This window comes from Chrysemys picta, chromosome 23 (assembly GCF_011386835.1).
Source record: "Chrysemys picta bellii isolate R12L10 chromosome 23, ASM1138683v2, whole genome shotgun sequence".
NCBI lineage: Eukaryota > Metazoa > Chordata > Testudines > Emydidae > Chrysemys > Chrysemys picta.
Genome location: NC_088813.1, coordinates 9,632,359 through 9,703,697, shown reverse-complemented (window position 1 = coordinate 9,703,697; position 71,339 = coordinate 9,632,359). Strand labels below are relative to the sequence as shown.

General features: G+C 47.8%; 2 protein-coding genes across 4 annotated transcripts; one reads left to right on the top strand and one right to left on the bottom strand.

The window, feature by feature from the left end:
- The first annotated feature begins 15,538 nt into the window (after positions 1-15,538).
- On the top strand, positions 15,539-18,803 carry GPR3 (G protein-coupled receptor 3). The gene is made up of 2 exons (XM_005301992.4): positions 15,539-15,726; positions 16,808-18,803. The coding sequence occupies exon 2, from the start codon at positions 16,824-16,826 to the stop codon at positions 17,808-17,810; it is 987 nt and encodes a 328-aa protein (XP_005302049.1). The 5' UTR covers positions 15,539-15,726; positions 16,808-16,823; the 3' UTR covers positions 17,811-18,803.
- A 12,070-nt stretch (positions 18,804-30,873) lies between these two features.
- WASF2 (WASP family member 2) lies at positions 30,874-70,780 on the bottom strand. 3 transcript variants are annotated; one of them, XM_065577081.1, is made up of 9 exons: positions 70,639-70,780; positions 50,140-50,293; positions 45,954-46,088; positions 45,245-45,398; positions 43,094-43,211; positions 41,328-41,458; positions 39,088-39,243; positions 36,094-36,605; positions 30,874-35,597 (listed from the first exon to the last, which is right to left on the bottom strand). In XM_065577081.1, the coding sequence occupies exons 2-9, from the start codon at positions 50,267-50,269 to the stop codon at positions 35,443-35,445; spliced, it is 1,491 nt and encodes a 496-aa protein (XP_065433153.1). In that variant the 5' UTR covers positions 50,270-50,293; positions 70,639-70,780; the 3' UTR covers positions 30,874-35,442. The 3 variants fall into 3 exon arrangements, with proteins under 3 accessions (XP_065433153.1, XP_065433155.1, XP_065433154.1); XM_065577083.1 differs by lacking the exon at positions 70,639-70,780 and adding an exon at positions 53,992-54,196; XM_065577082.1 differs by lacking the exon at positions 70,639-70,780 and adding an exon at positions 50,431-50,539.
- Between the last annotated feature and the right edge of the window lie 559 nt (positions 70,781-71,339).

Sequence of the window (71,339 nt, the reverse complement as noted above, 5' to 3'; positions counted from 1 at the left end):
TTGAGTCCCTGCTTTGTCTCCCTTGTTTACCAGGCTCTATCCACGGCCTGGAATTTTATTCAGCACACAGGGACACCTAGTGGCTGAATAATATACAACAAGTAAACATGTCATTGCAGGGACCATCCCTCCACTCCTCATACCTCCATTCATACTTTGTAGGCCACTGCCACGTGGAGATGGAGATTAAACTCTAGATTCCCCGCATCCCCCCATGTTCAGTTGGCCTCCTGAGAGGGAGTGAGCTTGGGAGCCTCATTGGGGTCATCCAGTCTGGGCCACTCACTGGTTTGACTCTCAGCACTGGAGTGGGAGGGGGTTGAGAGCACAGCAGAGCTCCCGGCGGGGAGAGGGGAGGACGCACATACACAACTAGGACAGACAGGAGGAAACAGACAGACCACTGAGACCAGCCTGTCTCTCCTTCCACTCACAGGGCCCTGGCTATCCACTTGGCTCCAGTCACATCCATATTCACGAAAGGCCAGATTCTGAGGTCCCCATTCTTAGTGCAGCTGGGCACCTGCAGATCCCGTTGCCCTTCTGAGGAGAGACAGGCGCTCAGCACCTCTGACAAGCGAGCCTTGATCAGTCCCTACCGAGCCCACAATCCTATGGGATCACTGCCTGCGTGAACACCGAGCAAAGGAGCTGGCCCGGAGAGCGGGCCCCACACTGCTGGATACGCTGCCGTGCTCTCTAGCACGGGCTGATAATCTCAGTGACCTGAAGGGAGAACCGGTGCTGCGGGAGGGATTCGGGTCAGATTTAATTGTGCGTCGGATGGACACGATTGGAGCTTCGAACCACACTCGATCTCCGTTTGTGACCCAGGTTCCTCCCGCTCCATCCATCCGTCTTGGGGATCGGGCTGCATTGGCCATTGGGAATGGCCTTCCCCTGCCAGGCTGTCTGATCACGCCCAGCTCCTTTGGCCCAGAGCCTCACAGGAATAGAGGCACCTAACTGCCATTGATTAGGCCTGTCTGCTGTCCGTGTGAAATGAGTTTGCTGGGTCTCGGTCCAGTCCCTACAAAGCAAGAGTTGTCAAAACCCAACATCACAGCTGACACTAATCCCCCACCCCGTGATGACAGTCTCAGCACTGAGGCCTAAGACTGAATAGGCCCCATGGAGATTGAACTCCCCCCGACCCTTACAGGTGCTCCCCTAGGACAGGTTTCAGAGTAGCAGCCGTGTTAGTCTGTATCCGCAAAAAGAAGAACAGGAGGACTTGTGGCACCTTAGAGACTAACAAATTTATTAGAGCATAAGCTTTCGTGGACTATAGCCCACTTCTTCGGATGCATATGCATATGCATCCGAAGAAGTGGGCTATAGTCCACGAAAGCTTATGCTCTAATAAATTTGTTAGTCTCTAAGGTGCCACAAGTCCTCCTGTTCTTCCCCTAGGACAGGCAGCAGCGGTGTTGTGGAGGGCTGGACGGGGGGCTCTGGATACCAAGAGGCCCACGGTCACCAGAGCTGCCAATCTGGCACCTTTCACCAGAACTAAACTCAGACACCAGGGTGGGAAGCAGCCATTGTGTAAAAGTGAAACCCTAATTATTATTATTATTAACAGCAAGGCATTGTTGGAGGAGGCTGAATGGCTGTGTAATTAGACTTATTAGGGGGTGGTTACGTTTTAATAACTGCCTTAACATCCAATTGGTATTTAACATATAACAGTTCTCCATAGACATTTGAGCTGGCAACTCAGCCAGGACAGCCTAGTGCAGCTCAGAGCGCCTGGATTTGGGATCAATCACGGCGAGGAAAAGTCCAACATGCAGAGTTCCCAGCAGATGCAGACACAGCCCCTCCTCCTCACACCACAGCCTCGGCAATCCATTTCCCCGGTTGCTATGAGACCTCACATACGTCTGTCAGCCCATCAGACCTGGGCAAAGAGGCTTTCACCAACCAGGCAGGTTCAGGGCTCGGGGCGGGGGGGGAGGGGTGTGTGTGCAGAGGTGATCGATGGCTCCGACCCAGACTGGATGAGCAATGCCCTGCCAAAGCAGAATGCAAACCAGCTACAAGGAAGCCAGGCAAAGGGGTAAAACTTCAGCCCGAACAGGGCCAATCAAAGACAGTAGAGATGGATGAGACCGACGTGTGTTATGCACCCAACGTGGTGTCAGATCACGGCAGTATGGTCCGTTGTGGAAATTCCCATGTTCTTACTGCATCAAATGAAAACCAGTGCTGGGCATGGCGGCCACTGGACGGCTGAGCCTTCGTTTCTGAGACAGGCTGAGAGAGAGTGATATGGGGAGGTTGTGACGTCAGCAAACAAGGGGGGCGAGCATACAGCAAGCCACAATGGAGCAGTGTTAATCGGCATATCCCCAGAGGCAGGGACGTAGGGAGGAAGGTCGGTTCTGCAGTTAGCGTGTGTGCCAGGGACTTGAGAACTCAATGGTTCTATGTCCCGCTCTGCCATAGATCTCCTCTGTGACCTTGGTTCAGTCACATAGTCTCGCTGGGCCTCAGGGCTCCAGCCATACAATGGACATGCTGTGAGGATAAACGTGTTAAAGACTGTGAGCTGCTCAGAGACGAAGGTCCCCCTTTTTATAGTTTTTGTCCCCCCTCCCGGAAAACATTTCCAACTGAGATTCAGGAGACAGTGTCTATAGGGAAGGATGTTCCCTGCTGCTTTTCCTCACCTGTTGGAGCATCTTCTTTCCCTTGCTGCGTGATGACTCTCCTGCAGGTTAAGCCGAGCACACATTCCTTTGTTTGAGACAGGCCTGTCAGCCAACCTGAGTTTGGAACATGTGTTAAGAACCCCATACAGTGGAATCCTGTAACTTCACATACAATGTTGCCACACATATTTTATCAGGACAATACTGACCAGTAAATTAATGAGTTTTCAAATGACACCTCACAAGACCTACTTTATTATTACAACAGTGTATAAGGTGTGGACACAGGGTACATGCTGGGACACAGGGAACTGCCCATGCTGCAGAAAGCTCCAGGGAGGAGGAAAGGGCAGAGGAGAAACAGTGTGGGCTCCTGCTCGTGCAGGGCCAGGCCTCTGCTTATGTCTTCCCTTTTCATCGAGCTCACTTTACAATGTAAACATTCAGGCTGGGAGCGCCAAAGCAGCCGAAGGGAGTTAGGTGCCTCAAATGGCATTAAAACTCAACAGGAGCTGGGCACCCACGGCCCTTTGAAAGGCTCAACCTAAAATTATATAACCCCCCCACCCCACCCCCCGGCAAACTTTGGAACTAACCAAGACACCTGTCAATCATACTACGCTCAGCCACTTACTGTCCTTCAGTAAGTGAAGGACAGTAAGTGAAGCTCAGCCCCCAGATTTTGGGGGCCCTCTTGGTCTATGGACGTCTAACCTGTCCAGCACTGCGGTGATGCCTTGGGGGAGCCGTTTCACCTCTCCAACGGGTGAGAGTACTGCCCTACAGGAGGACTGCGAACGCTCATTAACAAAGATAATTGTAAAGTGCTTTGGGATCCTCAGCTGAACAGTGCTATAGAAAGGCAATGCAGCAGGCTCAAGACAATTCCTGTTTGGGACCTCGGGACTTATGTTTTCAAAAGTGACAAGTGTTAGGGGCTTAGTCCTTCACCCTCTCACTTCCCTGGTCCGTGTCGCAGGAACAGAGAGCAACAAGACCCGAAGTCCAAAGGCGCAAACAATTCGATGTTTATTGGGGTGAACTTCCAGCAAGCATGATTCCGGTTTCCTTCTTCAGTGTCCCCCTTCCCAGCTCTGACACCACAGAGCCATCCCTGTTCCCATTCCCTGTTCCCATTCCCCCCTTAGCAAAACATGATTCCAATTTTCCCCCCATTCCCTCCCCCGCTACTTCCTGATTGACTGCAGACTATATAGTAAAACTTGAGTTCTGCTTAGCTATACCTTAACCAATCATTTTACTAAAATTTACCTAACCAATCCTAACATATTGTAACATGATTATCTAACCAATTATATCCCACCACCTTAATTAGTTTACACCCAGCAAAATTAATTATACAGCAGACAGAAACAATCCCAGAACCAGACAGAGACCATGCAAATAAACATACAAAACAATACAGAAGTGAGGATTTCACAACTACATCTATACAGACATAAGGGTTTTCCAGCTGTGTCTATTGATAAGAAAGTTCTTACCAGACAGAAAACTATCACACTAAATTTCTTTTTACACGTTCTAGGCTCTTCCCTTTATCTAGGGTTACCATATTTGAACATTGAAAAAAGAGGACACTCCATGGGGCCCCGGCCCCGCCCCAACTCCGCCCCTTCCCCTCCCCCGGTCCCACCCCTTTCCCCACCCCCGGCCCCGCCCAACTCCGCCCCTTCCCTGCCCCCATTCCAACCCCTTCCCCAAAGTCTCCGCCCCCTCCCCTGAGCACCCCACATTCCCCCTCCTCCCTCCCAGCCACACGAAACAGCTGCACCAATTCTAAAGTCAGGCACTCCACTAGTATAGACTCCCATGACTTTAATGAAGCTGCTCAGTGGAGGATCTGTCCCGGCGCTCAGTTTTTGGGAGCGGTCAGGACACGCAGCTCACACTGTTCTGTTTCCCAGCTCCCCAGATGCCTTGGAGCACCCAGTTCTCCTCCCTGCCCGGTAAAATCCCGGACATTTTGAGCTATTTAATTCTTTAATTCTAAAACGTAATTCTTTATATGTAGTGAACTTTGTATTTTCGTTTTGGCATTGTGTTTGCTCCTAGGATCAGGGGCAGCCAGGGTCTCCACGTGCTGGGCCCGCCACAAGCCAAGCTCAGAGGCTCCCATTGGCTGGGAAAAGCTCCAATGGGAGCTGTCGGAGCCAGCCCCTGCAAGCCCTGCCCCCGCAGCTCTGATTGGGCAGGTATTTCGCAGTGATCCACCACACTGCTGTGTCTCATCACAAATGGGGAGCTGAGTGCCATACAGCACACCCCAGCCCCAGGAGCTCTGATCCACTTGCAGGCAAGGCAGCCCGATGCCCATCGCAGCCAGAGCTCTGATCCCTCTGCACACTCCTGCCTTTTTCACACTGCCCTCCCCTCCTCCCCCACCACAGTCAGTGCTTTTTGGCGACTCCCCGGAGCAGCTCCCCCAGCGCTGCCCCCCACCTGTGCAATCAGCGGCGCATGGTACTCCCAGCTTTGCTGGCATCCCTGGCTTACCTTAGAGCAGGCTCTGGCGACTGCTGCTGCTCCCTGACTCTTCGGCTCTGTTTAAGAGCCAAGCTGCCCTAGTGCTACCGGCTTCAGGCACTTCTCCTACCTGGGCTCCAGCTGAGCTGCTCCTGCCAGCTCAGACTGTAAGAGCCGAGCTGCTGGCTTCTGGCAGCCCTCCCCTACCTCAGGACCCAGAGCTGGCTGGACACGTCCCTTCCCCAGCTCCAGCCGAGCTGCTCGGCTCCGCCCCCTCAGACTTACAGAGCAGAGCTGCAGGAGCCAGCGTTACCGGCTTCAGGCAGCCTCCCCCCTGCCTCCGGACCCTGCACCGTGGGAGCAGCTCAGCTGGAGCCGGGTAGGAGAAGTGCCTGGCTGGGGGCTCGGGGTCCGGAGGCGGGGGGGGGAGCTGCCCGAAGCCAGTAGCGCTTGCTCGGGCAGCTTGGCTCTGTAAATCTGAGAGAGGAGGAGTGGAGCAGAGCCACAGGGGGAGAGGAAGTGCCGGCCATTTTCCCGGACATGTGTGGCTTTTCAGCAATTCCCCCCGGACGGGGGTTTGATTGCTGAAAAGCCGGACATGTCCGGGAAAAAGAGGACGTATGGTAACCCTACTTTATCTGGAGGTGAGAGATCGGATCACCTTCCTAACAGCCCCCAGATTGCCTTATTTCAATTTGACTAAACAGGGCCTCAGACTGTCACAGTGAGAGACACAGATAGACAGATTTTGATTCTTTTACACCTCTATAACTAGCTAAGTGATAAGAATACACCTAAATTCTTAAAGTATAGGCCAGACAGGCTCGAATATCGTATAGGCCAAACAGGCTTGAATATCTATAGCCTAACAACAAATGATTTTGGGGGCCCATCTTGAAACAGGGGGTCTAATTCTCCACAGGCAGGTGATCAGTGCTTCCTGGAAATCCAGGGCCTCTTAAAGGGGCCTCACCCTGGGCACCCCAAAATGGAGGCATCCAAAATCACTGGTTGCCTTGGAAAATGTAGGCCTGGAAGCGGTCTTTCAAACCCCTGCAAACAAGTATCGAGCCTACTTGATTTCTCTGAAGATAGGGAGATGTAGTAGAATCCAGATAGACAGACAGATACTATATAAACAACAAGGAGTCTGGTGGCACCTTAAAGACTAACAGATACTATATACTGGTTTTAGGCTGAGACCTTTGGTGCCAAATTAATCTTGTAACAAATGTTTATGGCCAAGTTATAAGCCCTGTGGGAGAAATCAGATAGACTCTGTAATGGTGAGGTTGATGCAACGTTAATGGTGGCAGTCCAATACAGTCTCTTATGACTGTAATTCAGTGGATGCCGCTCATGAGGAAGGCTTAAAGAAATCCTATTCTCCCTTTTTTTTGCACGGGGGAGGGGGAGGGGGTAATGCATGGTGTCCAGTCAGAATAAGGGCAGGGACTTGTCCAAAGCCTCACAACACATTAGCAAAATCTCTTGACCCGCACTCCTTTGCCCTAACAGCAAGATCATGCTCCCAACCTGTTAGTTAGCGACCAATATTTAGCCAGAGATCCCAAACTGCTGGTACAAATGATACAGGAAGTGCTTCGCACCACACAGGACTGAAATGCAGCCACTTCTGGGGTGAGATGCTGCAGATGGCAAACAGCACAAAGCAACACTAAATGGTTTAGGGAAGGAAGTGAAAAACAAACATTACTGTGTCCAGTGGAAATGCCCGGGGAACCTTTAGGCAGACAGAAGGCAATTACTCAACTGGAATTTGACCAGAGCCTTGGGATCAGTATTCTGACATTTGGGAATGATTTCTTGGACAGTGCAAGCAGCAGGAACATACTGTATTAGGTTGCTTGGTGAACGGTTTGGAAAGACAGGCTCCATCTAATATGCTATCCCGCCTCTGACCACAGCCAATATTGCCTTAACAAACGCGCAAGACTCCCAAAATGGACAATCTGGCAGTAACAAAGTTCTGACTAACCCCAGCAGTCAGTGGTTGGCTGGAGCATGAGGACCGATACCCATGTTTATCCTGGCATTACTGTCACGTTGGGTGGTATTCGCATTCATGACATTAACATCTAATCCCTTCTAAAACAATCCTGCTCGGCTTCTTCTGCCAATAATCATCTCGTATCGGCTTGTTCTGACAGCTAAATAGGTGTTAAAGTTCATTTATGCATACCTTATACCTTCGGTTCAAGTCTACCCAGTCCTGGCTTCCCTGCTTTGTAATGCCTGTAAATTATCTTCTCCCTCCTGACAAAAGTATGACACACGTCTATAGAGTTTGTACTAACTCCACCTTGAAGCCTTTAGGGGTGGGACGAATAGCCACTGATCATATTGTGCAGGGGGCAGACACCTTTCTTTATCTCCCCTCCACCAACTCCCCCTGGAGGAGGGATCCGGGGTGCGTGGGGGTGAGGGGCTGACATGCAGAAAACACTACGGATTGTGAGTGTGTAGAAGCTGTTTTGCTCTCAAGCACGTCGGAAGGAGATTGCCTCTGCAGCAAAGTGAGTCACCAGTCCGGTGCATCCTACGCAGGTTGATTCATCACACAGCATTTCAGTGCTGCTGTCATGGGCTGCATGTTTAGCTCCCCATTCTGTGTGTGTATCTGGATCCAGGCCTTCCTCACCGCACACACTGCAGTGTCCTTTTCCAATTCATTTGGCCACGAACCTTAGCCCAGGGTCGTTCAAAATCCCCGGCAGAGCCAATCAAGCCAACCATCTCTGCACCTGGCCCATGTGGGTGGCGAGGCGCTGAGGTAATTGAGTGAGGAATACAATCAGATTGAATCCTGCTTCCCAAGGTCCATGCGATGCTTCACGTACACCCACACGCAGACAGAGGCTTTTCCAGCCCACCTCCCCACAGTGGGGGAAATTGAGTAGCAAGCGCATTTTAATTGCCTGGAGAGACTCGAAAGGTAGGTCGATAAGACTCCGGTTCTTTGGTTTAAGATCCAATCTGTGCCAGAGAGGGCAACGCACCCATGCCGACAGCTCTGGGGAAGGCACGCATGGGGGCGATCACAGCGCTGCGGCGGATGGGCAGCCCTGGAGATCAAGGGCCTCCTTGTAAGCACAGAGGCAGGGCTGCTTTCGCCCACACGGCTCTGCCCACGCACCTCGGTCCTGCCCTGCCGGGATCCCCTCTAGTGATGACAGGGGAGGACAATCCCCACCGACTAGGGTTTATTTATTTCACGTACACAAAGGCCCATTTCCCCTACTCACCAGAGGCAGATAATTCCATACGGTCATTAACATATGGGAGCATCCCCGAGTCAGAGCAGAAGACCACGAGCCAGGACTCTTGGGTTCCCTTCCTGGTTTACTGCAGGACCTGATATTCAGAGGTACTGAGCACCCACAACTCCGTGAGCTGCAGGGTTAAGTACTGCCCCTTGCTGCAGGGGAGGGGGGGGCCCCTACGGCTTCCAAAGGGAGGGGGCCCCTGCTGGAGTGGTGGGTGCTGGCAAGGGCAGGGACAGAGGTGAAGTCACAGGGTGGGTAGCTGTGTCATAGCATGCCTAGGACTCCAGATTGCCTTAAACCAGCCCAGGTTTGAGGACAGGGACAGAGGAAAGAAGGGGGCCAGCAAACTCCTGGCTACACAGACCCCCGCCCAGCTAACCCTCTACTGAGCGCTGGGGGTTAGGCTGCAAGGGGACGCCATAGTTTAGGAGTTAGGATTAATTTCCCACCCCTTCTACCTCCACAGAACTCCCCCTGCACTCAGCTCAGGATTGGGCCCTGCCTCACCAGTCAGCTCCCGGATACAGCCTCTGCGTGCAATCCCCAGGTGCAGGAAGAGAGTCACACGCCTGCCTCCAGGCGCTAGAATACGGATGCAGAGCGCATCCAATTGCAGATGTGGGCCGGGGGTGGTTTTGTAAAAACACGTATAACATGCAAAACAAAAGAGAAAAGCCTCATCGCAAGGCCTTGGATTCACTGAGCTCTCAAAACACCGCAGCAGGTAGGGGATTGATGCTGACGGGCAGGAAAGGTTTACTCCTGCCTGGGAAACTCAGAACAATCTGGGCTGTACAGACATGGAGTGAGACAGTCCCTGCTCCCAAAGGGCTAACAATCCAAATCAGCCAGACAAAGGCTGGAAAGCCCAGGAAGGGGAAGTGACTTGGCCAAGAGTCAATGGCACAGCTGGGAATTGAACCGACAGCTCCTGAGTCCACTCCAAGGCTTTTGCCAAAGACCAACCTATGCATCCGAAGAAGTGGGCTGTAGTCCACGAAAGCTTATGCTCTAATAAATTTGTTAGTCTCTAAGGTGCCACAAGTACCCCTGTTCTTCTTCTTGTCCCTGTTGATGTTGAGATGTAGCTATCTCCCTATTTGTAGAATGCTTTGAAAAATGTACCGTGCTGCGTAAGTGCTAAGCACTATTATTTGACGTCTCCCCAGAGAGACACACACATATGGCTGCCAGTCTTTCCCTTCACATACACATCTGCCATGTCCATTAAATGCTGTTACCAAGGCACATCAAGAGGGCAACGTGGCCTGAAATCTCCACTGCAGTCGAGAAGCTGGTTTGACAGGGGGTCCCCTACCCACTCCAGGGACTCCACTGGGCCTGTATAAAGCAGCACCAGCAACGCAGTGATGGTGGGAACCACATGCAGAAGCCCCTCAGCACAGTTATAAATTCAGACAATGGTGTTAAGGATCTGACATTCGCAGACAGCCTGTTCTTTGGGTGGGTCCCAAGATGCTTCTCGAGAGTCTCCATCTGTACAAACCACATGCGTGTGAATCTCTCTGCGAAATGCAGCCAGCTCTGGGGTGGGAAGGAAGCTTGGCACCAGCTGAACGGCACCCAGCACAACAGCTCCCGTGGAGCAGGGACCATGAAAAACAAACCAGGTTCTTTTCCGAGTGCAGATCGCGGGGACCATGAAAAACAAACCACACGCTCTTTCAAGCGCAAAGCACACTTCTTCAAGCCGGCCTTCACTAATGCACAGATGACATCACTGAAACACACACATAGATTCATAGATTCTAGGACTGGAAGGGACCTCGAGAGGTCATCGAGTCCAGTCCCCTGCCCGCATGGCAGGACCAAATACTGTCTAGACCATCCCTGATAGACATTTAGCTAACCTACTCTTAAATATCTCCAGAGATAGAGATTCCACAACCTCCCTAGGCAATTTATTCCAGTGTCTAACCACCCTGACAGTTAGGAACTTTTTCCTAATGTCCAACCTAGACCTCCCTTGCTGCAGTTTAAAAGACGGAACCATCGATGCTAATCACATTGCTTCGAGCATCATTAGAGGTGCCCAGATACCGGGGCGATGGGCTCAGTATAATAACCTGAAAAGATACACACACAGGGAGAATGCTGATACCCTGTTGTAAATAAAGCAGCCATCCCAAATAAAACTAGCCAATAAAACCCCTACACCATGCCTTTGGGCTAGGTCAGTATGGACCACAGGCATCAACAGCTGTGATCTCTATGCTCCACGTTGTTTATTACAGCCCATAGGAGATTTTCCCTGCGCCCATGTTCTCCTCCCAGTTCATTTGTCAGATCCGCCACTGTAAGATCTTGGGAGCAGCGCTTGCCTATTATGGTGCAAAGGTCCAGCTCCAAACGCCAGCGGGCCTTGATCGCTAGACAGTGCCACCACACAGAGAGAGGGGACAGATCTCAACCACGCCATTGCCTTTCACTGAAAAGCCTCTTCGGAAATTTGCAACTCAACAGCACCCACAAGCTGAGGTTTAAAAGCCCTGGTTAATCAGTGTTGCTGGAGGAAAAGCCAGACCCCAGTTCCCAGGGGCCGGCAGCTCTCTGGGTTGCCGCTACCTGCTGAAGTGCACGAGTTAGCGAGTTTTTCAGCACCATCAACAGCTCCTTGCTCAAACGCCCTTGGGGTAACGCGAGCCTAGCACTGACCAAGAGCAGGTTGAAAAAAGAAGAACAGGAGTACTTGTGGCACCTTAGAAACTAACACATTTATTAGAGCATAAGCTTTCGTGGACTACAGCCCACTTCTTCGGATGCTGTAGTCCACGAAAGCTTATGCTCTAATAAATTTGTTAGTCTCTAAGGTGCCACAAGTCCTCCTGTTCTTCTTTTTGCGGATACAGACTAACACGGCTGCTACTCTGAAACCTGTCAAGAGCAGGTTGTTTTGTTGGGCCCAGAAATAGCCCGCCAGGTGGCCCCTCGAGCTGGATCAAATTTGCATCTCCTTTTGTTATCTCAGGACAAACGTATCCATTATTCAGCGGGTGCAACTCAAGAATTCGTCCCTAAATACTTCAAAGAGGCTCCTTCCAGTGCCTGCTTGCTCGACTAGGATCTAATTACAGATCTATGCCTGGCACTGGGCTATTATCTAACTTCGGCTGCTTGCTATTCCACTGGTGAAAGCTTCGGCCCTAAAGGAGGGACAAACATCCTCTGTTTCATTCACTGTAGTGGGCTAGTGGCTGTCACAGTTGGAAAGTGCCTTTTGTATAAAAATACAACAAATTGCCTTTGGGGTTTGTTGGTTTGTTTGCTGTAAATAAACCCCACAAGTGACATTCTTGGAATGTATCTGCTCTCCGCCCGCCCACCGCAGTGGGAATAAAAACGTTTGATTTCATTCAAACATCCTTCCTGAGAATAAAAAGAAATGTACCACAAAAAGGCACCATGACCTGGTGTGTTGCCTAGTGACCAGTGCTGAGGCCTGGACACCAGGATTCCTGGGTTCCTGGGCATTTTGTTGTCTTTTGAATCTCATGCCTCCTTAGGGGGGAGGGATAGCTCAGGGGGTTGCGCATTGGCCTGTTAAACCCAAGGTTGTGAGCTTAATCCTTGAGGGGGCCACTTGGGGATCTGGGGCAAAATCAGTACTTAGCCCTGCTAGTGAAGGCAGGGGGCTGGACTCGTTGACCTTTCAAGGTCCCTTCCAGTTCTAGGAGATGGGATATCTCCATTAATTTTTTAGACAGTTGGACTCCCCTCCACCTTGAAGTGGCCCCTTCTTCCCTTCCCCTATTAGCCGAAGCTGCAAAGCCATATGAGGGAGCCAGTCAAGGGGGAAAACCTTTAGCAGCAAAACAATGTAACTAAGGAGACCCTGCCCATGCGCACCCTGAAGGCTTTGGGGTCCCTGCTGCTGCTTTGGAGGGAGCCACCTGGGGGTGGCTGAAATGTAGACAGTGATTACAGAGCTCAGAGGTAGGGCCATTGTGAGCAACAAATGACCCAAAGCGACTTCCCGGTATGTATAATAGTAAAAAAGCAAAATCATGAATGTCCCTTTTAAAAATATAGGCCCTTCAGCCCCAGCGCCTCAAAGGTATTTAGGCGTGAGGCCTATTGATTTCAATCTCACCGATCGATTTCAACAGGAGTTAGGTGCCTAAAGACCGTTGAGAAAGCCCAGCGTGTAACAGTAATACCAAACTCTCACTCCGGGCTTGTCTACACATACTGCACCACACCAGTGCGGACAGGGCCGGCTCCAGCTTTTTTGCCGCCCCAAGTGGTGAAGCGAAAAAAAAGAAAAGAAAAGAAAGATAAAGCCGATCGGCGGCACTTCAGCGCTAGCTCAGTCGTGCTGCTCCATTCTTTGGCCGCAATTCGGCAGCGGGTCCTTCTCTCCCTCTCTTCCTCTTCGGTGGCACTTTGGCGGCAGCTCAAAGAGGAAGAAAGGGACTGAGGGACCCGCCGCCGAATTGCCGCTGAAAACCCGGAAGTGCCGCCCCTTTCCATTGGCCGCCCCAAGCACCTGCTTCCTTCGCTGGTTCCTGGAGCCGGCCCTGAGTGCAGCTGTGCCGTGGTGTGCTTTAGTGGAGACGCTACTACGCAGACGGGAGCATAAGAAACATAAGAACATAAGAAAGGCCATACGGGGTCAGACCAAAGGTCCATCCAGCCCAGTATCCTGTCTACCGACAGTGGCCAATGCCAGGTGCCCCAGAGGGAGTGAACCTAACAGGCAATGATCAAGTGATCTCTCTCTTGCCATCCATCTCCATCCTCTGACAGACAGAGGCTAGGGACACCATTCCTTACCCGTCCTGGCTAATAGCCATTAATGGACTTAACCACCATGAATTTATCCAGTTCTCTTTTAAACTCTGTTATAGTCCTAGCCTTCACAACCTCCTCAGGCAAGGAGTTCCACAAGTTGACTGTGCGCTGCGTGAAGAAGAACTTCCTTTTATTTGTTTTAAACTATGCTCCCACTGGCATAGTTAATCCACTCTGTAGCGATGTAGTTTTACCAATGTACGTTTGTAGTGTAGAGCTGGCCTAAGAGACACAAGGTGGGTGAGGTGGTATCTTTTAATGCACCAACTTATGTTGGTGGAAGGGACAAGCTTTTGAGCTTCACAGAGCTCTTCGTCAGGTCTGGAGAGCGTCCAAGCTCAATGCAAGGCAGGCCAGATTGTTAAGCAGAAGGGTTCACAGGAGTTGCAGGAGACCACTTAAAATGAAGCAGGCAATTAACATCTCTGAAGTGGGAGGACGATGGAGGGCTAGTAGGCAGCAGGGTGTGTTACAAATTGTTGTAATGGCCCATAAAATCAGTGTCCCTGATTTTAGTGTCGAGCAGAATTACGAATTTAAGTACTCAGACTCGTCTTTTGAAGATGTGGTGCCGGTTTCCTTTGAGGAGGAGGACTAAGCGATCAGAGAGGGAGGGGTCGCTGGGTGAAAAGGGTGTTTTTGTCTTTTATCCTTTTTCTGCCTGAATTCATTTGAGAGTGCAGCGAGTGTCCGGTTTCACCCCCATGGCTGCTGTTGGGACAGCCGGCGCACCAAACGAGGTACAGCACGTGTTGATATAGGCATGTGTAGGACCCACGGATGTAGAAAGGTGTGAGGCGGGGGGTATTGATCACCAGAGCTCTTGCACCATAGCTGGCCAACAAACTCATTGGGCTTTAGAGCCAAGTTTTAACTGCAGGAGAGGAAGGGAGCCTGTCTGTTCGCCGCCCCTAGCCCTCTGCCGTGGCCACAACCCAGGAACACTGAATAACTACATGTGGGGGGAGAGCCAAGCAAAACCAGGCTCCCGCTCCTTGAACTCAATTCACCTGATTGCCCCCCCCCCCCCCCCGGGTTCCCATGGAGTTGGGGCTTAGCCCGAGCAAGCCAGCGGACACAGCCGGGCATGGACGGATGCAGCGGCAGCTGCTGCCTGTAAAGGTCTCCGGCAGCGCGAGCGATTCGAGGAAACCCCCCCCCCCCCCCTTGGCCTGGGAGTGCAATTCCCGCCCTGCACACCTCGAGGCTGCTCCCGCCTTTGCAGCGTCCAGGCAGCCCGCACTGGGCTCCGGACTCGGAGCCTGGAGCCGGGTTTTGCGGGCGGCTGGCTCCGAGCTCCGCCCCGCCCCCCTGCATCGCTCGCTCCGGGGCTGCAGGCAGCGTCGGCTGGTTGCCGGGCTCCCGGGGGGGAGGGGCGGGGGAGGAGGAGGCTCCCCCCGCAGCGTTTCTCGGCTCTCCAAGCACGGCCCTGGCGGGAAGGGCTGTCTGCCCGGAGCTCCAGTTCCCAGCCCCGCCGGGCTGGCATCGCTTATTCTCCAGGCCATGCATTATTCAGCGCTTGCCTGTGAAACCCTAGCCTGGGGGGGGAGGGAGGATCACTTCTGCCCCTGGACCACGGGGCCAAGCTGGGTGGCGTGTTCCCTCCTCCCCACCCCCAGCCTCCCGGATGTGGGGGGCAGCATTGCAGGCTTGATTTCGGAGCCCCGCGCTGTGGGGGCCGGAAGCTATTCAGCCCCCGAGGGGAATGCGCCCACGAACCCCGCTAGGGCTGGAACTCGCCCCCTCCCCCCACGATGGATCACTGCGACGTGCGGTCCCGCGTGGGGCTCTGGCCACCCCCCAGCTCTGAGCCACTGGCCCTGTTGGGGTTACACGGACCCCGCCCATGCTCCCCCCGAAGGCTTTGGGGTCCCTGCCCCACTGCACGGACGGGCAGCCGAGCCCCTCTCAGTCCAAGTTTGCAGCAAGCAGCTCCCCTCCCGGGGAACAGCCTCTGCGGGGGGGCACCGCCACCATGGGGGGGAGACCGCAGAGCAACGGCTTGGGGGGGGCTGCCCCTTCCCCGCACCACCCCCAGCTTCCACCGCAGCAGCGGGCGCTGCAAGGACGGACGGGGGGGGGCACCTGACCGCTCCCGCGAGCCCCAGGGACTGGCAGAGGGCGGGGCGTGGGGGGGGGGGGACAGTTTATGAATGGAATTCTCCAGTGGGAACCCAATTACTATGCCGCGCGACGCTCCTCGCCCCACAGGTGATTGGCTCCTGCGTCTCATTGACGTCACCCAGCAGAGAGCCAGGAGGAGCCGCAGGCTCAAGCAGTGGCAAAAAAAAAAAAAAAAAAAAAAGGAGTGAGTCACCCCCCAAAAGCGGCTAATTCACTATAACTCCGCGGCGTCTCCCCCAGCCCCGGCTCTCGGCAGCTGCCCATGGAACGGAGCCCTCCGCCTGCATCCTGCGAGCAGGACCGGAGCATCCGCAGCAGAGCCGCGAAGGATCCAGGCGGACTTCCCTGCCCCAGCGCCCCAGGTGAGGAGCCCCGCTCTGCATGGGGGGGAGCCCTTTTTGCGTCCCCCTCCACGGCAGCCCTAGAGCCCCGGGAGCGTTAGAACTTGCAGAAGAACCAAATAAGGTTTACAAGAAGGATCGGGGGGCTATAGACATTGACCCCCCCCCCCCCCAATCTAAAGCAAAGTCTCGCTCCACGAGCTGGCAAGTCGGAGCAGACAAGGTTCTCATGTTAACCTAGAGACTGGGTTTATAATCGATCTGAGGGGGCAGCTTTCCAGGTAGAGAACTGCATTAAAAATGCAAAGGACACTGGGAGGGGGGGAAACAACCCCCAACCCAGCAGCCACCCAGGAGCAGTAAAGAAGGGTTTTCAGCACTCCTACTGCAAATTCAGATGCATGGCAGGATTGAGAAAGCAGCTCTTTGGCGGGTGACAGCCCTCGGGGATAGATCTGCCAGAGCCCAAGCAAGGGCTGGAGCAGTAAAAGGGAAAAAATGTAATCAGGCTAATGGTCAGAGACTTGCCCCCCACCCTGCTCTTTCCACTACCGAGATTTAGCTCTAGAAACTTTACAGCGTCAGCAGTTAGGGCTAAGTTAATAAAAGCCCCTGGCAGGCAAAACACGTAGTTCCAGCTGGGGAGTATGTATTCACTGCAATTGTGCACCGCCTGCAGCTCAGGGGAAGCAAACACAGGCAAGGAAACAACTGGAGGAGGGAGTTTCCTGCCCCCTCACCCTCTCCACCCACCCACCCACCCCCTTTTTTTTGCCTGCTCAAAAAAGAGGAAAAAAGTGCAAAACTGACCAGAAATATCCTCACCGTAGGAGCAAATGGTGAGCATGCCACACACCTGGGTAGCTTAAATCAACTGAACCTGCACTGTAGCCTACCGTGTAAGCCTTGATCAGAGCCAGCTTTGGGGAAAGCCAATGGGAAGCAAGGTGGGTGAGGCTGCCCCCCCAAATCTGCCACCAAAAGAGACTGGACACCGATCAGTGCTCACATGTGCTCATGAGTAAAACAAGTCAGTTTGCATGCCAGAGCCTTTGTATGTGCAGGATGCCACTAAATGAAAATTGGTGCTATGCCTTCGCAGGTCACACCTGGACGTCATGAACAAGGACATGTCCTACAACTCCACTGAAGGCCAGCAGGGCTGGTTTGCAGCCAGTAATGGCAGAAGCAGCTCCTTGAACCTGGACTCTGTGGTGCAACCTCTTGCCCTGAATCCCTGGGATGTGGTACTTTGCATCTCTGGGACCATCATCTCCTGTGAGAATGCGATTGTGGTAGCCGTCATATTTTACACCCCTGCCTTCCGGACTCCAATGTTCCTGCTCATCGGGAGTCTTGCCATTGCTGACTTCCTGGCCGGCCTGGGACTGATATTCCACTTTGCCTTTGTCTATTGCATCCAGTCGCAGGTGGTGAACCTCATCACTGTGGGACTACTGGTGACCTCATTCACTGCCAGCGTGGGCAGCCTGCTGGCCATCACCGTAGACCGCTACCTTTCCCTCTACAACGCACTGACTTACTATTCAGAAAGGACGGTCACCAGGACTTACATCATGCTGATCCTGACCTGGGGGTTTTCCATCTGCTTTGGGCTGCTGCCTGTCATGGGTTGGAACTGCTTGAAAGACGTCTCCACCTGCAGCATCGTGAAGCCCCTGACCAAGAACAACCTCATCATCCTCTCCATCTCCTTCTTCATGGTCTTTGCAGTGATGTTGCAGCTCTACGTACAGATCTGCAAGATAGTTTGCAGGCACGCCCACCAGATCGCTGTGCAGAGGCACTTCCTGGCCACCTCACACTACGTCACCACCAGGAAAGGCATCTCCACCTTAGCTGTCATCTTGGGGACTTTTGCTTCTTGCTGGCTGCCCTTTGCCATTTACTGCCTCCTGGGAGATTACACCTACCCAGTCCTCTATACCTACATGACCATCCTCCCTGCTACCTACAACTCCATGATTAACCCCGTTATCTATGCCTTCAGGAACCAAGAGATCCAGAAAGTGCTGTGGACTGTGTGCTGTGGGTGTTTCTCTTCCACAATGCCTTTCAGGTCCAGATCTCCAAGCGACGTCTGACGCATCAGCCCTTGGTCCAAAGACCCATTTGCACACGATGTTCCCCTTTTTGCACAACCACAGAGATTTTGTGAGAGCTCTTAAAGATTCTGTGTCTCCTATGATTCCCCTTCCCTTGTGTGCATGAGCTGCTCTCTTCCTTTATTTTTCCACTTTTAGAATTTACGGAAGAAAAAAATATTTATTTTTTATCCATAATAAATAAATAAAATATGTATATTTGTGAGTGTGCGAGAGATCCTCCATAAATATTTTCTTTGACACAATATTTATGGTGCATTTTTTTTAAAGACAGACAATATCTTTTTGTTCTTTTGGCTTTTATACAGCCTGGTTAATTACCTCAGCTCTTCAGATATTATTTTCTACATCAACGATCCATTGTTTCCCCTGTAACAAGGGACCAGAACCAAACCAGCTTTTTTTTTTTTAATATTTATGCATTATTTATTAATTTATTGTTATTTATGACCAGCTTTTCCAAGACAATAGATTTTTCTGAACTCTGTAGTTTGCTGCCCTCTTGTGTTCACGCTGTTTTAATACAAAAACTAATGGTGGCTCCTTTTGCATGTTGAGTACCCTGGGTGGTATTAGGTAATGGAATGTTTTAACTGTATCAAATATAGACAACTGGAGCGAAAAAGGGAATGCTGCAATATTAGACTGTGCCTATAAAAACCCAAGGGCTCAGATGATCCGAGTTGCTTTCTAAACCATTGCACTAGAAACTATTCAATTAACTAAAGTTTCTGTCCCAGGAGAGACAGATTGCACGTGTTCAACTGGCCAAATTCAGATTCAGAGGACAGCTATTCGGTGTACTGTACGTTCTTCAGGTTTGCATGAATCTGGAAAGGAAGTGAATGTAAGAGGCACTTTGGACATTTGAAATCTCACTGCATTGTTGCACAGACTCTTGTTCCATGTGATTTGGAAAGTACTGTATTCTTGTTTACAATTGTAAGAGAAAAATAAAGATAATTTGTGATACAACACGTGGCTGCTACTTGATTTGTGTGGGAGGGAGATAGTGGAAGATCACTGTCAGGGCCGGCTTCAGGCACCAGCTTAACAAGCAGGTGCTTGGGGCGGCCAAGGGAGAGGGGCGGCACCTGCGGCAAGTCCCTCACTCCCTCTAGGAGCGAAGGACCTGCCGCCCAACTGCCGCCTCCGATCGCGGCTTTTTTTTTTTTTTTTGCTTGGGGCGGCAGAAATGCTGGAGCCGGCCCTGATCACTGTGGGTGAAGGGAGTAACTGGAAAGAGACCGCTTCATCTTCAATAAATTACGAAGTGTTGGGTCCAATTAATGCCACCTTCATCATAGACTCTAGAGACTGAAAAGAAGGGTCAGAGGCCCCAGCCCATCTCCCTGGAGCCAATGCAGGATTCTTCGCTATGGCACATTTTCTAGAGTTTTGGCCAATCTTGTAAAATATCTCAAGTAATAGTGCTTCCCTCTGTCCTCCTGGGAGACACGTCCGTTGTTGCCTAACACATCTAGCTAGCTGGAAGTTCTTCCTAGCGTAGGTGGCTTTTATTCAGTTAGGGAGGAGGCTATTCAGGGGTGTCTGGGTCCAATTCAAAGTCCTTGTTCTAATCTTCAAAGCTCTCATCATCTAGGACCAGGCTACCTCTCCCTCTGTGACCCATGGAGATGGCTGCCCTCCGGGGGACCCAGGATGAAACTCCTGGGAGCCAGAGTGGCAAAGCAAACACATTGTTGTATCTCAGAAGATGAAACATGCTGCTGGAGATCTGACTGATCCCTCGTCTGAGCGGTTATGATGAGGGGAGAGGGGGAAAGGAAGGCAGTCTGAGCTACATCACTCGACAAAAGCAGTCTGCACCCCGATTCACTGCGCGCTCTCTGTGATTGGGGTGTGGTCCCTAGGATGGTGATAGAGCCAGGGTGGTCATTTCCATCTCTGTGACCCCTGAATAAGCACGGGGGTTAAACAGAACCAGATTGGAGTGTGAGATTTTCTTCTAGTGGAAACAGCAATCTGATCTCCAAGCATCCGGAGACTGCATGACACTGGAGAGCTTTGGGCTCCCTCATTTCAAACCCAGGACAGTTTGTGGCCTTGCACACCCAAGGGACGGCTTAGCAGTTGGAGCACCAGGTTTGAAATGCTGCAGTCACCGGTTCAAATCCCAGCAAAGCTGACTCAGACCTTTATCCTTCTCCGACTGAGTTCTGTGCGGTTTACTGCTTTGAGGAGTCCTTTGGAAGGAGGCTATAAAAACCACAGGACCTGCCTGCGCGGTGGGGCCATGACACCTTCACAGGAGTGAGGATTTCGCACTTCCTCCATAGGCCTATCATGCTGTGCACCGATTGGGTGCCACCCTCCAACCCAGAGGGAGGTGCATTGCAGACGAGCTGCTGCATGGACACCAGCCCAAAGGCGACAGTCATTTATTTTTCCTTTTTACTCAGGCAGAAGCTCCCAAGTGACTTCCTCAAGAGTTTTGCTCAAGTTAGGAAGGAGTACAACAGGAGTCAACACGTCACCATTTGGCCTGTAGTTTGCAATGGGCTTTAGAATCCTGGGGGCGGATCGCTGCCAGCCACCAAAGGAAGAGGGTGGGGGGGCTGTTCCTAGAATGGCTGACGCACTGGCCCAAGACATGGGAAACCCAGGTTCAGTTCCTCGTTTCACCACAGGCCGTTTGTGTGGCCCGTGGCAAGACAGAGTCTCCCTGCGTCTCAAATCCCCCGCTGTAAGTTGGAGACACAATAGCCCTGCCTCCGAGAGGGGCTGTGAGAATAAACACGTTGAAGAGCACAAGGTGTTCAACTACGACGCCATGTTAGTACCTACACGTACAATAACGTTCCTAGGGTTTTTTTGGCTGTAGTACAGTGGGCCCGTGCGTTTCAGATGTGCTCTAAATTCAGTAGATCAGTGCTCCAGCTGCCCAGCTCCTATATTCTAATACAAGGGACTCTTCTGTTTCAAATCGCTGCAGGGAAACCGATTGCGGTGGTTGAAGCCTGGGAAAGAAAAGCGGTTCCCAAACTGTGGTCGTTTGGGTTTATTTCCTTAACAGGAATGGCTCCGGCAATCTAAATGCAGCTAGCGCTGGAAATGACTCCAGGCTATAAAGCACAACGGGTGGGAATGGTGGCACAGAGGGAGGGAAAGGAACATTGTTCTCTCTGGGCACCTCATCTTTGTCCTCCCCACCTGGGTCTCATCGCAGCCACAACAAATAAATCATTGGTCTTTACATGCATTATGCCTCGCACATGAATGCTGCGAGCCTCAGCAACTGTCACGAGAGAGTGAAGAGCCAGGAGAAAGTCACAGGCCTGAGACCCCCATGGAATGAGGGAAAACAGCAGTTACCTTCGTACTACAGCTCCCACAATGCACCGTGCTGGAGCTGTTTAACGGGAAGGAAGGAGGGAAGGGAAAAGGGGCTGCAAACGAAAAGGCTGCTCTTGACCGGTGCTGAGAACACTGACCCCAGTGGATGTCAGTCCCATACAGGGTCAGCCCCAGATGATATATTTATTTTAAAGGAAACATGGTTTCCTTCCTCTTGCTGGCCTTGGTGTGAGCGCAGGTTCCAGAGAGAGTCAGAAGCAGGATCCCATGCTGGAAGCCCGAGAACAGCAGTCAATACAGAGCTGATGAAAGGAGCCAGAGGTGCAGCCCTGAAGACCAAAGCTTTCTTGATAGCTAGAGGACAGGTCTAGTGCATTTATTCCCCTTAGGAGGTGGGCCCAGTTTTGGGAATGAGAAGGTATTTATTCCCGGCCCATGCAGTCCCTGATCTCTCTGCAGAAACTGTTCAGGAGGCTGGGGGAAGGAGCACAGATCACATAACACCACTCTCTTCTGAATGGAATCCGAACTGCTACACGGCATGTCATAGGCCCTACACTGCTAACATTGGATGGAGAGATTCTCTTTTAAATTAAATATGTGGGAGGGGTGGCATTGTGGTGTTGAAAGTTCACAGCATGGGGTCCTTTGTGGCTACGGTGTGCAGCACAGGGACTAGCGTGAAGTTCTTAGATGGCTAAAAATTTGTTGCAATACATTTCATAAAAACTAGCGTGCAGCAGTTTGGATTTTGATCCAGTTTAGGCTAACATTTGGGTTAGAGGACGAATCAGGATGGATTCAATAACACACAAACCTTGCCGGTTGTTCTCATGAGATTTCAGCCCTAAATGGCTTACGTCTCCATCAAAGTAGCTGTTCTTGTGACATTTCTGCCAACGTGGAATGAACCGGAATGGGGACCCATTTGTCCCCATGTGACTTCAGATCCAATGTGCAACCCAATCCATTGGGAGGAATTAGACTTGAAGATGTGGATCTGAATCCCACTCCTGAAATTCAAAGAGGTTCTGATCTAGGGTTCCAGGTTTGCCCCCCCCCCCAATAAAAACCATTAGACTGCTTAAGAAAAGATGCAACAGCTGGTCTCCCTACTTTCCCCCTCAATGTGGAAATGCTGGTCAGTTTTTCTTTGTTTGGATCAGTTTCACACTCCAGAGCTTCAGACCTAATGCAAAATTATTGAGTTTGCTTTCCAGCACCCCAGAGAAGTGTTTAATTCTTTAAAAAAAAGTTTCACTGAAATTTAAAGAGAAATATTCTGGAACACATTTCCACTGGGCACACACCATCCTGCCTTCAGCATCTCCTCCCCCTCCACAAAGAGGACTGTGCCCTACGACGCCTGGATGCAAAGTGTGCTTGCAGAAACAGAATGTTATCATCTGTATTACAGCCATGCCTGGAGGTCCCAAGCAAGATCCGGGCCCCATTGTGCTGGATGCTGCACAGACACACAGGGATAAAGTCCTTGCCCCGAAGAGCTGACAACCGAAACAGACCTAAGCAGACTGAGGGAGGGAGGGGAAACAGGGGCCAGATAGGGAAAGGGACTTGCCCAAGGTCACGCAGCAGGGTCAGTGGCAGAGCCAGGAACAAAACTTGGGTCTTCTCAGTTCCATGACCATGATAAGGCCAGAAGCGACCACTCTGATCATCCAGCCTGACCTCCTATAAAGGAAGCCGGCTGGGGCTGCATTCATTAGCAGTTCGGTGTGTTGCTGCTTTCAGACATCCAGAAAATGAAACTCATCCCAAGCCCAATACACCCCCATTTGTGAGCCTCAAACCGGAGCCGCGTTTAGCTCCCACCCCTCGGGGAGGGGAGGGATAGCGCAGTGGTTTGAGCATTGGCCTGCTAAACCCAGGGTTGTGAGTTCAATCCTTGAGGGGGTCACTTAGGGATCTGGGGCAAAAATCAGTACTTGGTCCTGTTAGTGAAGGCAGGGGGCTGGACTCCATGACCTTTCAGGGTCCCTTCCAGTTCTAGGAGATAGGTATATCTCTCCCCCCCCTCCCATTTTATACCCAATCTTCCCCATTGTCCAGAAGGGCAGAGACAATCCCAAATTCCCACCAAGATCAAAGGAGACTGTCAGCCTCCCTAACTCTGTGTACATAGCATCAGGTGCCCAACCGAGCCTATGACCTAACCCCTGGCAAAGACAGGATTGCGGCCTGAAGCTTGCTTAGCAATTTCACCTCTGCCTGAGGACCCCAGGACTCCCTGTCCACTCTCTCTCACCTCCTCTTCGTGGATTTCCAATATGCTCCCAGGCTGATTCCCATCTAATTTCCTGTCCCGTCAGTCCCACGGCAGGTGGCTGCTGCCTCACATCAGCGTCAATCGTTTTTCATCCCTAGAGAGCACCGTGGACTAAAGTATACTCCAAGCTTCCACTGGGGCTAGACTACAGGACCCCAAATCGCCCGGCAAAACTCCCCAATACTTAGCAACCTATTTTGTCCCGGGAATGCTAGTTGTTGAAGTTGTTAGGAACGGCAGGTGCTCAGCACTTGTGAAAATCAGGTAGAACAGGCAACACTTGGCCATCTTAGTTGTTTGGCAAAGGCCTATGGGCATTAATGGTGCTATAATAAAGATCCGTGTCCTCCATACCATTAGGTCACTATTAAACTAGTCAGAAATGCCCCCCCCCGGTCACCCTGGTTTTGCACTAGTGAGCTCCCAACTGCTCCCACTTGGAAGCTGAGAGACCTACAGGGTCAGGTGATTCTTACCTGAAGCTGCATTCCTTTCCCTCCTAAACTGAAAACCAGGCCAAGCTTGGTGCAGGGAAGTAGCAGATGCCCAGACCCCCTCCTCCCCACTGCCTTGATGTTTGTTTTCACAGGACACAAACCAGAAGCAATTCCACAGTAGTTCCAGGCACTGCTCCAGTCCTTCAGCTCACAGAGCATGCAGTACAGGGCTGGATTAGACAAACACCTTCCCGTCAGAGACAAGCTTGTTCCCTTTCAAGGGAAAGGGATCAGAATCTGTAGGTGAAAATAAAAACGCACTAAGTAAACAACATCGCGAGTGCAACTGTTTTGGGTTAAACCACCAGTGTTGGGGCTTGTATGATTTCTAGATGTTGCTTAGGGGAAGCTCCCTGGAAGGGTCTCAGTGGCGAATTGGACTGGTGGGCCAGACTGGCTGCACCCTGGGGTCGGCAAACAAGGAACAAGCAGCAATGAAGAAAACGGATCCACAACTGATGGTTCATTGTGTGTATCCCCTAGTCATTTTGCTACGAGTTGGGCACACATTTTACTACAGCTCCCTGACTGCTCTCCAATCACTTGGGCAGCGCCCAGTGCACCCTTCCATAGGCTTGGCATTCTGCCTGCCTGCCCAAATCAGTGCCAATTCTCTAGACAGCCTTGAAGGCCTGGGGGGGATAAAGACAGCTTGTTTTCCATATCCTGTCCTTACCTGGAGCAGGAGAGGCCAATATTTATAGGCTCCACCCAGGGCCATGGAAAAGGTTAGTCCAGCACTCCACTCTCCACTGCTAGGGACAAGGTTCACAGCCAAACGTACCTCAGGCAAACAAGAGAATCGTCGTAGGCAGCGGAAAACACTGCAGAGTTCCTGGCTTTTGTATGAACAAAACAGCAGCTGCAGGGTTCTGAACCGGTTACCCAGGGGAGAGGCCAGGTTGGCAAGGTTCACTCGCTTTCCTCGGGAGTAGGATTATCTGCTCAGAGCAGGTGGGCTGAGCCCTTGTGAAAATTCAGGAACTGGCAGACCATGGTCTTTCCTCTGTTTCTTTGTTAGCGGTACGCGGCTTTTTCCTTCACCAGCTTCACGTGGGATGGGAGCAGAACTGGATCTAAAGTGAGGGAAACTTCCAAAGTGTATTCCCAGTTCTCCCGTGACCCTCAGGGCTCTGCAAAAGCCATTCCTGAAGGGGGTGGGGGGAGGGAGAGGATGATCCTGGTTCTTTTAGCAGCCGAGCCATTATCTTTGCTGCATCAGTGGAGTATCTCTGCCCAACTTCATGTTTGCCCCGACCCTGGACTTCCTGAGTCCAATACGACACCTTGAATGGGTGGGTAACCCACACGCTAATTTAGCTACAACTAATCAGGAAAGAGATCTTAGTCACCGTGGATAGTTCTCTGAAGACGTCCACGCAGTGGCAGTCAAAAAAGCAAACAGGATGTTAGGAATCATTAAAAAAGGGATAGAGAATAAGATGGAGAAAATCTTATTGCCCTTATATAAATCCATGGTACGCCCACATCTTGAATACTGTGTACAGATGTGGTCTCCTCATCTCAAAAAAGATATACCGGCATTAGACAAGGTTCAGAGAAGGGTAACTAAAACTATCAGGGGTTTGGAATGGGTCCCATATGAGGAGAGATTAAAGAGCCGCTAGGACTTTTCAGCTTGGAAAAGAGGAGACTAAGGGGGGATATGATAGAGGTATATAAAATCATGTGTGGTGTGGAGAAAGTGAATAAGGAAAAGTTATTTACTTGTTCCCATAATATAAGAACTAGGGGCCACCAAGTGAAATTAATGGGCAGCAGGTTTAAAACAAATAAAAGGAAGTTCTTCTTCGCACAGCGCACAGTCAACTTGTGGAACTCCTTGCCTGAGGAGGTTGTGAAAGCTAGGACTAACAGGGTTTAAAAGAGAACTAGATAAATTCATGGAGGTTAACTCCATTAATGGCTATTAGCCAGGATGGGTAAGGAATGGTGTCCCTAGCCTCTGTTTGTCAGAGGGTGGAGATGGAGGGCAGGAGAGAGATCACTTGATCATTACCTGTTAGGTTCACTCCCTCTGGGACACCTGGCATTGGCCACTGGCAGGTGACAGGATACTGGGCTGGATGGACCTTTGGTCTGACCCAGTACGGCCGTTCTTATGTTCTTACGTTAGCTAACTCGGGTTAAAACATCAGTGAAGATACGTCAACTCGGCTTTTAATTGGGGTGAGCAGCTGGAATTCAACCCCCGATTCCCCTAGGTATAAGCTGGAACTTGGGCTTTCGAGCCTAAGGGGTTGGCCTAGCTCCCGCCCAAGGCAGAACGTTCACATTGCTCGTTTTGCAATGCTACCGTAAGCCCTGCCAATGCGAGTCTGTCTACCCAGGCTGGGAGACTTGCTCCCAGCTGCAATGTAGACACACCCCTATAGGCTTGAACTCAAACGGCTAACCAGAGCTAAGAACACCCCTTTCTCTGCAGTGTAGACGCACCCCAGAAGTACAGGGCTAGAATTTACTGCTCTCCACTCACTGTGTTTTTAGGGAGCAAACACCAGGGGCAGGGCTGCAGATTACATCATTTGAAAGTAACCATGGAGAAATGATGGCTGTCCTTTTCTTGGCGAGAGCCTTCCCCTAGCAACCCAATGACTAGCCTCACCATCTTCAAGCCCAGCGCAGGAAAATGGGCAAAGGGTTTTCCATGCTTCTCCTCCTTTATGGAGGAGGTTGTCAGCCATGCTTACACCTCTTCGTCCTGTCTGCTGCAGAGTCATTGTCCCCAGACGCTCCTGAAGCTGGGTTTTGCTGTGCCCAGGAGCTGAGCTGCTCCTGACATGAAACAGGCATGGAGAAGGAGCACTCCAATCTGGACCATGAAGAAGTGAGTTGTGTCTCCACACATGCACACAACCCCTCCCCCCTTCCCTGTATTTAATTACCTCCACCCCCAAGTGCCCTAAACTCTGGTGAAGAGTGCCTGAGTACCAGCCACCTAAATCAATGTACCTCTACCCTCTCCTGGAGGGGCAGCTTTCGTGGTCAAGCGCAATGGGCATTCTCCATGTCCCCGTTCAATCCTTGGCTCTTCCATGGCTGCCGACGGCGCTGCTCGTTTGAGACATGAACTCACCCACTACAAGCTCATATCACATAGACTAGTAATAAGAGCCATTCAAGTGTCCTGAGTGAGATCTGAATTAGCAACCAAGAGCTGAAAGACTAGGCATGGTTTGCTGTGTCTAGCTTCCTAAGAAGGCAGAGCTGGGTGTGCAGGAGATGAGCAAAAGGCGTCCCCCAGCTGCCAGCATATTACCGACACCTGAAGGGGGTGGGGTCAGCAGGATGGTTTCAGTGACACTGCTGCTGCTGCGGGTTATAAGTGTTGTGAAGAAAGCCTTCCACATGAGAACAAAGCTTAAACCGACACAAAGCAAATTCGCACTCATCGTTAGAAGCTTTCAGCCAGAACCAGTAGCTCAGAAATGTGAAATACGTCTATTCATCTCAATGGGATGTTGACTCTCAAGCCTAATGATAGTGCTTTAAGCACACTGGATTTTCAAACATTGGTTACAATTATGCACTCCACTTGAACACTTACCACAATTGTGCCCACAAATCAGGTGACTGCACCTACACAGCTAGATAAACAAAGGGCAGAGACAGTGGTGTGGTCCTTTAACAGAGATTGCCATTTTTTTTTGCGGTGACGCTGAATGAGATGCTAACTACAAACCTGGGGCCTGGTTTCAGAGGTGCAGAGAACCCACAGCTCCCCATTGAAGCCAACAGCAGCACTGCTGAAAGAACAGGAGGACTTGTGGCACCTTAGAGACTAACAAATTTATTAGAGCATAAGCTTTCGTGGAAGAAGTGGGCTGTAGCCCACGAAAGCTTATGCTCTAATAAATTTGTTAGTCTCTAAGGTGCCACAAGTACTCCTGTTCTTTTTGCGGATACAGACTAACACGGCTGCTTCTCTGAAACCTGCTGAAAGAACAGCTCTCTAGTCCCAACCCTGGGTCTTGTTCTACACTCCAGCTCAAATACCAACCTCCTGCCGGTTGCAGTGGGAGAGCTGCTGCCGTGATCGAGTTGTGGGCTTGCTGAATTTGCATGGCCCTGGCCCACAGTCCGCAATTAAAAGTGTGACTTGGCCCTCTCCACAAAATGAGCTTGACAACTGCTGCCTTGAGCCCTCCCCGTGCAGGAGTTGGCCTTTGTTAAAGCGTCTGAGCCCTGCGCAGAGCTGCTGTGCTGCCAGACTGCAGAAGCGCTCGCTCCAAATGCCTAATTCCTCAGGCACCCTGTCGTTATTTGTGCACCGCTGCGAGCAGATGGAAGAGTTACAGATAAAGCCATACACAGCTTATTTCCTTTCCCCGCCCGCCTGCATAGGCAACAGCAAAAAGAAGCCAGCCATTGCTAAGGGCTGATCCCGCATTCCTGGCACACACACGTCGCAGGGAGAAGGAAATGGGTGCTTTGGACGGACGACGCATGCAGAAGATAATCCTCCCCTCCGCTTCTCTCCCACCGCCCCTGGATGCTTAAATAACGAATCTGGCCTTGGAAAGGGGGTGACATTGGCAGCACTCTGCTCTGCCACACATTGGGAGAGCAGGCTGTTAACACTGATCAGAGCTGGCAGTGCCTGCTCTCGCCTGGGTCCCAGAGGGGGAATTAAGGGAAAGAACATGACGTCAGCGGTGGAGAGGACCGACATCCCACTTGTCCAAGGCAGCCGGAAGCATCTTCTTGGTGCCGCTAACACCACCTTGAAGGAGAAAATTAAATGGGTCTTTGGAGACCAGGGCTCCTGTGAAGCGGCATCCCAGCCAGCTGCGCTTTAGCACTGAACTCCATGGAAAGAGAGACGTACACACACACATCAAATGCTTTGGACAAGGCCAGAGTTGCAAGGCACAGGCAGACCCAAGAGACCCTCACAGCTGCCACAGCGAGCAGTTCCTCCTCAGGAAGTCACTGCGAATGGAAAGGAGAACTTTGAAATGCAAAGCACCAGTGCACAATTAACCTTGTCGCTATGTCCTTTACTGCTCAGGTACTGGTTGCAGGGAGGCTGAACTGAACCTGCAGCATGGGGGGCAACTGGTGAGAGATCATTTTGATTGCACCGCTTGGCAAAAATTAAAAAAATGGCGGCAGTTTTCCTGGAAGGAAGGGGCACGTCCTTCCGATTTCAATCGCGCCTGTGTAGCCTCTGCTGCAGACTAGCCCTAGACTGACGAGCCAGCTGCCCAGAACTGCCCACTCAACACATGACAAATCATCACGTCTCCTCCCACATACACAGGGTCTAATCCAGCTTGCAAGACTCCTCTCCTTGCAGCCAGGCTGTCCCAGTTCAGGAATGACACAGCCTTCCAGGTAACATGTATAGCAACAACAAGGACGGTAGATGATGGGATCCATAGGGAGGAGAATCTGGTATAAGGAGCTTTCCCACTGATCGGGGTTGTGCACATTTTTTGGTACTGATTGGGGAGACTGCAGCTATCAGCGAGTTTGCAGGGCAGCAGTCTTTAGAAAATGAAAAGCTAACTCGGAAGGGATTAGTAACTGCAAGCATATGAAATGTTTGTATGTCAGGCTCTCCTTGAAAACAGGAGCACCACATTAACTCTGGCCTTGGCGGCTAATGACAAACCAGAGGCACATTGAGATTCCAGTTCTAGGACAAGCTGGCATAGCTAAGACTGCACCTTTTATGTCCAAGATGGGCTTTTCCGATAACCAGTGAATTTTAGCAGGCTTGGGATGTAGGGGCCAATCGTAAACAACCCTTCCCTCTTTCTCCCAACCCTTCGAGTATCTCACAAGCAGCTCTGCAGTAGATGTGCCGGAAGCTCATTTTGGAGCTGGCAGGAATAACCCACAAATTAGTCTTACAAGGGTTTGCAGCGGGGACTGTATCAGCCGCAAAGCGTGAAAAAGGCACAATGCTGCAGCATGTGCGTGTGAACACAGAAGTCAATGGGAAAATCTACATACTAGCAATTCAGGCCTGAAGTTTGTGGTAGAAGTGGGACAGTGTTTGAGAGACGGGCTTTCTTTGCTCCCACGCAATCTGCGATAAACGTATTCATGCAATAGGCTTACTCAGCAAGTCGTTTGCAAGACAGTCCATGAGAAAGCATCCCAAACACAATGAGGCTAGGCTGCAAGTCCTCCATCCATGCTAGCTAAATTGTGCAGCACGCAGTTTATTATAAGTGGGCCTTTTCAGCAGCTTTTAAAATAAAGCAAACCCTGAGTAACTCCGCTCTTGCGAGAAATGCCAGATTCCTCTAGGTCTGTGCAGAGGTTTGCCTGACTCCCAGGATGCCATTTCCCTTCCTGACACTTATGCAGCATGGCAGCACTAGTTGGCTGCAGAGATGGTACTTTTCCACCCCAGAGGTGGCTGCATTTCAGTGGAGGAGGAAGAGATTTCTGCACGTATAGTGTTTGCAAAGCGCTCTGGAATCTGTACACTCTTGTGATGGTAAACCCAGAGACAGGTTTAATGCTCTTATTAACACAGCTCACACACTTGGCTCCAGACTCCAAGCTCCAGCACTGCTGGGCTCCTCAGGTTACAATACAATGGCCTTAAAGGGACACATCACAGGACACTTTAGCTATACAGATATGAGGCGCTAACATGGCATCACCCATATTCTGATACTCCTGTTCTATTCCTGGGCTGGGGAACTTCTAGGTAAAGATAAACGAGTCATGGCCGCTGGGTACTGGTGGCAATCGTAGTCACACAGTTTGGTTTTGCCAGTTTGTTGGTAACTTCCAAGTCCTCTCAAACAGTCACAATACGAGCTTCTCAAAACCAATCTCTCATGGGACCGCCATCCTCAAGGCCATAACGGAAGGGTCGGATCTTTACCCTCTATCACCCAGAGGCATCATTCCCAACCTGTTAGCCCCGGACTCCAAAGTGACATGAACACAGGTGTTGATTGGATAGAAAGATTTTATCAAGATTTTTCTTAAAGTTTACATTTTTAAAAAAGGAAGATTTTTACATGTACATTACAAAAATTGCAAATAAGGATCTTCATCGGGGGGAGAGGGGAGAAGAGACTATAAAAAAGCAGTATGAAAACTTGGCTAAACAGCACCTGACAGGAAAATAGAAAACAGGCACTACTAGGAAAAACAGAGAAGGCCAGATTCTGAATTCAGAGACATAGGTGTAAAGGCAGAATGACTCCACTGAAGCCAGTGGTGTTACTCCTGAGTTACACTGGCGTAACAAAACAGAATCTGGCTGTCAATGTTCACTCTGTGGGGTAAAACAAGTTGTTAGCCTCGATGCCAAAGACATACAGTGTTTTGCTGGTGAGACTTTAACAGGGTTTAGTTTTTGATACTTCTCTGCGTTCCTTTGGTCTGAAAGGGCGTAACCCCACTGCTCACAACCCAGAGAATCCTCTCCCGCACCCCCTTTCCTTTGACACCGCAAGACTCATTTGGCTCCTTGTAAGACATGGTGCATCTCTTCCTCACCAACACAACCTTTGCAGAGAGTCAACCCCCAGGTTACAAATGGAATAATTACTCTTATAAATATATTTATATCATATAGGAAATAAGGCACTTCAGAAGCATTATGGCTTTTCTAGTTCTACATCATTCTAGACGGGAAAAAATTGGTTAGTTTCTAAAATGAATCAAAAGGAATAACGTTAATACAGTAATAAAATCTGATTCACCTCCCACTTCAAGGCTTTGTAAAAGAACAAGAGAGAGACAGAAAACCTGACCCAGGGCAGGTATGAGATGGGCTTGACCCATCCAGGACAGGTACTTTTAAAGCAGGCATATTTAAGAAGTCCGTGGACTGCAATTCTCTTTCTCATGAAGTTTTATACTTTACAGTTTCTTGGCCATTTGGGACTTTCTAGAGCCTCTTCCTTGGATCTGATCTGCCGCACTGTGACTGATAAGGAGAGGAGAACCAGTGAAGGTCACTGACTGCAGATGAGCCCCCAGGCTGAGCCCTGGAAAGCTGTAGTAGGCATACCCTATGTGCAAGTGTGTGTGTGGGGGGGAGGGGAGAATGCTGAGAGAAGCAGCCAGGCACTGCAGCTGAGAAGAGAGAGAGAGAGAGAGAGAGAGAGAATGAATACTTAACCAGGATCAGAAAGGAAAGACAACCCGACCTGTTCAAACATGCTCTGTGAAGTGACAGCGCGAGTAAGCAGATCCAATGGCAAATGACTCCCAATATAAGCACTGGCTAGATGGCTGCACTGGATTTGCATAACCAGTAACCTGGGTTAGACTGGACAGAAATACAAAGGCGTGCCTGAACACTTTTTTTTTTTTTTAAAGCAGCCTCTTATTCTCATCCCCAGATTCGTTAAACACTGGCAGCTCCCTCCACTGTGCTGTTTGGAATGTACCTATGGTCATACTAAATTAGCTAAGGCCACGCTAAACCAACAAAGTGGCCAGGAGGCTGTTCAGCCAAGCACGTGCCCCTTGCATGAATGGGTGGCAGCCCTACAGTTAGAGCCATTTGGGTACAACCATCTTGCAGAGAGGTTGTTCTTGGCACCTATTTTCTTCCCCTCCCACTATCCCCCCCAGGTTGAGGACCGATGTTTTAGATCCACTCCTGAGGACCCCAATGACTTTAAAAGCAGAATTGTTTTTAAACTAGACTTGAATAAAGAAAAAATGGTTCCTTCTATTGATGGGATCGCTGATCAGCATAAGTGGGCATTGCTTCTTTATGGCCACCCAGGACAAAGGGACAGGCTTTATTGCATCGATGTTAAGAACACCGGGCAGAGCCAGGAGACTGGTCACAGAACCATCTGGCACCAACCCTCTTTCTCCACAATCCAACTGGGGGCTTGCACACAGATGGATTGTCCATTTAAGGTTACAAGGGATATCACCCCTTTCAAAGCTTTGAATGAAAGGAGTATTAGCTTCCCCTTCATGAAATGGGGCCAGGTGGAGCCAAAGCAATTTAAAAAGAACCCAAGTTTGGCATTTTTGTGTTCCTAATTTCCAGTGCCCTGGAGTGCATTATGGCTTATTGGCGCTGGAGGATTGGAACTAACATTGCTGACATGTTCTTGTCCCATCAGAAAGTAGTGTCAGTTTCACTGCCTATGGGCTTGTCTTCACTATGGGGGGTAAGTCGACCTAAGTTACGCTACTTCAGCTACGTGAATAACGAAGCTTAGGTCGACATAGCTTAGGTCAACTTACCCTGGTGTCTTCACTGTTCTGCAGTGACAGGAGACGCTCTCCGGTCAACTTCCCTTACTCTTCTCGGATACCTGGAGTACCAGGGTCAACTGGAGAGTGCTCTGCCGTCGATTTAGTGTCTTAATGGTCTTCACTAGACCCGCTAAATCAACCCCTGCTGCATTGACTGCAGCAGCATCAATCTCCCCATAATGAAGACCAGCCCTATGCCCTCTTAGGAGTCTACCTAACCCACTTGGCTTGCTGCCAAATATAGCAGTGCAGAGGTTTAATAAATTAACCTCACTGGTGCTTTACGGTCAAACTGGAACATGACAACACTTGCACCCAAAAACGTGGTCCCCAGCCTCTAGAGAAACCTAAGATCTAGGCCACTTCATTTATTCTCTTTCAAACGTTAAAAAAGAGAAAGATATTCAAGAAAATAGCAAGAATCCAGAAAAGTGAGAATTTAAACACTAAAAAAAACAAACCCAAGAGGGTTTTTTTTCTGGCAATATGGCAACCTCTGGCTGTATCTGGTGTCCCATGTATTAGTGAAATCTTTGTTTTGATACACAAAAGCAGTAATAAGGCAAGTCATAGAGGGAAGGGAAGGAGAGGCACATGTTGGCAAAATACTTTAGAAAAGTAAAGGCAGAGCTGCATTGTCCCTCTCCCCATAGTTGGATCCATGAATCACATGGGCTGTGATCTCTGTGAAAAACTTAGGAATTGTTCTTTTATGTCACACTGACGGAGACTTGGACAGTCAAGCCCAGATAAGATATTAAACAAGCACCTGCTACACAGAGGGCTTTTTATCTATCCTGTTGGAGGTGCTTGCACTGAACTTTAAAAGGTAATAAAAACAATAAAACCTAAGTGAGCTAATCTAAAATCCCCATTTCCACCCCTACCTGTAATGCATCTCTGGGATCATATCAGGAATTTGTAAGTTTATCTGGTAAAGGAGATAATACAACCTTTTCTGAGAATTAACTACTGGACTATGGATGTGAAGTAATGGAAAACCACGAATATGGGCTAGATGTAACGTTACCGATGGCTGACTCAGTCCACAGAGAGACCCTGCAACATGTAAGCCTCTCCCCCAGGATAGGAGACAGCAGCATAGGCTAAATACTGGCATTTTCTGCTGCTCAATTCCCTGCATAAAGTGCACCATCAACCTCAATGAAAAGCACCTGTATTCAAACTGACCAAAGTGCTGCCCTGAATAGGCCAAGTGAGACCCTGATGCTTCGCCTCCTTGCCCTGGCTGGTAAGTGAATTGTAGACACACTGAACGCCAAATGGGCCTGAGGCCTATTTGGTGCTCAGAGCTCGCCTCTTCCCACCCAATACCGCTGGTTACATCTCCTGCTCTAGACACACTGCGGAGCTCACTAGGTAACAGATGAAAACCTTCCCAGCACAGCAGAACCTAGCAAGCCCCAGCTGTCACTGTTTATTTCCCGCAGCACACCAGTAGCAGCAGGGAAACTTCCTGACTTGGTAATGGCCCTGCACCCCCGGAGCGCGCAGCCAGCCAGGTTAGCATTTTGCTAAGGCTGTGTCTCTTAGTTCAGCCTCCTTCAGCAGTGGTGGAGGCACAAACCAGGCTATTGGAGGATGTAGAGGCAGCTTTTAAAGAAAACCTAACCCCCAGGTTTCCATGTAGTGCACCCTGCAACCCCACAGCTTGAGAGAGCTTTTTAGGCAGGTTAGTTTGGAAATGCTGGAAAAATGATGCTTCCATCACCAAAAAGAATGGACTGTTCCAAGGGTTATTTAATAATGGGATGCACTAGAAGAGCCATTTTAAGCCCATTTTCTAGCACTACTCCCAATATTAACTGGAGAGGAAGAGAGAGTTATATCCACTATATCCTATATGCTGCTGCAATGAGAAAACCAGCTTAAAACGCCCTTCTGAAGAGCCTTTTGGCTGCAATAGGGTCACTGATTTTTAACTTTAAAAAAAACCAAACATCCATCCCAAAGGATCTTTAACCGTGCTTTGTTCTGTGGCATTGCAAATCTGGTGGTTTAAGTTTCCTTTAATGAGCAAGCACCACTCCCCCTCCTGCTGGAAAACAACATTGCAACCCACAGCATCTCGCAGGAGACCTTTTGGAAAGGCGAGTGCAAGTCTTGCCAAAGCCAATGGTGATTTGCTGAAACCCCTTGGTACATCTTCGGTTACTGGAGGAGACAGGAAAAGCTAAAAGGCTTTGGCAACCTAGGAAGTACTTGGCTCTTTAAGAAAAAGGGGTCAGGCTAGCGAGGAGGAGCCCGGGGAGCAGGACCATGGTTAATCAGACCAGTCGTCGCCAAACTCCGAAGAATCATCCTCGGAGTCGCTGTATTCCACAGCGATGCGGCGAGAGAGGATCGTTGCCACGTCATTGCCCCCAACGTCCCGCTTCTCCTGTTCCCGCTGTTCCTCCACCTTGCGGAGCTGGAAGCCTGGCAAGGGGAAGAAGGCAGAGAGGTGGTCACTCAACGGCTGGAGATTTCACGGGGTCTACAGAGAACTGTTGCTCCAATGCTGTGCTCTGATCAATGCCTGGATTGCGCTGGGCCAGCCTGGCACAACGACTGCACAGAAGGGGGCACATAGGTCAAACCACTGACCAGCCTGGATAGGTTTGGAGCAAGGGCGACTGGAGGAAGCCAGAGGAGCTGGCTTCCCACACTCCGCCCAAGCGCTATGTGTTGCTGCTCTAAAGGCAGTTTGACTGCAGCTTGGGAGCCGCATTGATTCTTGTGGGGCAACCTGCAAAGGTTTAAAACTAGAGGGCACCCTCATTGGGGTGAAACGGGGTGCTGAGATTCTCTTTGGGTTAGATCATCCACAGTAGGCGTGTGTCACAAGGATCCCGGGCCCTGGAACTTCCCTCAGAAGAGACAGTAACTAGGCTTATGGGAAAGAGGATACATAAAAATCACAGCCAGGGCTTACCTTGACGGATAGCTGAAAGCAAGTCACTTCTGGCATCAGTAACAGGAGGCAAGGAAGATTTTGGCTTGGAGGCCGAGGAGTCTGGAGGCAGAAGTGGAGCTGGTGCACCATCCATGCCACTGGAAGGCACAGGTGGGGGACCAGGAGGGGGAGGAGGTGGAGGAGGGGGAGGCGCACCATCGGTTGGCCCAGGTGACGGTGGTGGAGGCACAGCGAAGTATTCTGCTGCTGGAGGTGATGGCGGAGGAGGGGCAGAAAACTCGGGGTGAGGAGGGAAGGAGGATGGAGATGGTGGCGACGGCATCCCTGAATTTGGAAATCCTACAGGAGGAGGTGGCGGGGGAATTCCCGACACTGGTGGTGGGGGGGGAGGAGCAGGAGGTGGAGCAAAGCCAGGCCTGGCACTGGATGGGGATCCAACCGGAGGAGCTGGTGGAGGATGGCTTGGACTGACCAGGCTGGATCTTTTTTGTCCTCCAGAACCAGAACCTCTTTGGTTGTCTACTGGGTAGCTGTTGCAGGAGAAAAGAGTAATATTGGGGGTGGGGGCAGAAAGAGAAAGAATACCGTTAGCTTCGAGCTCCGATTAGATTATATAAACTCAGTTTTGGGGCAATGAGAGAGGATTTTGTCCAGCTATCACCTCCAACTTCCAGTTTTTACTGAAATTCCCCAGGGCCCTCGTGCGGACTATCCTGCTGCATTACTCTTGGCTAGAGAACAGAACAACTGACAGCTGACACTGCAGCTGAGAGAAACGCTATCAGACGTCCCACCAGCCAACACAGTAACAGTACACTGTACGAGCCAAACACCAAATCTCTCTCTGCCGGAGGCCAGACTGCCCTCTCAGCTCAGAACCTTCTAGCGCAACGCCAGTCATTCTGTAGCCATTCAGCTGCTAAGCAGGGATGTCTATCGTTCGTTCTTGTTTTCTGTGCTATGCAAGTTCGTATGCTATTAACACATATGGGTATAGACCCATTCACTGATTCTTTACTGCAGCACTGGCGATGATTTGTCACCTCTTGTCAAGGGTCTAGGGAAAAAAAGGTAACGGGATCCAATACACACTGAAGGGAAATATGGATTCACAAATGGCTGCATAAACTTTCCATTCGCAGGAAACACTAGTGCCCAGAAAGTGCTATGTTAGTAGCTTACATATTGGTAAAAGGAAGCTTACATTGAATGCTAGCAAACAGAATGTTTTCGCCTCAAAACCTAGCAAATCTAACATACTCCCTATGGTGTTCATCTGATACACCATGGAAACTACTGATCGTTTTATAATGAAGAGTTGATTTACCTCCACCTTTTTTCTCAAATAAGAGATTAAGGGGGCAGCCATGCCTTTAAGTAACTGCATAAACCAGGACAAGTTTTATCTGAATCACCCATCTCCACTGTCACCTAGAGAGCTGCTGCAGGATGGAGTGCCTGTCTCAGGCTGACAGATTGTATTTGAAAGTCAAACTCACAAGCTACGTTGCCTTTTGATACGTTTTAGTCAAGCTAGTAGTATAGCATTTGTCAGTCACCTATTCCCTCTATATATTTACTTTTGCCATACTTTTCTGGTTCCTACTATTTAAAAGAAACTCTAGTTTAGACCTCTGTGACTTGAGCCAATATCAGGCCATTCTGGAATTGGTGTGTAATGGACCTGATCCTGCAGAACATTGATGTGTCTGGGATATGAGGATGCTCTAGACCTTGTAGGAGACGCTAGGACTCCAAGAACTCGAACTATGAGGTCTCAGAGCACCTACACCTTGCACTTGCAAAGATCAGAGGGGAAAGTGGTGACAGCGTAGGAACCCAGTAACAGGGACTGTTTCTGTGCAGAGTGCTGTTGGGGATGCAGGACCACATGCTCTCAAGCATTTGTATTTGAAGAGGGAGACAGATCAATTGGACACCCAAAACTGGGCCAAGATTGTCTAATGGAACCCTGATTCTACGAGGATGGGCGCTTCAGCATAGTAAGTATACATGTGGAGAATTCACAGAGTAAGAAAAGTGGGATAATGCTCTCCTGTTATGCAGGGTATTATGGGAAGTTTGGGGCATTAATTTTAAGAGAGAGCTGGACAAATTTAAGAGTATGATTGTCTGATGGGGTTGCTTGTGATAGTAGGGGGCAGGGTTAACAGCCCTGGAGCTCGCTTCCAGTTTATGTCTTATGTTCTTAAAAGCTCATGGTTCAGGGTTTCAGCCAGTCACCTGCAGTGTTCAGGAAGGGATTCCCCTCCCCTTCCGAAACATGTTCTGGAGCGTTTTTTAATCTCCTTCCTCTGAAGCATCAGGTACGGCCCAGATGTTGGACAGGAAGGGCCAGGGTTCTGAGGTGGCAGTGAGCGTTTTCGCTCCAAGGTCCTTGGTTGGCTGGTTCTTACTCACATGCTTAGGGTTAACTGATCACCATATGTGGGACTGGGAAGGAATTTTCCCTCAGGTTAGACTGGCAGTGACCTTGGGGGGGTTTTGCCTTCCTCTGCAGCGACCCACACACACACGCTGCCAGGATCATTTGGTATATCTCACTTAATCAATTCCCTGCCTTGGGGGGGGGGGGGGTGGGGGGGGGGTGGTGTCCTTGGACACTGGTGCATCTTGGTCCTTCCTATTCTCTGCCTGTGGCTTGTAAGAGCGTAGTCTCCTGTGGGATTTAATTTTGGTTATTGGGTTGTGTGTGTGGGTGCTGGAGGGTATTGGTGGCCTGTGTTGTACACAAGGTAAGACTAGATGATCCGGTGGTCCCTTCCAGCCTTAAACTCTATACTGATGGGTGTTCTCTCACTATGACTCTTACTTATGTTAACCGAAGCTAAACATTAAGGAAGGGTCATAAGCTTTGTACACTTTACTGACAGACAGGTTCACTCAGGTCTCAATACTGTACTTATGTTAGTGGTTTCACTAGACCAGCTAACTCCATCACTTTGCACCACCTACTATTTCTCTGTGGCCGAATGGGTCCCAGAGGATTACCTAAAATCCAAGGGTGGTGGAGGCAGGTTGTCCTCTGGGTAGGATGGAGATGGTGGTGAGATAGAATCAGACTGCGGTGGTGGTGGATAGTAGTTCATTTCCATGCTCTCATCTGAGCCAATGCTGCCATTCTGATACACCACATTAGAGGGATATCTAAAATGAAAAACAACAATGGAACAGCGATACCCAATTTCCTCCTCACCTCCAAAAAGAGCATCTCCAGCACGGAGCGTCAGGGAAACAAAAACAGGACTACAGCCACGCAGGCTGCTTGATCACAAAGAGCCTAGTTATTAGAATCATGCCGAAGTGCCTCACTCCAAAACTCAGACTGTAAGCTCTTCTAGCAGGAATGTCTCATATTCTGTTAAAAGCCCAGCATAATGGACCCCTAGTCACAATTTGCACCTCTATATGCTACTGTAATAGAAATCATTAATTTAAAAGGAACACCATGTGGCTCCAAATCATGTATTTGTACATAAAATGTTTCCTGATCTACGTTTCTTGAAGCATTTTAGACGACTAGAAATTGTTTAGATTTTTAGACATTTTAAATTCACTTTCACTCATTATGGCTGTTTATTCTCTGTCTCTCTCAGTCTGGACAATGGAAGTTGACTAGTTATTCTCACTTTGGTTTATTGTTCGTATCTAGACAAGTTTATTTTCAGGTTTTTACGCATCAGCACAGTAATTCAGTGCGTGGGTTGCCAACACTGCAAGAGAATATTTGTGTTTTTTAAAACAAAACAAATATTTCTGTTAGTTTTAGGGTTGGTAAAAGCTTGCTCTTAAAGCTGGATTATGGGCAAAAACCGGACTTGTCAGGTCTCATTGACATCGCATACTCTCCATGGCGGCATAAAAGTCCTAATGTAACCATGTGCTCATTAGGGCAAAGGCTATCACCTCCTGCATGTCCGGAAAGCACCTAGCACGCTGTGGATGCAGTCATAAGCACAGTTCAAAGTATCCAAAGTTGAAACATGCAGTGTTTTGTTTGGGCCAGCCCCAAGTTTGACAGTAGAGTAAGATCACCCGAAGCAGTGAAACAAAAATAAACACTGTTCAAGCCTCATATCAGAATCTACAGCGAACTAAAATGCATTTGAGAATTTGTAGTGGAAATAGTGAAAGCAAGGAAAAGCTGCTGTCGTGCAGTCAGATTCCTCCTGCCTGGCCTCAAGTCAACTGACTCGGCTATTAAAAGAAAAGCAGGTTTTATTTTTAAATCTAAAATGTGTGATTAAAAATAACGATTTTCTTAAGTGAAAAGAGCCACAAATGGCAAGAAAGAGCATACTGGGAAGCGCATTTTGGGAATTCAGTTTGCTTCCCGCCAGACTGGTGTCAAAAGTTAAATTAAATCCTGAACAGGAGGCACTGAAGAGAGATCGGTAGCTGAAAAAACTTGGATGGGAGGAGAAAAATCCTAAATTTTGAACCACAAAGCGTGGCTTATGAAAAATCTGTAATAGAACCGGTGCCCCATCACCAAAGGTTAAGAGAGCCCTTTCTTTGTGTGAAAAGAAACTGACACAGCTTTGGGAACATCTGCCTGCCCTACTCACCGGCTTTCCTCACCAGGAGAGGCTACTATATTAATTCAGCCCATAACTACAAGGAGACAAAGGCTACTAAAATTATGTCACTAACGCATTGAGCGCTGCTGTGAGAACTTGGGAGAGAAAGGTCAGCATCACCTTACCTGCTGATTTCTTGCGGTGGGGAACAACCCTCCCTGAACCCCAGGAAAGCCTGATGCCTACGAAGCATGCTCAGAAGAGCTTCTGTGGGTTTGGAAGCATGCCACGGAGTCTGCACTCCTTCTATACCACATCCCCATGCTCAAATGCACTGTTTCTGGCCCTTGCTAATACTGTTCTGGGCCAGAAAAACTGGTGACCCAGCTGTAAAGGGATGAGTGATGATGGGGTAAAGGGACTAAGCCCATGACATTTCTGCATCTGTGAGATAGGGGAGCGGAGAGCAGAAGATTTGTTTCTGAAGACCACTTGCGTCACCTTGTTTAAACTGTTTAGATTCTTGATTTATTTTGCAAGTTTTAAATCAACAGACAGATTTACCTTAGAGAATCTGATTAGTGGTGATATCGATCCACACTGCACAGCAGATCCGGAGAAACTGCAGAGCAGGGTGAATTGCATTACCACCAACAATGCCAGACTGCTTCCCCTTCACGGAGAGCTGAATAAATAGCCAGATTCACTTACCCAGCAGGTCCTTGTCTGTCTTTTGACTCAACAAACTCCTGTCCCATTTTCAATTTCTCCCACTCCTCTTTTCGGGTTTTGATTTTCCGCGGATTCACGTTCCCTCGGTTGGGATTATCCTTCTTCTCTTTCTAGAGAAGAAAAGGAAAGAAAGACCCATTAGAACTTCAAACTTGTTTGGGTTTAGTCTGTCCTTATTTCAGCTCCCTGGGAGGGGAGGAGTAGAGATGGGGCCAACTAACATTTAAAGAGATTACAAAAAACTTGGGATTCTTTGAGACTGCAGTAGAGTGAATTTAGTACTGGTGGAAGGATCCAGACTGGTCTATATGAACAGTTAATGTGTGGCAAGATGGGGCATCAATCTACCTTGAACTAGCCAGCTGGGCACTATATGTCCATGTGAACCATTAGTGCAGGGCAGGTTTGTGTGAGGTAGATTTACACCCCATCTTGCTGCGCACTGTTTATCTAGACAAGCCCTCAGACTGAGATACTAACGGCCTCTATCGACAGAGCAGCTACTGCACAGGGAGTAGCACAGGTATGAACTCCCTCCGCCCTGTGCTCCAACCAATGTGCCGCAATTATGGCCAGGAAAGATCTTTTCTGGAGTGGAAGGGCAGATCAGTTTCCCAAGCCTAGGGCTTGCCTAAATGGCACATTACTGTGCACCAAGCCAAGGTGTGCATCTATAACGCACCAGCTTGCCACCTAGTAATGCCCCATGTGGAAACTGCTACAGTGCAATGAAAGTCCCGGAGTGCCACAATATCAACATGGGACGTTACTGCGCAGCAAGAGTCCCACCTTGGCTTGCTGCACAGCAACTTACAATGTCGACAAGCCTCTATTGCGTCTTTGGTCTTTATGTTGAGGCTTCCAAAAGGAAGCCAGTTAATAGCAACTGGTAAGTAGGGTTTTTGTTAGGCGGAAACCTGCCCACAACAAACTGGGCTAAAACCAACCCCATTCCAAGGATTCCAATAGGCCAAAACTCTCTCTTATACTCCGACTGGAAGGTCATGATCTACTTGGAGATCTGATGTTACAATCACTTAAAATGTAAGTCAGATTTCCCCAAACTAAACCTTGCAGGTATAGTAAATGAATCCTTTTATAATGCAATTTGCCTTGTAATTCACTAATGTTAAAAGGACACTCAAGTGCAGCAATTGGGCCAGTGTGGTGGTGGGGTTTTTTTGTTTTTGTAGTTTTACATGGCTTAAACATTTCCATACGTTAAAGTGTAACTGGATTTTTAAACTTAATCCCTTGTTTCCTTCAAAGGGACTGGGGATGATATTCCGGTTACATCAAAGCGTACCAAAGGGAATAAACAGGGTGCTTGACTACTGAGCAGAGATGCCTGCGAGATACTGCAAGAGTACTGAAGAGGGTCTAAGGTTGCCCTTGACACCCAAAAGACAGCACTTACTGTGCTAATGCATCGAACACCAGGAAACAGATGGTACAAAGCTACAAAATGAACTAGTGTCACCATTCAAACTGTGTGAAATTCAGAAGAACAGATTTTTAAAATCTCTCCATCTTAATCAGCAAGGATAATAGTAACAGGCAACAAGGAATTTTTTTTAAAAGTATAATTTTAAACTGGACCATATCCCCTCTAAAGAACCCAAGTGAAAGTGATAACTTGGATTTTGAAGAGAAACTGTCTCCTATGAGTCTCTGTCTTTTCCTCCTACCTTGTCTTATCTACTATTTCTTTGCTAGAATGCAGCAGCGATCCCCCATCCCCTCACCCTGTGCTTCCGCTTTTCTTTCATGATATCCTTGGTGTCCTGGAGCATTTTCTCTTTCCAAAGGTCAAAGAAGTATGAAGGGTCTGTGTAGAATTTGAGTGCCTCTTTGCCATCATCCCTGGAATAGAAACACACACAAGGAGCCAGTCAGGTGCTTGTCTGATGCCCAAAGATTTCAGACACCCACCAGGTGTCAATTTCTATAGATCTGAAACAAGAGGCCAAACATTTTGTACTCTTTCTCCATCCCCTTCAAATAGAGGCCTCTCTGCCCTTGAGGAGCAACCCACTCCACCCTCTCATTCAAAACCACCACCACACCTCACCTAATTTGAAGTCACCACCGCTTCTCAGCCGTGGCTGCATAGTTAAAGCGCTTGATTACAATTCTGAAGGTTGCGGGTTTGTCTTTCACTTGATCTCACGCTCAAAGGCCACCTCCAGTTCACCCAGCTGCAAAAGGGTACCTGATGCATTGGGTTAGGGCAGTCAGATGTGATGCTGGCCACATCACTCCCTTGTGTACCACTGGCTATGACACTGATGTGCCCTAACCGCATCAGCCTGATGAGCCATGGCTCCGGGGAACTCTGACCACTCCTCCTGCAAGGCCTTGCACCATGATTCTCCTCTGGTTTGGTGATCTATAGTTTTGATTTCTGTACCTTAAGTACGGTGCAAGAACTCCACTGAGCAGCCACTCTAACAATTACAGAGACAGCTGCAGATGTCTGTCCCCGCACCCCTTTGTGAAATACACCCTCTCTCTACACATGCCCCTTCCTATCCTTCCTCTCCCCATCTGTCTTTTCCAGATAGCCTGCTCCACAGTAACGTCAATGGATACAGGCCTGAGTGCACGCACCTCCAAATGCTGAACAGAGTTCTTTTCAGTGATAATCTCCATCCTGCCCACCCCCACCCACCAGATCGGGCTCCTGCTACTTCCTCCAAGACATATTACACAATTATGTACTGGGACTTTTCGGCAAGTTCCTTCCCTCGCCACCCACCCACCCGTCTTTTCAGAAAAATATTCTCCACTTCAGGAACCCCAAGTCAGACCAGCAGCATCCTTGAAACTCAGGAGCGTGCATTCACATGCACACCCTCCTACTTTGCAGTACAGCCGCATCTCACAGAAGACAGCTGCCTCCAGCTATCTGTAATTACTTTTCACCTGTTCAAAAGACATTTACGGATGTGGGCTAAAAAATATTCGTACTCCGACCCCCTGAGCTACAACTACCTTCAGCAGTGACACTCAGACCTCAGTGGTTCAGGAGCTACCCAAAAGAGCCACAGTTGTGTGAATTCATAGTTTCATTTACTATAGTGCTATATATTCATATTTAAACAGTATGAGGAGGAAATAGTTGTTTTTATATACAATATTCTCACAGCAAAATGACTGACCAAGTATTATTTTATCAACTACAGTTGGTTAACAACATAGTAAAAACATCCTGATTGGTTAATAATTAAATCTCACAGTGTTTCAATATCATGTGCTGGAAAAAGCCGTAGGAAACAAACTGAAGAACCAATTGCGGCTCTCGAGCCTCAGTCCAAATATCACTGATCTACAAGATGACATAACATGGCTAGACCGTTAAGGAGAAGGGCTTTATGCTGGTTAAACAGCCAGGATCTAAGCCGAGTTAGTCACCTGACACCAGGAATAGACCAGATAATGCTCAAAATCTAAAGGAGTCTGCTGCACCCATTTGGGTCAATGCCACATGCAAATTTATGTCCTGTAGTTTCCAAGAAGGCTCTTGGAAAGTGGCCATGAGATCACACAGAGAAGCATGAGAAAATACATCATATACAAAACACCTAGCAATGTTATGCAGTGCCATTCAAGACTTGTCTCCCTAAGGCACCATCACAAAAGCAATAACATAACTATGTAATTTTTCAGCTACCTTCATTTGTGCATCCCCAGAAGCAAAACCACAAATAATCCATCTAAAGAACAGAGAATGCCCGAGGGACTCTAGTTAGGTTACTCCATTTCCCTTAGGGACTAGTGCTTCTTGATTAAGTGGTTTGTGACCCTGGCCTTGGGTGAGGACCTTTCTTAGCTAACTGTGGAGGAGACGTTCCCAACAAGGGAAAAAAGGAGCTAAAGAGATGCTGCAGCATTACCTGTAAGGGGAGAGAATGTTGAGAGGTGGTGGAGTATTGCAGATGCCGTATGTTTCAAGGACAGGCACCGGGAGAGAGTCTCTGTCAAAGAGCTTCTGGTCCTGAGTGGTGGAGCTTTTGAAGGCCTTCCTTGTATTAATGCCTTGTAGGGACACTAAGAAGGAGGAAAGCGAGGGAAAGAGAAAGTGAAGGACGGTTCGACCCAGGTGATTGATACACAAGGCCAAGTGGCCACATTTGATTTCAGTTACAGTTCTCAGCACGCTCAGCACTTTCTGTGGTTCGGTTCCTTTCCCCCCCCCCACAATACTCTTGAGAAGTGTAAAGAAACTCCAACCCTGTCTACAGTGAGATCTGAAACCGTTTCAATATGGCTCTCAAGAAAGGTGCTAAGGTGGTTTCAAATTTCAGTGTAAACACAGCGTGAAAATCATGCTGCCAATCTATTCACTGAATAGCCAGCCACTGGACATGGAGCCTGGCTAGTGACCAACTCCAGCAGAAACAGAGTGGTTTGGAATCACTCCACATGTCACTAGCAAAGTGTTTTTCAAGGCAGTAGGGGAAAGAGTCCCTGTTAGTGAAAGGGGAAAACACATGAGTCTCTAGCGCACACAGCTTCAAACTCATTTCAAGGCCATGAGCTCTGCTGGTTTGATGGGGATCTTTAGCCTGCTTGGTCTGCAACTGCTGTGCTCCGCTCCATTACCTTCTTCCTCTTTGGGATCCAGCTGAGTGACCTTGACTTGCAAGCGGTCGACCCTCTCGACTAGCGAGCTCACCCGAAAGGCAAAGGTGTTGGCCTGAGTAAACAGCTCTCCAAAAATGTCCTCTGCAAATTTACCTGGAATATTCAAGGGGCTGTATTACTCTTGGAGCTCTATTATTCTTTCCACCCCCAGCCCTTAATACTTGAGTTCTCCTGATCTCCCTCCCCACACACCCCCTCTGCTGCTTCTTCCACATTGGCATCAGCAAGCTATTTACTAGCCTTTACAAAAGCGAGATTTGTTATTTTCAAGTTTGGCAGTGTTGATACCACCCAAGATATTAGCATAGAGGGCGAGTTAATGCACCACTCCAGCTAAATGACACCCTTCTAAGGGATCTTTAAACAACAATGAAACACAATTGAAGCATACTTCTTAAGTCTTGAATAAAGTAATAAACACAGGTCGACACCAGCCGACTTGACAGCATGCTGGATTAGTCTGCATCTTGCAGTCCCTTTAGGGTTACATGATGTTCTGTTTATTAACAACCAAACATAACTAGATTGTATTGCTGTATGGCACCTCAAAAGGCTCCCAAATTATAAATCACTGCCTTGCAGTAAAGCCTCCTCAAGGGTAACTGGCACCTATTTTAGAGTTCATTGTATTCTAGAACTATATGGTATATTCAAGTCTTGACCCTAAAGCCATAGGGGTCATAGACATTCATAGAGAAGGGTACTGACTCCTGAGTTCTTTCAGATAGAGCAGCACCTGAAAGACTGATGCTTTCAAGATTATCTAGATCAAAAATATAAATAAATAGTGATTGCTACTTTCTCTGGAGTTTCTTAAATGTGATGATCCCTCTGTAAAACCTCAGACTGCTCAGTGAACAACCAAGACAAATGATGTTACTATTAATTCTTTGCCCTGCGGTAGCACCGATAAGCCTCCACCCATGGATCATTGTGCCGGGCACAGTAAAAACATAAAACGATTGTCCTGCCCCAAAGAACTTGCAATCTCAGTGGATTCAGACAGGTGGGGAGTACAAGGAAAGAATGAGACAATATTAGCCATAAGACGCAGCAGTCTCACCATACCAGTCGCCTAACTATTCCTCCACCAGAATCTGCCCTCGCCCTGTCTTGTGCAGAATCCTGCCTATCTAAACGTTTATGGCCAAGACTGTCAAAAACAGAAACCCGAAGTTAAGCTTCTAATAAATGGCCTGATTTTCAAGAGCACCAAGTAGCCAATAGCTCCCCTTGAAGTCAGTGGGGGCTGTCAAGTGCTGGGCACTTTTGAAAAATCCCAGTCAGTCAGTCAGTCAGTCAGTCAGGAGCCTAAATAAAGATGTCACTTTAGAGCCCTCTTTTTTGAAAATCTTGGCTTTTAGCACAAGTCATATGGGTAAAATGGAAACTGCATTTCCAACAGCTGATTCCAGAAGGAAGGAGGGGAAAAAAATACATCTAAGTTAGGCTATCATTCAAGGGCAGCTGTCTCCATGACATCTACGAACATGAGTAAAGAGTCTGCACTTTGAAGCAATTCCAAGCTCAAGCCCTTATCCCTGCAGTCATTTTATACCAGGGTGCTAAACCTCTGTGTCTGAGTCCTAGAACCTAGCCCCGTGGCTATGTTTTCTATGCAGGTTGCACACGGTCCTCCCTCTGCCTCCCTTGGTATATGGGGTTTTAATACAGGGACACTACCTTTGCCCTGCTGACACGTCTTGTCAGCTTCCCTGTGTTAACTCATAAGAAGATATTCATTCCCTCAGACACAGGAGTCAGACAGATCTCATTGTAACCAGCTTTCATGAAGCATCCTCCCTGTTCTACCTCACCATAAGAGCAACTCACACATTTTACAAAGGATGCCACAATGAAAGGAGGGGGAAGGTTCATCTGTAATGTAATTTGACAGACCTCACAGCAATAACCTCATACAACAAGGTTGTTATGTGTTTCCCTTTTAATGAGATCTGGAACCCATTTCTACAGATGTTGGGAAAAACGGAACAGTTGTTGAGCCGTACACTCTAAATATACAAACACGGTTATGTGCACTGGTCTCTGTGCTTGGGTGTATATTTATTCCTCTAATTGCATAACTGTGTCAACACACCGTTACTGTAGAGGACCCAGCATATGCTTTGTATTTCATGCACATTTTTGGATGGGGGCAGAGATTAGTTTTCAGGGATTTAGCTGCTTGATTGATTTTACTTCAAGAGCAAAAATTACAATCAAAATTATCTTTATCATGCACTGGCAGGAAGACAGACTGATTTAATAGGCCTTTCCCATTTCTAGCTTCTCTGATTCCACAGAATTAACAGAAATGCACAGACTGCCTCTCCAAAGTGCTACCGGCTGTCATAGTAACAAAGGGCAAACTCACTGGAATATGAATGCTGCACAAGTTTTATGTTTGTGTCTTTGTAAAGAGGTTGTGGTGTACTAGGCATGGCTGATTATTCACTTGACAGGTCTGCTGTCACTTACTGAACTCTCTTCGGATTACTACAGTATTCAGCACATGAAGAAATGGCATATTCCCATTTTCAAAATAACGCACAGACAACTAGGAGAGGAGCTTGGTCATTTGGGTCTCAACATTCCTCAGTAATTAGCCCAAAGACCACAGCACTTACAATTCTGTCTTCAACCCTGGGGATGCAGACAGGAGAAGATGCTCAATTTTATTTCCCTCCCTCCCCATTACCCTCAAATGCACAGTGATGCGCATGAGTGTCAATACGAACAGTCTGTCTCACATGAGCTTCCCCAACAGCACTCCTGGTTGTGTCTGTGATTGGTCCACCCCACACCCCAGAGCGAGGCTCCCTTGGTACCCTCCTGATAAAGCAACCAGGCTGGGATTTGGCTTCCAGCACTCCACTCTCTGTTCTGAGGGATAAGCAGAGGTGCTTTGAATATAGTGAAATGCACAAAGAAGGTCTAAGCCTGAGGGATATCGCTGGTGCTCTGTCACACTAACCCACAGCATGCCTTTTGGATCTGGATCAGTTTACTCGCTGTATGCGGGATTTAAAGAGCTTTGCCGTCCTCATTTCATGCACACAGGATGGATTTTAAGAGAACCCTTATGCTATGTGACCATCTCAGGAATCACATCTAACTATGGAACAGTGAGGGGCAATTGACAATGGATGGGTAGACTGGTCTTATCCATGACTGCACACTGATATTTTTAGCAACAGACTTAATGCAAGGCCTTTTGGTATCAGATGAGAACCGGGAGGCAGCACAGAGGTTTTCGTGACAGCAATGTGCTTTCACTACTGTGCCTGGAATCCTCTCACCAGTGTTCACACTGCACAAGAGAAAGGGTCTATCTTGTGAAGGAAACAGAGATGCATTGTTTAATTTCACTCTAGGACCTATAAGTATGAATCAGTTTCTCAAAGCATTTGCAGGTCTCATTTCAAGGCCAATGAAGCAAATATTGCGCAAAGGGGGATTAATTTGAATCCAGAAGGTTTTAAATGGAGAAAAAAAGAAGCTGGTACAGGCACAGCAATTCTTACCATTTATTTCGGTTATAAAGCTTGGGCCCATGTTTTCACTTTGCCCCTCATAAGGCTGTCTGCCAACTCACTGGGGAGCCGAACCACCAGCGGTAACCATTTGTGCCGCTGTACCAACATGCAGCCTGCAAACTCCAATATCCCAGAGGCAATTCTTAGCCTGAATTGGGGACTTTCAGGCTTGCAATGCAATAAATGTAGCGCAGGCAAACAGGCCAGAATCTGTGTGTGCATTTTGATTACCTTTCATTAAAAATGATCAATTGTAGATTTAAACACAGTTGAGCTACAATTAATAGCGCATGCAATTACAGGTGCTTTCTCCGACAAGGTACTGGCCACTCAGAGCCTCCCATTTTACAGCCCTGAATTATGCTTCATCCTTCCATCTCCAATTTTGCTGCAGCTCTTCCATTCTCCTCCTCTCCAATTTTCTTTTTGTTGAGGAGGAGGTGGGAGAAGGACAGGAAATGAGCATTAGAGATTTCTTTGGGAAATATTTTAGCATCACCCAGGGAAGGCAGATGGGGGAGAAATAGGAATACAAGAACAGAAAGGGAGCTAAATAAAGAGCGCTAACGACTTCTGAGGGCAGCATGCAGGCTCGCAGTGGTACTCACTCAGGCTGCCCAGCTGTCGAATGACATTTGCCAGGGTGATGTTGGTCATGCATTCCAGCTCACTTCTAACGCTAGGCAACGTCTGACGGCACAGGTGCCTTGGCTCAATGTTCCTCGTTACTAACGGCATGGTGGACCCGCTTCAGGCAGTGTTCTGAAAGATGAAAAACAACCCAAAAAAGAAACAGGAAAGGATTACTCACCCACAAATTCCAGGCACACCAGAGCCACCATGTTCATTTTCCTGCTCTGAAACAGCTTTATGTATAAGGCATCTTTTTCCCTCCTCACCCTTCTAAAACTGGTTCTTCGAAAATAAAGATCCTACTGTTCTACAGCTTGCAGTGGAGAAGACGACCTGATGGCTCAGGCATACAGGCAGCAAAGGAAAACTACCCATCTTAGCTGAGCAAGCAAGGGACTGTTTACATTACTGCTGTTCCTGCACCACCCTTCCCATTGATGCATCTGCACTGAACAGTCTCATTCCTTCACCAAATATTGCAGAACATCTAACGACAGCTACTGTGAACCTTTCCATAGGAGCATTTTAACATGTCCATTTTCTAACCAAGAATGTTAACAGAAGTTAGCACTTCTGTTATGCTAGATACGCTGACATGTACACTCCAGCCCTCCTCACCAACAGCACAGACAGAGAAGGCTCACAAGAGACAACAGGAAGTGCTTGCAGCTGACCAGGAAACTTTCTGGTGACTGTTTTTCATCCTGCAGGCTGTGCCCTTCCCTTGTGGGAAATTCCCACGTGGTCTAGTTTCTACAGACCCATTGTTTTAGAGTTAGTAGTTTATCACATTGGTAGCTTTATAAGGATATGGGGGGGGGGGGGGAGTAGAGCTCAATGCTGAAAGACATCAAAACTGATTTTACTACACACTGCGAGATGGAACTTCCAACCCCAACTTCCAGTTCTTCTAAAATTTACAGAACACAAAAGCTTCTGAAAGTTATCCTTCAGAAAATGGTGGCATGTGTGTCTGTTGCCTGCCCAGTACTTTATAACAGCAAAATCTCCACTGTTAACATGCCTAACTGTTGAAGCAACCGATTAATTCTTATACCTCCTACCTGCAAAAGAGAAACAAAACTTCAACTCCTGAATAATGGAGCACAGCACAAGCAGTTAGAAACCTCTCCAAAATTTCGAACACCACAGCAAATATAGCTCAACTTCTTGATTAATATTGGGTCGGATGAGAAACAGTGCTATAGAAACAGACGCCTCCCCTTGTGATGGACATGCTGATCTGCTCAGGATGGGTGTAAAAATAAAACAGGAAGCTAACAGCTTGGGGAACATGGCTTCCTGTCACCCACAGCAACAAACCAAGAACCATTAAAAAAAACAAAAAAAAAACACAGCTGTTTGCACTTGACTCTGAGCCACCCTTTGATAGTCTGTGGCAGCTGGCAGCTTATCTTTGAGGTCCAGGAGTCCTTCCTGGATGCTTTTCTACCAGGATGTTAAAAAGAAGGAGTGGGTATTCTCTCACCAATTACCTCATGAACCAGATTCTGAATTTCCAAATTTGAGCGGTTAATGCAGAGGAGTTCAAGGTCTGGAGCACTGCAGGATATGCCAGGTATAAGGATGCTATGTTACAGTACCACCAAACTCCATTATGAACTTGTCATTTAGTTCACTTGTGACTGTGAAACAGAAGGTTCCAAAAGACCAAAAAACCTAATTAAAGCAATGATGATGAGCCAAACCTAAAAACCAAGAAAAGCAGGAAAATCTAACAGGGCTGAAATCCCTCCTTCTTGGACCTCACTGTGACTGGGTAGTGTAAAGCAGTGGTTCTCAAAGCCGTCCGCCGCTTGTTCAGGGAAAGCCCCTGGCAGGCCGGGTCGGTTTGTTAACCTGCCGCTTCTGCAGGTTCGGCCAATCGCGGCTCCCACTGGCCGTGGTTCATCGCTCCAGGCCAATGGTGGCTGTGGGAAGCGGCGCAGGCCGAGAGATGTGCTGGCCGCCCTTTCTGCAGCCCTCTTTGGGCTGGAGCAGCAAACCACGGCCAGTGGGAGCCGCGATTGGCCGAACCTGCGGACACAGCAGGTAAACAAACCGGCCCGGCCCGCCAGGGGCTTTCCCTGAACAAGCGGTGGACCGGCTTTGAGAACCACTGGCGTAAAGGCCATCAGATAGCTAAGGACAGAGTGAGCTAAGGAAGGACTTCCACCATTAATTCTAAATTCCCTGCATTTTGTGGACTGAAGTCAAACCCTTCTTAATTCTTTTGTCATGTTAGGTTTTCGTGCTTTAGCTAAGTCAGCGTTTCCCTGCTTCCCCTGGTAGCACCCCATAACAACAGCCACACCCGCAGCTCACATATGTAAGCTTAGGTAGTAGCTAACTTGCTCAGGCTTCTCCTGTTTCTCTGGCACTGACTCATACGAGCACATGTTGCTTGGCCCCTCAGAGCTATCTGTGGGCATCCCACCGACCTAGAGCAGGGAGTAACCTTCTGGGGAGTGGGGAAGCCATTGGAGGAGAGAGAGCAAGAAAAAATTAAAAACACAGGAAAGATACTGAGAAAGAGACCAAAGAGGACAGGAAAGAAAATGAACCCTCCCTCCCCCACAAAAAAATAGCTGAAATCATGAAATGTATTATTTTAAAAATCCTATGACCGTGAAATTGACCAAAATGGATCTTGAATTTGGTAGGACCCTAGTTATGACACAGGAGGGACATGGGAGTGGGAGGGGGCACACTACTGCCAATCTAATGTGGGGGGGCACACTCCTCTTAGGGCAGGACTTCATTATGGGGGGGGTCGATTTAAGATACGCAAATTCAGCTACGCGAATAACGTAGCTGAATTCGACGTATCACAGCCAACTTACCCCGCTATAGGGACGGCGGCAAAATCGACCTCTGCGGCTTCCCGTCGACGGCGCTTACTCCCACCTCCGCTGGTGGAATAAGAGCGTCGATTCGGGGATCGATTGTCGCGTCCCGTCGATTTCTACCCGCCGATTCAGGCGGGTAGTGTAGACCTAGCCTTAGGAACCACTGGCTTAGAACTATATTGGCTACGCCCCCCAGGAAACAAGGACTTGTCTACATGGTGTTGTTTACACCGCTTTGTTTGAAACGAAGGCAAACAGCAAATGTCTGGCAAAAGTCACTGTTTACACTCATGCAGTCCATCTATGCTGGGGGGTTGGGAAAAGGGAAAGGGTGCAGCATTACTACAAGGCTGCTGTCACTGGACCCCCCTCAGAGGCCCCGGGTGTCATGTTGGGGCGCTCAAGCGTCAGGGCACAGGGGATGCGGTGGAGAGCCACCCAACTGCCCTTGCAGTAGCTGGAAGGTTCTGGGGAGGGGGGCAGTTGAAGAAGAATTCTCCTTCTCCCTTTCAGCAGGGACAGAGGATTCAGGGCTTCAGCTGTGTCAGACAATTACTAGCCAGACATGATACCTGGGGCTTCTGAGCAGGATCCAGTGAGAGTAGCTTTTAGTAACGGCTGAGCCCTCTCCCTTTTCCCAGCAGCTGTTGGGGTGGGGTAGCTTCGCCACAGGACACTGCATTTGGACACCGAGGCCCCCTCATCTTGTAAGATCAGTCTCTGGGTAGGAGGTTTATCCCTCCACTTATTACAGATCTTGTAAAATTCCTATGAATAAGTGGATGGGAAGAAGAGAATCATGCAGCTGATTAGACACAAAGAACAGTGTCCTGAATTTGAAAGAGAGATTTTGGGGGACGTATAAGCAGAGAGAGAAAAGATATGGGGAAGGAGATAGAAAACAATGCTGAGAAAGGAAGAAAGGAAACTAGACATTAGGGCAGTTCAGACAAGGCAAGTGTGAACAGCAGCACGCACCGAAGTGACGCTCTAACATCCCCGTGTGGATGCGAACTAAAAGGTGCCTAGTTTGCTTAATGTAGTCCTCTTTAACTCCCCACAGCTCCACACAGGAGAGTTATAGCGCAGCACTTTGGTGCGCACTGCTCTTCATGCGCCCGTAGTTCAAAGTGCAGAGCAGTGTCGCCATACATCGACAACACAAGGACAAATGCACCATGATCTAGGAGAAATAAGAAAAGTAGTCAGTGACCGGGCCGGCTCCAGCATTTCTGCCGCGCCAAGCAAAAAAAAAAAAGCCGCGATCGGCGGCGGCAGTTCGGCAGCAGGTCCTAGAGGGAGTGAGGGACCTGCCGCCCCCGAATTGCCGGAGGTGCCGCCCCTCTCCCTTGGCCACCCCAAGCACCTGCTCAGTGAAGCCAGGAAGGAAAAGGTCTAGTAAAAGTAGGAGCCTGCTAGTAAGTTTTATTCTTAAAAAATTAAAGAGAGCTGATTCACAATATGCTATAAATAAATACAGGACACAAAGGACAGTATACAACTACTTTATTCTTTTAAGTTGTAGGAACATGACAGAACTATTTTCCAACCTGGCTAGTACCACTAGTCATCAGGCTAGTAGGTGCCAGGTACATGTTTCAAGCTGTGTGTGATATATGGATTTAGATATTTCCTCTCAAATGAAATGAAATGAGTTGTGAAGTGGAGATGTGATAGCATCCTTGGAGAGCAGTCATATGGATTTGTTATTGAAAGTTTACACTTGGCTATGTTTAAATGCTGCAGTTTTCAGTATATTCAGTACTGTACAACACCACAAGAATACTTTATGGATCTAAAGCACCCACACACTTCCTGTTGTGACATGGGGTGTGGCTAAGCACCCAAAGGGTGGCCTGTCACCTCCACAGAGAGGAAACACTTTCAAGTCAGAGACTGATACAGAATACTGGATAGGGAAAGACAACCACACAGAAGGACAGCACCACCCAGGTCAAGGACCAAAAGGCCAGTGCCCGAGCGGCTACTCATTGCTGACCCAAGCAACAGCATGACTTGGCAGTTTCACACTGCTGCTTGGTTGGGAAAGCTGTAAGCAGAAGCACTGGAGATATTGCTCTGCAGACAACACTATCAGTTGAAGGGTTATCTTCACAACCACAATTAACAACTTTTTCAAATGAAAACTGAGATTCTTTAGAAATTGATGACTTAGTCCCTCTCATGAGAACTTCCCACTTGACAACTGTATTTTTTCCAAGCCCTGGAAGAGGACACATGACTGGGATAATTCTGAAATCATGTTTCCAAGTTAACAATAGAAGTCTCTCCTCCTCACCCCAAACTCTGAGGAGACTGCAGGCTGAACTGTCCAATGGCCAGTCTTCTCTCCTCCTGCCTCTCCCATAGCTGTAAGTTCTATCACTTCCAATCAAACATTGCCAGAAGTTGTCGTTTTCTTACTCCTTGCTGACATCTCTATTTATGCTTTTCTGAGTGCTCATCTCTTCTTCTACAATTCCATCATCCAAGTGCTTCCTAAAAATCTGCTGAATGCTGAAACAGATTCTTTCACTCCGGGAAGCTCATACCACCGCTCCTAGATTCCCAGCAGTCTTCTACCCAGCAGCACCCTCCCATTTTTAAAACTCACTATGCACTTGCTCCATATTATCCCTCATTCTACCTCCCCTTGCTATCTTGCACCACACCCTCTGGTCTTAACAGCCTCCTCTTTCTCCACAGCTGGAGAGGTGCCTTCCTGTTGCTCATGGAGACAGGACTATCTAGAACTCTAAACCCTAAGCAATCAGGACTTCTTCTTGAATCTGTTTATCTCTTTAGCACAAAATTATTCAACCCAAAACTTGCATCGAGGATACTACAAAAAGATACGGTAAATTAACTAATTAATAGGACAGAAGACTGTAAATGGAGAAATGCAACTCCTAATGCTGGTCTCTGCTTATCCACCACATGGAACAAAGTTTAACTTGTGGTGAACATCCCACTACTAAGGCTTTTGGTCAGATGGATATTACAAGTATATTGGATTAGTTGACTATGGGTACTCAAATCCGGCAAACTGGGCTCTGCTACAGTGGATCCTACAGGAATCACAGAGTTCTGGATTGAATTCAAGTAGAATTGGTTTATTTGAAACAGCTCTTGCCAGTCTACGAGCCCTTTGGACAGAGCTGCACCCATATTCACCATTCTGAAAAACATGGCTGGAACAGCAAACCCCACGAGTTGGAACAACTGCTATGAATAATAAGGGAGATAGTTAATCCTGGGATGTGACTGTGTTGCTTCTTAATACTTGACAAAGACTATCTGCTTTCCTACATGAATTCTGTCAACGAGAAGGAATCACTGAAATCAAGACCAAAAGCTTCCCTATTGTGGAGCTGGGGTGGGGAAGAAAACCACCACCAAATGGCAACCAATTATTTGTTTTCTTTTCTTGTAAAGTGCTCAGATACCATGGTCATCATGATGGTGAGGAGAAAGAAGAGACTCTAAAAACAAAGGTCACATACATCACCAACTTTGCTTACAAGATTTTGGGAGCTATTTTCTCACGGATATTTGAATGACTAGCAGTGCATTAAAGGGAATTACCAATATAATTCTCTACAGTTAGTGCAAGAAGGGACTTATGTTAGAAACTGTCTGTGAGTAAATTTTAGCATCAGAAGTAATATCTGCCACAATGTCTGGTGAAACAGCACCTGAGGTGGACATAGCACATTTTTTGGTATCTGAATTTTCAAGTGTGTTCAGGTCACTGATAACCCTTCCCCAGCAATCAAATTAAAGTTTCTGCAGCATTGATTGCTACAAATAATCCTCCCAAACACAAAGAGTAAAGCAAAGAGGAACTGGCCTCCAGCTAAGCTCCTCAAAGAGCAGCCTTTGGGAGTATTAGACACACTAGCAGGTTTGCGAATGAGAGAGGAAAAAGATAATCAGAAATGAATTTCCCATCAGTATGAAATGGGACTTAGTGGCCTGCCAATGCAGACTGACCATTTATTCTAGTGTCTATGACAACTCTGCTTTAAATTTCAAGCTTCTCTCAGCAGTAACTGCTCCCCCATCAAGCTGTAATGGCCAGAGAAACTGGCTTTTGCATAATCTCAAAAGGGTGGTGGGAGGGAAAGAGGACAAAGCAGCCAGACACACAGGGAGAACGGGGGGAAAAAACAGAAAAGTCAGCAGAAGGTTCTGCTGAGAACTCATGCCAATATCCAAGTGCACAATGTGGCCACAGAGAAGTGGCATGCAGTAATCAGAGATGCTGCTGTTACATGCTAGGAGACCTACCTAGCAATCAGTACTGCATCTGAGCAATGGAGAGTGAAATTATAGAGCAAACTGCCATGTGATGCCACAAACTATTCCACTCCGCCAGCTGTAACAAGTATTCAGTCCCAAAAACATGTCAGATGCTCATCTGTCATTAGCTTCCAAGCCTGCCAGCAGCTGAACAAGAGTCAGCAGTGGAAGGCAGTTCCGGACTACTTTCTTTCACAGGGGTCTATTCTCCCCACAAGTCAGAGGATGTGTGGTTAAAATCCACATGCATAGGAAAAAACATTCCAGTCAGTCCAGTCCTCCCCTTTGCCTGCCATCACACAAAAAACTTCCCTGAAGCTGGATCCACACTCATTTGAAGGTTTGCCCAATCAGGTAACTGCCCTGAAGATGTATGAACATCAGTAAACACTGGGGCCCACCTCAATCACCAAATCTGGATGTTGATAAGGGGGATCCTGTAGCATTATGAAAGAGAGGCAGAGCTGAAGGAGTAGGTCTAGGAAAACATGGGGTAAGGATACACCTTGGAGACCCTAAAATTGTTGATCTGCTCCTAGAAACTTAAATGCAGTTCTAACAGAAAAGTGGGTCCAGAAGTAGCATTGTGCTGATTGTCCCTCAAGGACTCCCTATCTAGTTTGCTCAGTTTACAAGTGAGTTTTTCTTTTTTAAAAGCTGCCAGCCCTGCAAACCCACCATGGAATCTGAAAGCCAAGCTGTTCTTTTTTCTGGCTCATGCATCACCACACCACCACTCATTGCTTTCAAGGGGACTGCACAGGTGTGAGTCAGAATTTGGATCTTCATTTGGGATTTAGTTATCAGTTCTGATGACGATGAGCAAGCCAGAAATGAATCCAGCTCACTCTCCCATAGCTGGGTCGGCACTACATGGTTAATAGGAATCGAACTGTGCGGAAGTGAACTAAAGCAAGCCGATATGACCCAATACAAACAGGAAAATCGGTTGAGGGAAAAGCTGGCCTTTCTACATAGCCACTTTTTAGAGAAGAACTCTAATGTTTTCATTTGTTTTAACTGAAAAACAAGTTTTAGACAAAAATGGTCATTTGTATGAGACTTTATTGGTCCTTGACTAAGCATACACACAGAACTCATATTTAAATAAAATTTTAGAATAGTAGTGACAAAAGAAAGTCAATATAGTACAATTAAAACCATTGTCACAGACGTTTAAGTCTCAGAATATAGAACTACTGACACTATCTGCCGAAAATAAAGCTCAACAGTAAGTTTCAGGTTCTTGGTATGTAGAGGTCCACCAAAAACGAGATCCACTACTTAAATAATGGAAGCTCTTTGTTGCAGCTGCAGGGGAAATAGGTGGATTAGAAGCAGTGAAACATTCACTTGAGCTCTTGACTTTTGCTTTTAAGGTTGACTAATTTTGGCAAGGACCCAAGGTTACTAGTGACTGCTGCATAGAGCTGCTAGCTTCAGACATGCAGGTAACGTTTAGATTATTCAGATCATCCAGAAGTATCATCTTGGATTCTCAGCTATTACAATTACACATGGGGAAAGGATGGATCAGGGGACTGGTAACAAGATACACTCTTTCATCTTTAGGTCTTTGATCCCCATTTGGCCCAGATCTGGATCTTAGATCATTAGCATCTGAAAGTTGTTAAATGAGTAGGTCTCAACCCTTTCCCAGTAGATGAGAGTCCACAGCACAATTACCACCTCATTCAGCATCCTTGGCAATCTCAGGAGACAGACCAGTGATTGAATGGGCCAGGGAGACAATTCCTCTTTGAGCCCAAGAGCAGGCCTCTCCCGAACGGGATTTAGATTCATTACCTGGGCATGAGGGCAGCATGGAGGAAGCTTGCTCTGTCATTTTCCATGAAGAACCAGAGTTACGGTTAAAATGTAAGATGTCTCCAGGGCTCTTAATCTAGCACTTTCTAACATCACTAAATTGACTTAAAATACGTTTTCCAGTCAACACATTTTCAATTGGCTTTCTGAATAACTGCTGCATTCCTAGCTATGTTATATATTACCAAAAATATGCATCCAAGTCTCATGGCATTGCTACACAAATGCCTCCCCAAAGCAACAAGCCAATTTCTGCAAATGGTGCACGTCTGCTAAGGCAGGCACCACTCACTACCTCATTCCAAAATTGAGGCAGTGCTAATAGGAATAGCATGTTTTCTTCCCCTCCCTCATGCTACCCTCCACTAGCCACCAGAGGGGGCGTGTGTTTGCTACCATAATAAAACATTCACGGGGCCCTTATGAAGCCTCAGATCTCACATTGGTATATTTTCATCATATAGCAGAACATTGTAACTGGAGTAAGCAGTTTTTGAAATGACTTATTCCTGAAGTCGGAGCACGTTTTGAGCCTCTTTTTCTGTCAACTGTTATACCTCATTTGCAACGGAGACCAATAAACCTTCCCACCCATCCTTAAATAGACGTTACTCTTTCTAGCAGAGTTCCTAAACTATATTTTATTAGCGAAACAAAGAAGCAGCTCAAACCCTTTTCTGAACAGTTCAGCTGCTCTTTCAGTTTCAACTCATGCCTAGATAACTATATCACAGCAGAGAGTGCCTCCACCCTTCTGCCGCACTTGGGGAATACGAGAAAGATAAGTCTTTTCTTAATTATTAAATGTAAATAGCTCATTAAATATAATCCAATTACTTTAATTGTAAGAAAAGGAAGTAATTACAATATGTACATGTATTCTTGCCTGAAATGATTTAATATCTTAAATTAATCTTTCCAGCATTAATATTTTAAGTTAACCTTTGACATTAGAAAATTTGAGGCAGTTGATGTCTTAAATGTTATTTTATGAATATCTGTGGGGATTTCAGTCATAAGCCATTTTAGAGGAAAGAGCTAATGATTTCTACATAGAGTCAAAATAAGATGTAGATCCCTTGCAATTACAAAAGGAACAGGATATGGTGTTTGAGGCAATAAAACATGTTTTATTGCCTCAGAGAAGTCAAAAGTCAGAGATGGAAAAGAACGGTAAAGGGAGCCATTCAAAAACCCAGCATTTTGCTACTCTGCAGTAGGGCCCCGATCCTGAAAACATGCACATGCTTATGTCTACTACTGCAAGGAGTCCCACTGAATCTTTCTCCAGGCTAACAGTACACACGGGGTAGGGGGCTCTAATTGGGTGAGTTTACAACGTGAACCAGGCCAGTAAATAAGAGGGGTTCCATCACCTCCCTTGGGAGACTATTCTTGAAGTGAAAATCTCCCGCAGCAGGGAGTTCTAGCTTATGTTTTGTACCAGCACCCAGCCCAACCTGTCCTTGGTTTATTCTCATTCCTATTCCTACATTGCCCCATGCCAGACCTTTCTTCCCTCACCTTGGTGTTCACACTTTTCAGATGCTCAGTCCCGAATACCTGGTCAAGCTTTGTTTTGTTCTTTCCTCATCTATAGGAGGGCTAAGTCGTTCTCAACCTCACTGATTTATATATTACAACAGTATCTTCAGAATGGGGGAGAAGTGGAGTTAGCCACCCCACACTCACCCCACGGTGACAGCTAGTTTAAAATAATGAAATGCACTGTATAGGAGCTCCTTAAGGTCAAAAGCTCGTCTCTCTCACCAACAGAAGTTGGTCTAATAACAGTTATTACCTCACCCATCTTGTCTCTCAAATACACTGGGCACATTTAGATTAGATCACAATTATAAGGAGACTTTCATATTCAGACAACCCAAAGAGATTTAGAAAGCAATACATTAGTAATAGGTTTGGCAGAATTCAATTTTTATTTTTGTAATTATGACAGATACCTATGTTTATTTTTAAGCATTTTTAAATGTATCCATTTAAATGTTTACAGTTGCAGGAAACCGGGGGTCAGACAGTTATTTAGTGACAGTGGACATTGGAATAATTTAAAAGCTTTATAACTAACAAATTGTCAACATCACATGTCAAGTATATATCCTTAGATCAGCCTCTAATAAGTTATCAAGCAGCATTTTTCTTACTCTGCCTATCTGTAAATTTCAATGATCATCCATGGAAATATTTCTTCATGGGTTGGTGTATGGTGAAACTGATATTTATTGACATTCACCAATAAAAATCTAATCTTCCCAAGCCTAGTGACAGTGCAGCAACCATTACGTGCTTAGTAATCTCTCTCAAGCCTGGACATCAGAACTGTTTATTGTGAAAGGCAGTGATGGGATGCTGGGCAGGATATCAGGGTAAAGGTTTCTTTACTCTTTTTGTAAAGAGCTAATCTCTTTAGCAGCCAGAAGAGAATGCTAGAAGGAACCAGGATTTAACCCCTTCTCCACTGGACAAAAACAGTGCCTACAGACCTTGTATGATTCAGCAGCAGCCAGACTGAGGCCTTGTCCCCACTACATAAAAAAATTTCACTCAAGTCAAAATCCAAGGCAAAGCAGTTTGTAGTTTTCACATGACTTTGCAAGTCGAGTAGTCTCTAACTCAACCTCACCAACTACGAACTGCCGTGTCTTCCCTGGAGTTAAGAGCAGACCTTTTTCTGCAGGGAAGGCAAGGCCTGAGGTAGGGGAGAGAGCAGTCCCCTGGTTAAACTGCTGGCAGGATATTCTCAAAGAAGAGACCTTGATTCTGGAATTCGTTTTCTCCCTTGGCCTTCCAAAGACCTGATTTAATGGACTTTAGAGCATGCTAGCAAGTTGTTTTAACCAGGCTTTCTTGATTTGGGAAGATGGGCTTCAGTGGTAGATGACTGTGGAATCGTCTGCAGGCAACGGGGCAATTTTTGTTTGTTTTAACTGCAATTTAATTTTTGCATGTGCTAAAGCTGTCAATTCGGACACTTAAGATATTTAAATAAAGCGCAACCCTCTGCCCTGAGTTCTGCGCCATTAAAAAAATAGTTCGGACTCTTAAGGGGTAAAGCGTTTGAAACCATGATTTCACAGAACTGATATTTTCATGAGGAAGAGAGAATAGATTGTATTAGGGTTGTTACGGATCCAAGTCTTTAGATACAAGATGCTCACGGCTCACCACATGTTCCAGCATTTAAAGCTGCTTTATGAAAACCTCTTGTGTAAAGCCAGACCCTAGAAGCAACGTCCTTGACACAAGACTGAATTCTCAATAGAGACCAAAATACCACTTTGTACAAATCGGTTGATTACATGTTTTATAATTTAGCTTCTAAAGGGGAAGTGGTCAGTTCTTTTATGATGTCCGAGACAGAAGATAAAGCTGTATTTATAGTTAGTGTTTTCCTCCAGCAGAGGCTGATCAGATGCTGCTGGTATTGAAAGGACAGGATTGGGGGGCGGGGGTGTAGTTCTCTCTTCTATTTGCAGCTGTAAAACCAAAGGCATAAGAATGTGGGTTTTCCCTTACTATGCACAAAAGCAGGGTGCATGCAAAGGGGACTCTCACTTCTGCTCTGGCAGCGCCAGCAACTCTCAACACTATTTGCTCGTCTAGGGGTAGATGTGGAACTTTTACCCATTCATTCAACCCGGGTTGCCATTTCCCCTCCCTACCAATTAAGTCCTATTTTCTGCACTCCATGCATGAATTGCAGCTATACCAATCCATCAGACATTGTGGCTGATAGCCTCCTCTGAATGCCACTTAAGCTTCCCGGTGAAGAGCTGGTTGAAAGCAAAGCATCACTCATTCCTCCAAGCAAAAGAAAAGAACTTAGCTACACAGAGACTTGAAGCAAGACTCCAAAAAAAGAAGAAAAAAGGAAGGCTCTGAAAGAGGAAACACAAGAAATGAAACACGCTCTGTCCTGTTCTGGTAATATAGTAGGCCAACAAATGCTTAGCAAAACTATCCTGCGTATGAACAATTAATGCAAACCTGCTGTGAAAAAAAGTGACATCAACCCACTGGCTGTCACAAACCGAACCAATATTCCTATTAGAAATTCTAAACAGTCCAGTCACGGAGGAGTCTGGTCCAAAATACTATTGTGTTTTCCCACTACACAGTATCTAAGAAGGATAGGATGGGGCAGGGAATACTGTTCTCCCTCCAGCACGTCTTCTATGTAGGTACTCCGAGCATACTCACCTAAGTTACCTTCACCAATGGAGCTTTTTCTAGGCATCACAAAGAGGCACAGCTCATCCTTCACATGACAATCTTTCTCATCTTGCTTTACAAAAAGGAAGGCAAGAACCCTTAATCCAGCTCTACAGAAGGGGAAACTGGGGCGCAGAACAGTTAAGTGACTTGTCTGAATCATATGGAGTGTTAGTGGCTGAGCGGCACACAGAACCTTGGTTCCAGGCCTTTGCCCTAGCCATCTGTCCTGAAATAAAGACATTTCCACCACAAGTCAATTTGTACTGAAAAAAGAAGGTCTTCATTTCATGAAGGAATTGTTCAAACGGATACACTGCAATCCAGCAGGGAAATAACATGTTTTCCCACACTAAAGCAGGCCTTTTCAAGAAGAAAAGTATCTATCTATATCAAACAGCATAAAATAGAAGGAAAAGAGCAACTACAGCTAAATGTTTTCCAATGAAAACCAAATAAACCAGAGCTCATTTATATTCTTACAGCAACTTTAAGAATTGATTCACTTTAGCAAGAAACTCCTTTATACATGTTCCATCCCATTCTCTATTGTGAGCTCTCTCGAAGAGCGATAGTGGATAACCTTCAAAATAACAGGTCACACATGATCTCAGAACAACAGTCTAGTAGGTGGCCTCAGGGCAGATCTCACATACAGAAGGGGCAGAACAATGTAGGCCTTCAATAATGAAGCAATCATTTATAAGCACCTTTTATCTGTTTATCGCCAAGAGCTTTACAATGCTATGTAAGTCAGTACTAATCTTGAACACAGGTTCAAGGATTCTGGGTTAAAAATAAGACTGCACAGAATAGCAGGAAGGGCTGCACAGAATTCCTGAAAGGAATGGCACAGGTTACACCCCATCTTATTTGCAGAAGCAGCAATGCAAGTGGAGATGGAGGGTGTAGCACAGAACCACCCAGGCCATCCAAGTGGAGAATTAAATCACTTGGATCTAAATCCCCTATGTAAGAGATGTGATGTCACTGAATATGCACAGCCAATCAGAGAGCAGGGATAACAGACTAACAAGCACAAGAAAAAAATGTCAAGAAGAGCAAAAGATTCTGTGAGTCAATGTCTGTTGTCTGCTCTCTCTGTCCTCCAGGACTCACTGCACCCAACCCTAAAGCATCCTCTTCCTGTAAGGGCATGCACCAGGCCTCCTCTGAAAATGGGCAAGATGCTATCAATCAGGGAGGGAAGTTCCAGGTCACTTGGAGATGTCAAAGCCAAGTTAGAAGTACCTTCCAGACCAGGGGGAGTCTAGGTGTGGGAAGTATGGCCTAGTGTAGAGAATACTGGATTGGGCTCAGGAGACATGGGGTCTATTCCTGGATTTTGCACTGACATGCTGGGTGAACCTGGGAAAGTCACTCTGCTGCCCCGTGCCTCAGTTTCTCCATTTGTAAAAAAGACAATTATGATAATGATCTCCTTTGTAAAGCACTTTGAGATCTACCGATGAAAAGCACTATATACAAAGAACTAGGTGTTATTAGGTTCATCTTGCATATCTGCAAATACCAATTTCTGCTACCTACCCTAATATTAGCAAAGACTCCAGAGTCTCTTACAGAAAGACCCCTCAGCAAATTCCTCAGTTAGGACATGCACGGGGAAAGTCTGTGCTCCAATGCCTCAATCAATGGGTTTCACTACAATTTCAAGAATTAGAGGTGGGACCTTGGAACTATTTTTTAGCTTTATTACTACAAATGTGAGTTTTGCATTTGCGTGTGATTAACACTATGTGCAGCCTATGGACTGTGCATCTGAACAAAACAGAGCCCAAGCTCATATTTCAGCTTTTCTGGGAGGAGGAGAAAGGGAAGAATACTCTTTCACTCTCCACTCCGCCCCACCAATGAAAAAACTAGAAAGCTCCCAATGAAATACAAATCTTGTCTAAATCTGGGTGAGGTCACCATCCTGTAAACATCTAGACAAAGCCCTTATGAGCCTCCCCTATATGCTATCATATTTGGAGACTCGATATAGCCACTCCCAAAAAAAAAGAAAATACAGTGTGCAATTTTTTTTCTTTATCACGCAGAATTGCAGTGAGAGGAAGTGAACTTCACCAGGGTAGTTCTGTTCTGAGCACTCATTTGCTTATGAACCATCAACAGTTCCTACACAGAACTTTTACTATTCAGTTTTCACCTAAATATCTATCTAGGCACTTATAATGTGCATGCTGTGGTGTCTAAGACACTGATCCTGCAAATATGTATTATTAGGCATGGTATTGCTCACAGTACCAAGCACTATTAAAAACAAGGGTATTGCTCAAAGTAGTAAGCACCATGCCCTAAGCACCTACTCTCCTGGAGAACAGTTGCATTTTGTCCATATAACTAAAGATTTAAGATAATGAAGGGGCCAAAGACTTTTATAGATGTTATGTGCAAAGGGCAACAATATTAGGCCTTTGGTGTGTTATACTATTCTCTCCCCCCCCCCCCAAAAAAAAAAAGTTAGGTGTAGTTCTCAGACTTGCTACTTGAGGGACAAGCTACAGATTTTACTTCTAGTTTTTCTACTGTGTGTTTTGCACACCTAGAGCATTCTTACAGGCAGTACACAAGACAAAAAATAAATGCTGAGCCTTTGGCCAGAGCATCTCTTTGGCCAGTTTTAGCCCTCAAGAAAATACCTTCACTTTTAGCACTCTTACGTATAGAGACACCAGAAAGGGTAAAAACTTTAACCTGAACCATGCAAACAAGAGACAGGAAAACACTTATAAGATCTTTCTAGTCCATTCACTTTCTGGTCTGTGCAGGACTGTTCCTTACCTAGTGTTCCACTGTATTTTGCCCAGTCCTCAGTACCTGTGTTACGTCTAATTAAAAACATAACGGAAACCTTAGTTTGAAAGAAGAAGATACTAAACTGAGTCCAAAAGGCCTATTTGAAAAGGATACTAGAATGATTAAAGTCAAGCCTTTTATGTTGTAAATCTGCCTACTGTACAAGAAGCTGTCAATCAAAACCTTTCCTAACTTTTGTGGCAGGACTAACCCCAATGGACTTCCCGTTTTCCTCCCTGGGATTTGGGTGAGGGGTCAACAGAGCTGGACTTACCGACATAACTGGATTTAAACAGTGCAAACTTCAGAAGACTTAACCTGCTCCCTCACCCACACCACACATCTACCTAAGCTTTGAATTAATTCCATCTAAACCAAGCCCTGAAGAATCAGTCACATTTAAAATATGCCAGAAACCTGGTTTGGTATTTATACATAAGATTTTTTTTAAATGATATCTGTCAACAAATGAATCATTGATCACAAGAAGTGTTCTGAACTGTAAGCTTAAAACTACACTGTTTATCTATTTGGTATGCAATACAATTCCTAGTGAAGTAACTCATTCCTACAGTCTCCAATACTGACAGCTCTGCATCTCTCGACAGTTCCATGTCTCTTTCCTTACTAAGGGCATGTCTACACTACAAACTTAAATTGACTTAAGTTTGTAGTGTAAAGTCAACATACAGCCCCCATAGTAATTAAGTCAGTTATGCATGTCCACACCACACTCCTTGTGACACTGGAGTGGATCCTCACTAGCAGCGATTGCATCACTGTAGAGAGCAGTGCACTGTGGGTAGCTATCCCGTAATACAACTCGACAGTCACTAGTTTGTTTTATTTTTAAATGTAGCATTCCAGATAAAGTAGCACATTTTGTATTAGTTCTACTACCTATAGCAGAAGTGGGCAAACTACAGCCTGGGGGCCACATCCAGCCCTTCAGACTTTTTAATATGGCCCTCGAGCTCCCAGCGGGGAGTGGGCTCGCCCCGCTCGGTGCATGCTGTGACGCCGCACAGCTTCCGGAAGCAGCGGCAAGTCCCCCCTCTGGCTCCTACATGTAGGGGTAGCCAGGGGGTGCCACACACTGCCCCTGCCCCAGCGCCGCCTCCGCAGCTCCCATTGGCCATGAACCACGGCCAATGGGAGCTGCAGGGGCAGCGCCTGTGGACAGGGCAGCACGCTGAGCCACCTGGCTGTGCCTCCACGTAGGAGCCGGAGGAGGGACTGCTGCTGCTTCTGGGAGCTTCTTGAGGTAAATGCCATCTGGAGCCTGCATCCCTGCCCTCCTCCCATGCCCCAACTCCCTGCCACACCCTAAAGCCCCCTCCCGCACCGCCAGCCAGAGCCCTCACCCCCTCCCAGACCCCAACCCCCAATTTTGTGAGCATTCATGACCCGCCATTCAATTTCCATATCCAGATGTGGCCCTCCGGCCAAAAAGTTTGCCCACCCCTGGCTTATAGCCTGCATTATTCCAGCTGTCTTCAATTCTTATTCTCTCATCTCTTTCCATTATTATGGGTTGTATTATACACACTTTTGGAAATCAGGGCTTGAAAAGTTCACCAGAAAGCTACTAGGCAAAACCAAAATGTAAACGGACAACACAGCTTTCCCAAACAACAGCTGAGTTGTCGGTTTCACTGCTGCTCAGAGGGTTCTAAAGAAAAATAGTGAAACCAACCACGGTCTTGTTAATTTTACCCTGCAGCTGCCTGGAAAGAGTCTGGCCAGCAGCAGAAGTACTAGAACCATCTGTTTGCAAACTCAGGAAGTGGACAATAAAAAGGTTGACATTCAGTTCATCCTTGGAAGATTATCTTCTTGGAACCCACATCCATTCAGTGTGGCACTCTGTCCCCATCGAGCGCTGGCTGGACTACATATTGAGGCTGATGATCCTGCTACAGCTTAGAGGGTCTTTTAGTCCAAGTAGTAGAGGCTCGTATTTTAAGATCCAGAGGTCAATCACTGCTGCTGACAACCCACCCAGAGGAGTGGCCTTACAAGTGATGGTTTGCATGAGGATCTGAACTGGGTGGACCTGTTGTGAAGCTTGGAAGGAGCTTCCCCAAACCAGGGTTTAATTTTTTTTTTTAAGTTAAAAATATAAAAGCATCAATTCTGCAGCTGTGTCTGGCCTACCTTCACCAGCCAGATACAGCTTTGCACTTACTCATGAGTCAGTGAATGGATTTTCAAAGTCATGCTATTATTGTCTATTTTTAAAATTTGTAAATATTATGTAAGTCTGTAAAAGATTTTAGCAATACATTTCTACAAGAGGCGGATATAAAGTTTAACCAAAATATAAGACAAAAACCCACAAAAGAGTCAAAATAAAAGAAACTGATACAGAAATTCTATTGAACGGTAAGTCACAACAATGGACATTTTTGTTCCAGTGGCTTTTCATAGCAACCAGCTCTGAAGCCATGTAGAGCTGGTGCAAGAAATTCATGGCTATTTTCCTTCCTCATTTGACAATTGGTTTGCGTGTGGGTGCACTCTGTTCCCCATAAAGCAACACAGCTTGTCTCAGTTCTACTGCAACGGCCACCCTCATTTTCTGCTGGTCTCCCATATTTTTCACTTTCAACTTTTCCTTCTCACAGGACTGCCCACTCCTCTGGGTGCTTTACAAATGAAAGAATCACAGGGGGGTTAAAAACTATAGCGCCCTCTACACCAAGAATGTTTTGTAAGAGTTCCCCACCATTGACAGTATCAGTTCTGCTCCACTCATGTTTGCCGTGTTGGATGCCTTAAAGTAGACAGGTTTCAGTGGTAGCCGTGTTAGTCTGTATCAGCAACAAAAAAATGAGGAGTCCTTGTGGCACCTTAGAGATGAACAAACTTATTTGGGCATAAGCTTTCGTCGGTTTATGTACATCTGATGAAGTGGGTTGTAGCCCACGAAAGCTTATGCCCAAATAAATTTGTTAGTCTCTAAGGTGCCACAAGGACTCCTTGTTTTTTGTTTTGTTTTTAAAGTAGACAGGCTGGCAACATTTTTAACACCACATTGATCAGACCTGCTCTTAGAATTACACAACATGATATTAAGAATGCCGATTGCCCCATCTGTGCTAGGACTTCCAATGCTGCTAACACAGAGGGGAATTGAATCAGTGTTGGCACCCATGCAAACTTTTAGAAAATGTCCCTATTTTAGACAGGGCCTTTAGGCCAAATTGTGACTAGTATGGGGAACTGTTGTAACTGCCGTGGTCCAAAAGGTAAAATACTGTTCATATCCTGAAGCAGCAGCTTTAGTGCAGGCCTACATGCTAATTCAGAACAACTTGAAGAATATCCCCAGGCACTCTGTTCCCCTTGAAAGGGGAACTAAACTGTGTGGAGGTTACAGCTAGTCAGCTACCCCACCATATCCAGCTACACCCTCCTAAGTCTCCTCTCATAGAGGCCCTGAGGAATCATATTGAAGATATTTTCCACCATGAATTGCAGCAAACCCAGGGTCACGCCCCAATCTGTTTCAAGCAGTAGGTGTATATCACACGGTACACTACTAATTGGGAGTATATTTGTACACATTCTCACACCCACACATATGTGTGTGTGATAGGGAAAGAGGGGAGAAGAATCAATTCTTCCACCACCAAAATGCAGCCACTTCTGGGGGGAGAAGGCAGCAAATCAGGCAGATAACAGTTTCATACCAATGCTCCACAATTCCACTCACACCAACGAAAACAGCCAGCTGCACAAACAGGCAAACTTTTCACACAAGCAGGCAGGCACATTCACAAGTTTTGCAAGCACTTTTTTTTTTTTTGGGGGGGGGGGGGGGAACTCTTTGAAAACCCAGCAGCAAAGCACAGCACAAGCCTGCACAGAAAACAAAACAAAACTTCCACCCAAGCCATAAAAACAAAAACCCAAATCCGTCCCCAGACCTTCTATCTCCTGCAAGGTGCTATGTAAAACCCATCACCCCATTATCTAAGCACTTCCCATGCAAATCAGATCTACATAGCGGGGACCCTAACGGGCTTCATGGGGCTTTGGGCGCTTTGCCCTTCCCTGGTTATAGGGGAAGACAGCAACGCCCTTTACAAGCTTGGCCTCTGGGCGCCCCCCCCCATAGGCGCCCATGAATTTGGCAGCCACTATTAGGGAGACTTTGTGAAAGTGCCGTCCCAAGGCGGGGGGGGGGGGGAAGGGAGGCAGCCAGGCTCCCCCCCCCCCGAGCGGGCCGGCCGCGCCCGCACCCCCAGGCCAGGCCAGGCCGGGGGGAGGGGGGAGAACGGGCCCTGGGGAGGCAGCGGCACCCGGGGCTCACTATGTGGCAGGAAGCAGGGCCCGGCGCACCCGCCCGGCTCCCTATTTGGCCGGGCCCTGACTGCTGCCCCCAGGCCCAAGGGCCAGCTGGGGAGATGGTCGTCGCTGCCTACGCGCCCGCTCACTCACCCCGCTAGGCGGCCTCGCTTTCTTCGCCGGCTCCCTCCACTCACCACCACCGGGGCGGGCCGCCCCTACCGTCCGTCCGCCATTCCACGACTCCACCCCCTGCCCTGACTGAAACTCGCCCCGCCTCCCCAGCCGCCGGTCCGCGGCCCAATTGGCTCCCCGCCTCGGCCCTCCGGCAGCTGATTGGTTCCCCCGCCGCGCCCGTCAAACTTGCTACGCAATTTGTGTACGCTCCCAGCGCAGCACCAGGACCCCACCCAAGCAAGCCCCGCAAAGAGAGTCAACAAGGTGGAACGTGCCATATGAGCGCTGGGGGGGGGACACCATTGGATTAAACTGAACAAGATTTCCTGAAGGTCAATCAAATGTTTTGAATTAATACGATACTTTAAAGATATTTCACGGTGATTAAGAGCGATCGGAAAAGATTGTGCTTCCTGATTATTTTGCGAAACGCTTGGCCCTCCCCTTCCTGGACTCCTCCTCCTATGACTGCACTTGGTCTTTGTCCTTCTTCTCTATGGTGTGAGGCCCTCCAAGGAAGGTTCCACTTGGGGGAGCGGGGGGGTTGTCACATCAGCATGACTGGCCCACTTGAGAAATAGAAAGGGGGGGGGAGTAGGAGATTCCAGCAGGGGGCAGGACCTTAGAGAGGGCAGAGGAGGGAGGGCAGTAGTGTAGCAGTGGGTAAACTGAGGCTA

What these genes read in the sequence shown, in the direction of transcription:
- GPR3 (XM_005301992.4), top strand. Translation starts at nt 16,824, where the DNA reads ATGAACAAGGACATGTCCTACAACTCCACTGAAGGCCAGCAGGGCTGG.
- WASF2 (XM_065577081.1), bottom strand. Translation starts at nt 50,269, where the DNA reads ATGCCGTTAGTAACGAGGAACATTGAGCCAAGGCACCTGTGCCGTCAG. An exon ending in GGATCCCAAAGAGGAAGAAG is followed by an intron (nt 45,399 to 45,953) that starts GTAATGGAGCGG and finishes CCTCCTTCTTAG; the next exon opens with TGTCCCTACAAGGCATTAAT. An exon ending in AAGAAAAGCGGAAGCACAGG is followed by an intron (nt 41,459 to 43,093) that starts GTGAGGGGATGG and finishes TTTCTTCTCTAG; the next exon opens with AAAGAGAAGAAGGATAATCC.